The sequence below is a fragment of the Anolis sagrei genome, chromosome 10, assembly GCF_037176765.1.
Source record: "Anolis sagrei isolate rAnoSag1 chromosome 10, rAnoSag1.mat, whole genome shotgun sequence".
NCBI classification, from domain to species: domain Eukaryota; kingdom Metazoa; phylum Chordata; class Lepidosauria; order Squamata; family Dactyloidae; genus Anolis; species Anolis sagrei.
This window is the reverse complement of record NC_090030.1, coordinates 20073108-20143584: the sequence shown is the minus strand read 5'-3', so window position 1 is coordinate 20143584 and position 70477 is coordinate 20073108. Positions and strand designations below refer to the sequence as shown.

The 70477-nt window shown below is 48.2% G+C and overlaps 3 protein-coding genes across 5 annotated transcripts in view; 1 reads left to right on the top strand and 2 right to left on the bottom strand.

Annotated features, from left to right (window-relative positions):
- The window catches only part of LOC132762924 (glycine receptor subunit alpha-4-like), a 23057-nt gene extending 15080 nt beyond the window's left edge, over window positions 1-7977 (bottom strand). The window contains exon 1 of one of the 2 annotated variants that reach the window (XM_060756172.2): window positions 7714-7977. In XM_060756172.2, the coding sequence (XP_060612155.1) occupies window positions 7714-7787 (74 nt within the window). In that variant the 5' untranslated portion in view covers window positions 7788-7977. The remainder of the gene's footprint in view (window positions 1-7713) is intronic. The other variant, XM_060756173.2, reaches the window with a different exon arrangement.
- Window positions 7978-30750: 22773 nt separating this feature from the next.
- PLP1 (proteolipid protein 1) lies at window positions 30751-49646 on the top strand. Of its 2 annotated transcripts, none has more exons than XM_067471586.1 (7): window positions 30751-30881; window positions 40728-40914; window positions 42683-42944; window positions 45263-45431; window positions 45823-45896; window positions 46244-46309; window positions 47880-49646. In XM_067471586.1, the coding sequence occupies exons 1-7, from the start codon at window positions 30878-30880 to the stop codon at window positions 47949-47951; spliced, it is 834 nt and encodes a 277-aa protein (XP_067327687.1). In that variant the 5' UTR covers window positions 30751-30877; the 3' UTR covers window positions 47952-49646. The 2 variants fall into 2 exon arrangements, with proteins under 2 accessions (XP_067327687.1, XP_067327688.1); XM_067471587.1 differs by having other exon boundaries at window positions 30752-30881; window positions 42683-42839.
- A 2987-nt stretch (window positions 49647-52633) lies between these two features.
- On the bottom strand, window positions 52634-58790 carry RAB9B (RAB9B, member RAS oncogene family). The gene is made up of 2 exons (XM_060756164.2): window positions 58665-58790; window positions 52634-54630 (listed from the first exon to the last, which is right to left on the bottom strand). The coding sequence occupies exon 2, from the start codon at window positions 54608-54610 to the stop codon at window positions 54005-54007; it is 606 nt and encodes a 201-aa protein (XP_060612147.1). The 5' UTR covers window positions 54611-54630; window positions 58665-58790; the 3' UTR covers window positions 52634-54004.
- Between the last annotated feature and the right edge of the window lie 11687 nt (window positions 58791-70477).

Genomic DNA, 70477 nt, shown 5'->3' with positions numbered 1-70477 from the left:
CCCTTTTTGCTCAGCCCATACGTGTCTGGGCCCATAAACCCTTTGTTGGGGAATCTGAGCCGTTGGGCTCAAAATAACCCTCAGTTGGGGTGATTCCATCATAAATATAGCAGAGTTCAGAAGTAAACTTCATAACCAGCAGAAACTTACATGTGATGAGCCGAGATAAGCTTCTATTCTTTAGGATGGCACAGGATTTCAGAGTCAGAACTTTAGTTCAAATGTATTTATTGAAGTAAAAGAAATACATTCTAGATAGAAAAGCTCATGGAGCCAACTAGTTTATTAAATCTCATTTTCTAAAGAGGTAAAAGGGTAAAAAGTTTAAAAAAATCCATGCAGCTACATTTTGCCTAAAGAGAGAGGCAAAATGTGCATCCTCACTGGAAAGAAGAAAAAGGCAGAAGAGGCAATGGTGGAGACCACATGGTCAATCCAAGGCAATAAAAATACCTTAAAGAAGAAGTTCCCACACAGAATCCCATTGCTACATCTTCAAAGGGGAGGAGACAGTAGCAAGGAGGAGAATGAAACGCAATGCTTTTTTTAAAATAAACATCCATCAGAATGAGGGGAGGAATCCCTTAGCCTAATCCTATCTGTAGTCCAGCTACTCATTGAGGATTGGAAACTTGATGATACAAGAGACTTGTGCAGCCCAAAGATGACACCTAACACTCTGTTTCTAAAACACCTGTAAGATGCCATACATTTCCAACTGCTTTGCCAGCCAAGACATCTCCCAAGGCTGGGGTTGGGGTGGGGTGTCCTTTCCATGGCCTTTCATTCCAGCCAGAAACCACAAACTTTGCAATGAGCTACAAAGGCCTTGGGGAGGCCACATTTCCAAGGGAAGAGCATTGGGCCCAGCCCCTGTATATCCAGGCCTCCTTCTCTGGTTTGATTAGTCTGCAGTGCCTGTCATATCCCTTGATTCGTGTCTGGGCAATGCTTGAAACTGTCAGGCCATTAAATGCTAATTAAGGTGGCAGGAAGCAGCTAGGCTTTGAAGCTGCAAGGCTATTTAATGCAAATCAAGATGGCCAATTGCAACATTCACACTTTCTGTAAACAGACAAGAGCTCTTTCTCCCACCCTGGACATTCCACAGATATATAAACCCAATTTTCCTAGTTTCCAACAGACCTCACAACCTCTGAGGATGCTTGCCATAGATGCGGGCGAAACGTCAGGAGAGAATGCTTCTGGAACATGGTCATACAGCTCGAAAAACACAACAACCCAGTGATTTTGGCCATGAAAGCCTTTGACAATACAATGCTTCACTTGATTATGGAGGGGAGGTCACTGGGGCCTAGTTGACCTATTCTGATTGCCTGTCCCTTTTCTATCTCCTTCAGAATGGGTTCTCCTCTCTTCTCTTCTCCTGCTACAGTACATGGGCTCCTCCTTGATTGCCAGCACAGGAGACCCCAGGCAGATCTCTCCTGGAGAGTAGAAGGAAGCCATGGCCAAGAGCTCCTGAGGCAAATAAGCCTGAAAAGCTGTTGTCTCCTGAGGGAACATTTGGAGTGCGTGCCTATGTCTTCAGGAAGCAAGGAGCAGTGAGGAAGGGAAGGATCTGGAGAATGTAATGCCATAGAACCAGTCCTCCCCCCCCCCCAGCCCATCCCTTTCTTTCCAATTCTGTGGTCAAAGTGGGCCTGGTCTAGACCTCACCTGGAAGGAAGGGCTTGATGTTAGCTAGTTCATGGCACTTGAGAGCTGGAAGGCACCGCGTTTGCTCCAAAGAAGGCCCAGTGGGCAGATGAAAGAAAGCAACCTCACAGAAAGCCGCAGGGGGCTGCTGTCCTCCTCTCTCCGGCAAATCCTTGCATCGTTTGGAAAAGCTGTCACGGCCAAAGCAGCCTTTTGGAAACCTCAAGGGGTTTGCTCTTCCTAAGGAACAACCCTGGGGACATGCTCTGCCCTCTCTGCTCCCCTTTGCTTCTCTGTCTCCGTGCCTTTGGGCTCTCCTTCCTTCTTTTCTTCCTTTCTTCTTTCCTTCCCTGGCCAAAGTCCTCCACACGCAACCTTTGGAGGAACCTTTGGGCAGCTTCTCTATGACCCCAGACTCTTCCCCAAAGCAAGGACATCCTGGGATTCTTTCCTATGTGCCAGTGGCCCAACTATTGCTATCAGGGTCCCTCTAAATGGCACCTTCTCCGCTTCCTCCCCCCAACATGTATACTAGCTCTGATGGACTCCACTCATCCTCCCAGGCCAATGCACACTCTCCCACACACATACACACTCACAACTTTTTACCATTCAATCCTCTTATTCTGCTGAGAACCCTCCCCTCCTCACAAAAAGCTGCGAAAAGATTTACTGCTGATCTCCTAAGTGGAAAATCTTGTTCTCAAAAAAAAAGGATAACCTTGCAAGAAAGCAATATGCTGGATAAAAAGCCATTTCCCTCCCTCTTTGCCCTGTGAAGAGACACTGCAAATCCCAAGAGCCTGATTGCTCTTAGCAAGCATAGCGGCTCTTTTGCAAGGCAAAGCAAAGCACGCAGGCTTTGCAAGAGGTGAGATGTGCTTGCATTTCACTCTGGCCATAATTCTGCTGCGTTCCTATGGTCCTCTCCCTCTATATATATCTCATATATACTCAAGTATATGCCAAGTTTTTCGGCCCCCTTTTCAGGCTGAAAAAGCCCCTCTCGGCTTATACTCGAGTCAAGGTTATTTATTATTTTATTCTGTTATTATTATTATTATTATTATTATTATTATTATTTTACATTTATTATTTTACTCTATTATTGTTGTTCTTATTACATTTACATTATTTACTCTTTTTATTATTGCATTTATTATTTTACTCTATTTTTATTATTACATTTATTCTTTTACTCTATTATTATCACATTTATTCTTTTACTCTATTATTATTAGATTTATTATTATTATTATTATTATTATTATTATTATTAGGAGCCCCCAATGGTGTAATGGGTTAAATGCTTGTGCCAGCAGGACTGAAAACTGACAGGTTGGAGGTTTGGGGAGAGCATGGATGAGTTTCCCCTGTCAGCTCCAGCTCCCCATGAGCGAAGCCTCCCACAAGGACAGTAAAACATCAAAACATCCAGGCGTCCCTGGGCAACGTCCTTGCAGACGGCCAATTCTCTCACACCAGAAGCCACTTGGCAGTTTCTCAAGTTGCTCCTGACATGGGAAAAATGATTACACTTATTATTTTATTCTATTATTACTATTACTGTTGTATTTCCATTATTTATGTTGTTATTATTATTACATTTTTATTTTACTCTATTATTATCAGAAGGATACATCAGCACATTTACATTGAAGAAGGTTAGAATAATGGTTTAATCAGTCTTATCTTAAATTACAGTTTTATGTAAATATTCAAAAGCATTTAACTTACTGATGGCTCAATTAACGTAATTTTATGGGTATCTATTTTTATTTTTGAAATTTACCAGTAGCTACTGCATTGGATTATTGTAGGTTTTTTCGGGCTATATGGCCATGTTCTAGAGGCATTCTCTCCTGACGTTTCACCTGCATCTATGGCAAGCATCCTCAGAGGTAGTGAGGTCTACTGCATTTCCCATCTCCAGCTCAAACTCGAATCAATATGTTTTCCCAGTTTTTTGTGGTTAAAATTAGGTGCCTTGGCTTATATTCGGGTCGGCTTATACTCAAGTATATATGATATTTTGCCTTTCAGGGGAGAAGCAGAGAGGAGCCTGTGATCTCTACAGAGGAGTGCAGGCTTTTTCCTTCTCCCCCCACCTCCCTGACCCCCAGTTGAAGAAACTGCTATGATTTAGTAGGTGTCGGGCTTGATAAAATGGCCGTGCTGGAATGGGACCTTGTCATGATGTTCTGGGTTACTTAGCGTCTGAACAAAAGCAATGAGCAAAGCAATATGATCCTGGGAACCAGGCTAAGCTCCTAAGAGTGGACCTCAAGGGAGAGAGAGGGCACAGAGAATTCTCCCTTTCTAGGTCCATTCGAATGGTTGTCCCTTGGAGGCTGACCTGCCCAAGCCCTGGATCCTTGCTGGGCCCAGGAAGGACCCCCCTCCCCGCAAAGAACCCTTCCTTCTCTTGTCCCCTGCGATCCCTGCTGCTGCTGCGTGCTCATCTTCAGAGCCTCCCTCCCTCCCAGGGGAATCCATGCAGCGTCTTCAGAAAGGAGGCCGAGGGGGGGGGGGCACAGAAGGGAGGGGAAGGGATACAGGGAAGGGATCTCAAGACTCTGCAGAAGGAGAAAGGCAACTCTTGATGAGGACCTTCCACCTAGTCCAGTGAAGGCCCTCCAGGGCAGAAGTCCGCTCCAAGGGTGGCACTTGGCATTGACTTGCCTTTGCGCAGGATCAGGACAGAGTGGCCATCAGGACAGAACTCTCAAAAACCAACTCTTTGGCCCTGGGCCTCTATTTTCAGGCCAAAGAGGGCAGGGAAGGGACTAATCTTCATGATTTAACAAATAGAATAATACAAAGAGCAGAAGTGCAACTGTTCCCAGAGGGAGAGGGAGTGAGGACAAGGCAAGGGGAAAATTGGATAGGTACAAGTAGCAGATAGAAGTACAGAAATGTATTTTTTTTCATGTCAGGAGCGACTTGAGAAACTTCAAGTCACTTCTGGTGTGGGAGAATTGGCTGTCTGCAAGGATGTTGCCCAGGGGACGTCCAGATGTTTGGTCTTTGACCATCCTTGTAGGAGGCTTCTCTCCTGTCCCCGCATGGGGAGCTGGAGCTGAAAGAAGGAGCTCTATCTGCTCTCCCTGGATTCGAACCACTGACCTGTCTGTCAGTAGTCCTGCCAGCACAAGGGTTTAACCCATTGCACCATCGGGGGCTCCAATGTAAAAGATAGGAAAACAGGAATAATCAAAATGTTATGACAATATGTGAAAAACCTTTTGGTAATGGTGACTGTGACAATGTTATAATTTACTTACATAACTGTGTGTGTGTGTGTGTGTGTGTGTGTGGTGTGTGTGTGTGTGTGTGTGTAAGCTTGGGGACCCGGTGGTGCCCAGGTTATTTGAAAAGGGTATTGTTTGTTTTTGGATGTTAGGCAATATATGTTTTGTCATTTGTTATGCTATGTCTCAGAAAACAACTCAGTCTTTGCTTTTGTTTTTTTATGAATGCTCCCATTAGAAAATGCATAAGGATGTGGATAAACTACATTTCCCAAAAATCTTGGGTCAACCTTCCCCAAACTCCATCAGTATTCACAATTGTCCATGGTAGGGGCTTATCTTGTAAAAGGACAATGCCTTTTCAAAAGATCCTGGCCAGAGCTGCCTTCTTTGGGCCAATGTTGAAAAGGGAAGATGGTGTCCTCTTTGGGACCTAGCAGGGCAGAGCCAGCCTTCAAGGATTTAGCAGAAGTGTCTGAGGAGGCCGGGATAGGAGGTTTGGGAGCTAGAAGTGTTCATAAGCATAAAAAGGTCATGGGGGCTCTGTGTGCCAAGTTTGGTCTTGATCTGTCTTTGGTGGGGGCCACAGTGGTCTGTGGTTGCCCAAGCGTTTTAAAGTACTACAAATCCCATAATCCATGGTCCACCTCCCCCAAACCACACCAGGATGGAAAGCGGGCGATGAGGGTTATGTGTGCCAAATTTGGTCCAGGTCTGTCGCTCGTGCACGACACAGTGGCCTGTGAAAGTGGCAGCCAATTGGAAAGCTGCCACATACATACATAAACCGCCCTCCCTCCCGCCGCATACAAACACTGACTTTTATTATATACATAGATAGATATATGGGGCCCCTGGTGGTGCAGTGGGTTAAACTGCTGAGCTGCTAAACTTGCTGACTGAAAGGTTGGCGGTTTGAATCCGGGAAGTGGGGGTGAGCTCCTGCTGTTAGCCCCACCTTCTGACAACCTAGTAGTTTGAAGACATGCAAATGTGAGTAGATCAATAGTTACAGCTCCTGTGGGTAGGTAACGGCGCTCCATGCAGTCGTGCCAGCCATTTGACCTAGGAGGCCTCTATGGACAACACCACCTCTTCAGCTTAATAATGGAGATGAGCACCACCCTCCAGAGTCAGACATGACTAGATGCTATGTCAGAGGGAAATATTTTTCTTTACCATATATATATATATATAGAGAGAGAGAGAGAGAGAGAGAGAGAGAGACTAAGGGGAGGGGGTAAAAAAATAAAGGTAGTCCCCTGACATTAAGTCCAGTCATGTCTGACTCTGGGGTGTGGTCAGGCATGTAGCTTGAGGGGCTTGAGGGGCTTCAGCCCCCCCCCCCCAAATTCTCATGGTGGTTCATGAAAAGGCCTTACTGGTGCATTATTTAAACTGTTATGTTTATTCATATCATGATCTGATCACCATACTCAATATATCCCATATGAATGGGGGTATTGGGGTAATGATACAAAAGGTTTGCTAGGGTAGACCCTCTTTCACTCAGACTCAGCCCCCCCCGAAACCCCCCCCCTGAAATTTTTTTAGCCCCCCCCCCCCCCTGAAACGAAATCCTGGCTACAGGCCTGGGTGTGGTGCTCATCTCCATTTCTAAGCCGAAGAGCCAGCGTTGTCTGTAGACACCTCCAAGGTCATGTGGCCGGCATGACTGCATGGAGCGCCGTTACCTTCCCGCTGGAGCGGTACCTATTGATCTACTCACATTTGCATGTTTTCGAACTGCTAGGTTGGCAGAAGCTAGGGCTGACAGCGGAAGCTCACGTCACTCCCCGGAATCGAACCTGCGACCTTTCGATCAACAAGCTCAGCAGCTCAGTGCTTTAACCCACTAAGGGACTAAGGGGAGGGGGTAGCCTTTTTCAAATAGAGAAGAGAGTAATTCCAAGGGGAGAAAGCCTGGGCTGAAAAGTAGAAGGTAAAAGGAAGAGAGCCCAACCAAGGGCAAGATGGATGGATGGCATCCTTGAAGTGACTTGAAGGAGCTGGGGGTGGTGACGGCCAACAGGGAGCTCTGGCGTGGGCTGGTCCATGAGGTCACGAAGAGTCGGAGATGACTGAACGAATGAACAACAACAAGTTTAGCTCACAGAACGGACTGCCAGCCTTGAGTGTATGTTGAGGGACAGCATTTCAGCCTTTGAGTGAAGGAAACCCATACCAAAGATGGAAAGCCACCCCCCCCCCACTCTCCCCCCAGTTGCTGAGGTTCTGGGTGATCTTGTCTACGCCTAACATTCAGAAGAAGCCCTGCATCACCACCATTGCAGCATGTAGGCAAAATAAATAAATAAATACATCCCATTTTCAGCACTTCAGAGGCGCTGAGTCTCCTTAGGAGGGACAGAGAGTTCAGCACCTTGGAGAGCTCACATGAAGCTGATTGCCGGGCAGAGGCAGTTTGAGGTTGACCTGACCCTTGGCCTCAAGGAAGGATGCAGAGGAGGCATGGGCAAACTTGGGACCTCCTTCCTGGTGCTTTGGACTTCAACTCCCACCACTCCTTTTTGGCTTTCCCCTGATGGCAAGGGCTTCCAAGCCGCCCCAGACACTGGGCCCCTGGGTGGGAGGGCCTTGGGCTCTCTGACCTCGCCCCCAAAGCCAAGAAAGGTGGGTCTCTGGGGACCCCTCTGGGACTCTCTGGGAGAGGAATGGGGAAAGAGATGCTGCTTACCAGCTGCAGCTCCCCTCGCCTTTCCCAGTTCGCCCTCCCTCCCTGTGCCTCTGAGCGCGTGCAGAGCGCCCCGGCGCCAGAGCGGGAAGCAATGGAGAGACTCACCTGAGGCAGGCGCTGAAGAAGAGCGGGAGGAGGAGGGGGAGGAGGGAGAGGGCGGCGTCGGCGGCTCCTCGCATCCCTCTGCCGCTTCTTGGCGACCTCCCGCGGCCGAAGAGGAGGAGGAGGAGGAGGAGGCGGGAAAAGGAGGAGGGAGGAGGGGGCGGCGGGTCCGGCGGCGGGGGCGGCCCAGGGCCGGGGCTCCCGAGCGCATGTCCCGCTCCGGCGGTGGAGGCTGCTCCTTCGGCCCCGCGCCCGGCAGCAGCGCCGCATGGGGGCCCCCGACGGACGCCCGCCCGCCTGCCCGCCCTCCTTCCTCCCTTCTTGCCCCCTTTTCCTTCCTTCCTTCTTTCCTTCCCTCTCTCGCGCCTGCCTCCGCGGGCAGAGGCTGCTGCTGCTGCTTCTGGCGTTGGCTGAGCCCGCCTTCCTTCCTTCCTTCCCGCCTTCCTTTGGGGGAAGGAGGCGCCGCGCGGAACACGTCAAGCCCCGACGGCGCGGACCGGAAGGAGCCCCCTTCTTGGCCTCAACCCCCCCGCCCCCGGGCCCCTGGGACGGAAGAGGGAAGGGAAGGGAAGGGAAGGGAAGGGAAGGGAAGGGAAGGGAAGGGAAGGGAAGGGAAGGGAAGGGAAGGGAAGGGAAGGGAAGGGAAGGGAAGGGAAGGGAAGGGAAGAAGGGATTGAAGGAGGGAAGGAGGAAGACAGGCAGGCAGGAAGGTAGGACGCTCCACAGAGAGATCCAGGGGTCTCCCTCTCTCTCCCTTCTTTCTCTCATTCCTCCCTCCCCTCTTTTCTTCTTTTTTTCCTTCTTTGAGGAGCGAGAAACAGGAGGGTCATCTTTCCATTTGGAACCTGCTTCTTCCTCTTCCTCTTCTTCTTCCCCTTCATTTTCCTCTTCTTTCCCTTGTTCTTCTTCCTCTCCTTCCTCTCCTCCTCCTCCTTCTTCTTCCTCTTCTCCTCCTTCTTCCTCTGCTTCCCCTTCTTCGTCTTCTTCTTCCCCTTTTCCTCTTCTTTCCCTTGTTCTTCTTCCTCTTCTTCCCCTTCCTCTTCCTCCTCTTCTTTCCCTTGTTCTTCCCCTTCCCCTTCCTCTTCCTCTTCTTCCTTTTCTCCTCCTCCTTCCTCCTCTTCTTCTCTGCTTCTTTTTCCTCCTCTTCCTCTTCTTTCCCTTGTACTGCTTCCTCTTTCTATTCTTCCCCTTCTTCCTCTTCCTTTTCCTCTTCTTCCCCTTCCTCTTATTTATTATTTATTTATTTATTTGCTTTATTTCTATACCGCATTTTTCAGCCTAATTTGGCGACTCAATGCGGTTTACACAGTAAACGTCTTCCTCTTCTTCCTTTTCTCCTCCTCCTTCCTCCTCCTGTCCCCTTCTTTTTCCTCCTCTTCCTTTTCTTTCCCTTGTTCTGCTTCCTATTTCTAGTCTTCCCCTTCTTCCTCTTCCCCCCTTCTTTTTCCTCTTTTTCCTCTTCTTTCCCTTGTTCTTCTTCCTCTTCCTCCTTCTTCCCTTCCTTCTTCCTCTTCTTCCCCTTCTTCCCCTTCCTCTTCCCTTTCCACTTCCTCCTCTCCTTCTTCTTTCCTTCCTCTTCTCCTCCTCCTCCTCCTCCTCCTTCCTCTTCTTCTTCTGTATTTATTTATAGCCCGCTTTTTCTTTCCACAATGAGACTCGAATCCTATGGAGAGCCTGCAGACAGCCCCTCAAGTTCCCATTGTCCGTCCCCTCGAACAAAGCGCCCCATCCTTGCACGGAGCTTCCCCCTCGCGAAACTCAGGCCAGAGCCGCGCCGTCCCTGCTGCGCCTGCGCAGTAGCCTTCTCCGAGCCGGGCGCTGTCCAGGGTGCTGAACGTCGCTTGTCTCCTTCCTGGAAGGCGCGTCCAAGCGTTCCTGGGGAGCCTCTGCTGAGGCTGATAGAGGGGAAGGAAGAGGGCAGCCTTTGGTGGCGAAAGGGGCTTCTAACCCCCTTTCCCGCCCCTCCCAGGGCCCTCCGGGTCCCCAGAGTGAATTTGGGACGGACGCTGGCTGCGGAAACCCGGGCTCAGCTCGCAGCAGCCTCCAGAGACCTTTCGGCGGCAGGAGCCGTCTTTTTCCGAGATGAATTGTTCATTCCCTTTAAACTGTGTTTAATGCAAAATTTATCAGCTTGGTATAAATATAGACCCGGCGCTCAACGCGATCCCAAATCTCAGCGCCTCTCTCTCTCTCTCTCTCGCTCTCTCTGTCTTTCTTTTTTGTGGAAGAGACAAAGGCAAAGTGAGCCCCCCTTTTGCGACACTGCCCCAAAGGAAGGGACTTCTCTGTTGTTCATGGCGTTGACATCACATCGAATCGAATCTCAGGGCTGGAAGAGACCCTCAAGGGTCATCCAGTCCAACCTAATTCCACCATGTGATCCCTCCCGGCAGATGGCCACCTGGCCTCTGCTTAAAGACTCTTGTCTATTTATTTTTTCTTTACAGTACTTATATTATATACTCGAAGGTTTTCATAGCCGGAATCACTGTGTTGTTGTGAGTTTTCCAGGCTGTACGGCCATGTTCCAGAAGCACTTTCTCCTGACGTTTCACCCACATCTATGGAGCCCCTGGTGGCGCAGTGGGTTAAACCCCTGTGCCGGCAGGACTGAAGACTGACAGGTTGCAGGTTCGAATCCGGGGAGAGGTGGATGAGCTCCCTCTATCAACTCGAGCTCCTCATGCGGGGACATGAGAGAAGTCCCCCACAAGGATGATAAAAACATAACAATCATCCGGGTGTCCCCTGGGCAACGTCCTTGCAGACAGCCAATTCTCCCACACCAGAAGCAACTTGCAGTTTCTCAAGTCGCTCCTGACACGACAAAAAAAAAAAAAAGAACCCACATCTATGGCAGGCATCCTCAGAGGTTGTGAAGTCTCTTGGAAACTAGGAAATGGGGTTTATATATCTGTGGACTGTCCAGGGTGAGAGAAAGTACTGTTGCCTAAAACCTAGCACGTCCCAATAAAGGATTCCCCTAGGCAGCAAGCAGCTAGGCTTTGAAGCTGCAAGGCTATTCAATGCTAATCAAGTTGGTCGATTGCAACATTCGCACTTGCCTCAAACAGACAAGAGTTCTTTCTCCCACCCAGGACATTATTCCACAGATATATAAACCCCACTTGCCTCATTTCCAAAAGACCGTTTCGCTTGCCATCAATGCAGGCAAAATGTCAGGAGTGAATGCTTCTGGGACATGGCCATGCAGCCTGGAAAACTCACAACAACCCAGTATTTATATTCCGCCCTTCTCACCCCAAAGGGGACTCAAAGCAGATCACAGAACACATATATGACAATGACAAGTCAGACAACTGTACATAGATAGAGGTATTCTGTTTCCCCGAAAATAAGACAGTGTCTTATATTAATTTTTTGCTTCAAAAGATATGCTAGATCTTATTTTCAGGGGATGTCTCATTTTTCAATGAAGAAGAATTCCCATTTAGTGTTGAACAAAGAAAAAATGAACACCTATTATATTCTGTACAGTAGTTGTCAGTATATAATAAATATACTGGCCCTCACATGCAGGACCACAAAAAATAAGGGCAATAAAGTACCTGGCTCCCACACACTGCCTAGAGACTGTACTGACCTCCCAAAGCAGTTCCCATAGCACTTCAACAGCAGGGAAAGTATTGCAGCTTCTGGCCACCAGGGGGAGGATGCTTTCAAACAAAAACTTTGCTAGGTCTTACTTTCAGGGGAGGCGTTATATTTAGAAATTCAGCAAAACCTCTACTAGGTCTTATTTTCAGTGAATGTCTTATTTTGGGGGAAACAGGGTATGTTATAGGCTTTTCCCATCTTCAGCACCTTGGAGGCTTGTGCTCAGTTCCAGCCACTGGGGGATGCTGTCGCTCCACCTTCGTTGCCGAAGAGCTTTGTTCAAACTGGAATGTGGTGTTTGTTCAAGCTGGAATGGATACTGACAAGCTGGAATGTGTCCAATTCTGGGCACCACAATTGAAGGGAGATATTGACAAGCTGGAATGTGTCCAGAGGAGGGTTGTGCTGGGGGACTTCAATGTCCACGCCGAGACCACCCTATCGGGAGCGGCTCAGGACTTCATGTCTACCATGGCAACCATGGGGCTGTCCCAACAGGTATCTGGCCCCACCCACAGTGCTGGACATACATTGGACTTGGTTTTCTGCCAGGGATGGGAGGAAGGTGGCGGTGTTGAGGAGTTATCCATCTCTCCGTTGCCATGGACCGACCACCACCTGGTCAGCTTTAGATTAACTGCACCCCCTAACCTCTGCAGAGGTGGAGGACCCATTAAGTTGGTCCGCCCCAGGAGGCTTATGGATCCGGATGGATTCCTGACGGCTCTTGGGGAATTTCCTGCCGCCTCGGTTGGTGATCCTGTTGATGCCCTGGTCGCTCTCTGGAATGGGGAGATGACTAGGGCAATAAACACGATCGCTCCAGAACGTCCCCTCTCAAGTAGCCGAGCTAAACCAGCTCCTTGGTTCACTGAGGAGCTGGCAGCGTTGAAGCGAAAGAAGAGGGAACTAGAGAGCGTGTGGCGTTCGAATCCGAGCGAGCCAAATCGAACACGGTTTATGTCCTTCTTAAGGGCATATGCCGCGGCAATAAAAGCCGCAAAGAAGACCTTCTTTGCGGCCACTATTGCGTCTGCAAAGAACCGTCCGGCCGAACTGTTCCGAGTTGTCAGAGGCCTGTTAAAACCCACCATTCAGGATGGGTGCCCTGATGACTCGGCAGCTCGCTGTGAAGCCTTTGCTCAGTTCTTTGCAGACAAAGTCGCTTTGATCCGCTCTGGTCTGGACACCATATTAACGGCAGTCTCTGAGGATGTAACACGAGCATCTGCTTGTCCGGTTTTGATGGATTCATTTCAATTGGTTCAATCCGAGGATGTGGACAAGGTGCTTGGAGGAATGAGAGCTACCACATGCATCCTAGACCCCTGCCCATCCTGGCTTCTGAAGGAGGCCAGAGGGGGATTGGCCGAGTGGGTGAAGGTGGTGGTTAATGCCTCCCTCCGGGAAGGCATCTTTCCAGCCAGCTTAAAGCAAGCTGTAATAAAACCGCTGTTGAAGAAACCATCACTGGACCCCACTCAATTCGTCAACTTCCGGCCTGTTTCCAATCTCCCCTTTTTGGGCAAAGTCCTGGAACGTGTGGTGGCCTCACAACTCCAGGCATTCTTGGTAGACACGGATTATCTGGATCCGGCACAGTCTGGCTTCAGGCCGGGGCACGGTACTGAGACAGCCTTGGTCGCCTTAGTGGATGATCTGCGCCGGGAGCTCGACAGGGGGAGTGTGTCCCTGTTGGTGCTTCTGGACCTCTCAGCGGCCTTCGATACTGTCGACCACGGTATCCTTCTGAGACGCCTCACGGGAATGGGTCTTGGAGGAACTGTTTTACAGTGGCTCCGCTCATTCCTCGAGGGTCGGTCTCAGAAGGTGTTACTGGGAGACTCCTGTTCAACCCCACAACCTTTGTCTTGTGGGGTTCCTCAGGGCTCAATATTGTCTCCCATGTTGTTTAACATCTACATGAAGCCGCTGGGTGAGATCATCCGGAGTTTCGGAGTGCGATGTCATCTGTACGCGGATGATGTCCAACTCTGTCACTCCTTTCCACCTGCTACTAAGGAGGCTGTCGAGGTCCTGAACCGGTGCTTGGCCGCTGTGACGGTCTGGATGGGGGCGAACAAATTGAAATTGAATCCAGACAAGACAGAGGTACTCCTGGTCAGTCGCAAGGCCGAACAGGGTATAGGGTTACAGCCTGTGTTGGATGGGGTCGCACTCCCCCTGAAGACGCAGGTTCGCAGTTTGGGTGTGATCCTGGACTCATCGCTGAGCCTGGAGCCCCAGGTTTCGGCGGTGACCAGGGGAGCATTCGCACAGTTAAAACTCGTGCGCCAACTGCGCCCGTACCTTGGGAAGTCTGACTTGGCCACGGTAGTCCACGCTCTGGTTACATCCCGTTTGGACTACTGCAACGCTCTCTACGTGGGGTTGCCTTTGAAGACGGCCCGGAAGCTCCAACTAGTCCAACGTTCGGCAGCAATGATACTAACGGGAGCGGAGCGCAGGGAGCATACAACTCCTCTGCTGCACCAGCTCCACTGGCTGCCGATCTGCTACCGGGCTCAATTCAAAGTGCTGGCGTTGGCCTTTAAAGCCCTAAACGGTTCTGGCCCAACTTACCTATCCGAACGTATCTCGGCCTATCAGCCCGCCAGGACCCTAAGATCTTCTGAGGAGGCCCTGCTCTCTATCCCGCCTGCTTCACAGGTGCGGCTGGCGGGTACGAGAGACAGGGCCTTTTCTGTGGTGGCCCCGCGGCTATGGAACGCCCTGCCCTTGGAGGTAAGATCAGCCCCTTCATTGATGATATTCCGAAGAAGATTGAAGACCTGGATGTTTAAGCAGGCATTTGGTTAACCCAATGCAACGAATGGTAACTGACTAAAGGACTGGCAACATGGATGACGAACTGGATCACGTTTTTAGTTAAGAGTCGAACTGGATTGGTATTGATGTATGAATTGTGTTTTTATGTTTTTTATGTTTTTTATGCTTTTAACTTTTTTACTGTTGATTGTTATATTATGTTGTAAACCGCGTTGAGTCGCCGGCTAGGCTGAGAAACGGCGGTATATAAATATAGCAAATAAATAAATAAATAAATAAACTAAAATGATCAAGGGTCTGGAGAACAAGTCCTTTGAGGAGCGGCTTAAACAGCTGGGCATGTTTAGCCTGAAGAAGAGAAGGATGAGAGGAGACATGATAACCATGTATAAATATGTGAGAGGAAGTCATAGGGAGGAGGGAGCAAGCTTGTTTTCTGCTGCCCTGGTGACTAGGACACAATGGAACAATGGTTTCAAACTACAAGAAAAGAGATTCCATCTGAACATTAGGAAGAACTTCTTGACTGTGATAGCTTTTCAGTGATGGAACTCTCTGACCTGGAGTGTGGGGGAGGCTCCTTCTTTGGAGGCTTTTAAACAGAGGCTGGATGGCCATCTGTCGGGAGTGCTTTGAATGCAATATTCCTGCTTCTTGGCAGGGGGTTGGACTAGATGGCCCATGGAGTTTTTTCCAACTCTATGATTCCTTGATCAAATTGCCAACATTTTTCTGGCATTTCCTTATGGGTGCCTTAAATACTTCCCCGCTTTATTGCAATGTTGTTGTTCATTCGTTCAGTCATTTCCGACTCTTCATGACTTCATGGACCAGTCTACGCCAGAGCTCCCTGTCGGTCGTCACCACCCCCAGCTCCTTCAACGTCCATCCAGTCACTTCAAGGATACCATCCATCCATCTTGCCCTTGGTCGGCCCCTCTTCCTTTTTCCTTCAATTTTCCCCAGCATAATTGCAATACCTATTTATATACTGACACTGCTGTTTTCGAACTGCTTGATAGGCAGAAGCTGGGTTAAAGGCCAGGAGCTCACCGTGACCTAGGTTTCGAACTGTCAACCTTTTGATTGGTAAGATATAGCAGTTAGCCTGCTGTGCTAAAGCCCGGCCCTGCACAACCCTTGTTTACAAGCTGCCTCCACTGCTCTCATGATTCCACACCATTGAAGAGCATCGAACTAAATTCCTTCTACATGGAGGTGCAGCCTTCCTCAGTCAGTTCAAAGCCTGCTTCCTAAGCAGGAGCCAAGGGGGAGGGTTGTGTTCCTATAGGCATGAAAGAAAGGGGTATCATGTCAGCCCGCCGGCTGCGCATGTGATGTAAAGGCACCCGTCGCTCAGCATCAGGGAGCGGTTTGATGGGAATGTGGGTGACAGGATGCTGGCCCAAATTACCAAGGAGCGGGTGCTACTGTGGAAGTGAAGGGGGGTGGGGAGGGCTGCCTTGTGGTCACCAATTAACAGCCAAGGAGGCTTTGTCCCCACAGACCGGGCCTGAGGCTCTTCTAGTTGGGTGTGAATGGGAAAATGTAGTCTTTCAAGATTTCAAGAAGTCATGGAGTTAGAAGAAGAAAGCTTTGAGTAGGCAGAAGCAAACTTGGGCCTTCCAGGTGTTTTGGACGTCAACTTCCACCATTCCTAACAGCCTCAGGCCCTTTCCTTTCCCCCCTCAGCCGCTTAAGCGGCTGAGGGGGAAAAGGAAGGGGCCTGAGGCTGTTAGGAATGGTGGGAGTTGAAGTCCGAAATACCTGGAAGGCCCAAGTTTGCCCATGCCTGGCTTAGACACAAGAAATATCGTCTTGTGCAGGATGCTGACTTCCTTGGCTGGATCTTTCCATTTTTCTTCCCCTTCTACCTTCCTGATGCTAACTGCTGTCAAGCTGACTTTGATTCCTACTGATAGCAAAATGAATGAGAAGCCTCCTCCTCCTCCTCCTCCTGCTCAGGCATTGCAAGCACAGGGAGGCCTATGGAGTTCGCCCCTCTCCATCAGGTCATCCGCTTTGGCCTTGAGGGCTTGCTGCTGTGCCAAGTGGCCAGCTGTCAAGATCATCTCAAAGGAGGGAGATGCTCCTCTTGGATTATTGTGGCTACAGGGCATTTCACAACGTGGAAGCCTGTATTCTGACTCTCTATAAAAACAAAATTGCAAAAACATGACAGGAAATATAGGCAGGAGGAGGAGATAAGATGCTGGGCAGTGAAAGAGACCGTAGGGTTGCTGTGCGTTTTCTGGGCTGTATGACCATGTTCCAGAAGCATTCTCTCCTGACATTTCACCCACATCTATGGCAGGCATCCTCAGAGGTTGTGAGGTCTGTTGGAAAATAGGCAAGTGAGGTCAGGCATGTAGCCGGGGGGGGGGGGCTTGAGGGGCTTTAGCCCCCCCCCCCGAAATTCTCATGGTGGTTCGTGCATTATTTAAACTATTATGTGTATTCATATCATGATCTGATCACCATACTCAATATATCCCATATGCATGGGGGCAGGCATGTAGCCGGGGGGGGGGGGGGGGGGCTCGAGGGGCTTCAGCCCCCCCCTGAAATTTTCATGGTGGTTCACGAAAAGGCCTTATTGGTGCATTATTTAAACTGTTATGTTTATTCATATCATGATCTGATCACCATACTCAATATATCCCATATGCATAGGGGTATTGGGGTAATGATACAAAAGGTTGCTAGGCTAGACCCTCTTTCACTCAGACTCAGCCCCCCCCCCGAAACTCAGCCCCCCCCCCCCCCGAAACCCCCCCCTGAAAAAAATTCAGCCTCCCCCCCCCCGAAACGAAATCCTGGCTACGGGCCTGCATGGGGGTATTGGGGTAATGATGCAAAAGGTTTGCTAGGGTAGACCCTCTTTCACTCAGACTCAGCCCCCCCCGAAACTCAGCCCCCCCCCGAAACCCACCCTGAAAAAGCTCAGCCCGCCCCCCCTCCCGAATCGAAATCCTGGCTACGGGCCTGAGTGAGGTCTATGTATCTTTGGAATAATGTCCAGGGTGGGAGAGAGAACTGTTGTCTGTTTGAAGCAAGTGTCAATGTTTCAATTGGCCACCTTGATTAGAATTATAGAATTATAGAGCTGGAAGAGACTTAATGGGCTATCTAGTCCAATTCCCTGCCAAGAAGCAGGAAAATTGCATTCAAAGCACCCCCGACAGATGGCCATCCAGCCTCTGTTTAAAAGCTTCAAAAGAAGGAGCCTCTACCACACTCCGGGGCAGAGAGTTCCACTGCTGAACAGCTCTCACAGTCAGGAAGTTCTTCCTAATGTTCACATGGAATCTCCTTTCTTGCAGTTTGAAGCCATTGTTCTGCATCCTAGTCTCCAGGGCAGCAGAAAACAAGCTCACTTCTTCCTCCCTATGACTTCATCTCACATATTTATACATGGCTATCATGTCTCTATTCAGCCTTCACTGGCCTTGCAGCTTCAATGCTTTGCTGCTTCCTGCCTGGGGGGATCCTTTGTTGGGAGGTGATAGCTGGCCCTGATTGTTTCCCGTCTGGAATTCCCTGTTTTCTGAGTGTGAAAGAGAGTGAAAGAGTTTGCTGGGCTGTATGGACATGTTCCCCCCTGATGTTTCACCAACATCTATGGCAGGTATCCTCAAAGGTTGTGGTGTAAGTTGGAAACAAAGCAATTAGGGTTTATATATTTGTGGAATGTCCAAAGTGGGAGAAAGAACTCCTGTTTACTTGCGGCAAGTGTGAATGTGAAGTGTGAGGACTTGCAGCTTCAAGGCTTGGCTGCTTCCTGCCCAGGGTAATCCTTTGTTGGGAGGTGTTAGCTGGCCCTGCTTGTTTCCTGTCTGGAATTTTCCAGTCCTTTGAGTGTTGCTTTTTATTTATTGTCCTGATTTTAGAGGTTTTTTTTAAAAAAAAATACTGGTAGCCAGATTTTGTTCATTTTCATTGTTTCCTCCTTTCTGTTGAAATTGTCCACATGCTTGTGGATTTCAATGGCTTCTCTGTGTAGTCTGACATAGTGGTTGTTAGAATAACTCAATTTATTTGTTTGTTTGTTTGTTTATTTATTTATTTGCAACATTTATATGCCACCTTTCTCACCCCGAAAGGGACTCAGAGCGGCTTACAAGATATAAGAGAAGTCAGCCATAGCAGAGCACCTGATGAACCAACCTGAACCAACCTGGACACAGCATATTATTTGAGAGCACAGAAATGCTGGACCACTCTCACAACACAAAGAAACCATACCTGCTGCAGCAGCATTCCTAGCAGAAGTGCCTGGCAAATTTCCCCAGGCAAAGAGTGCCATAGGTTGAGAGGCTCATTGGTCCTCACCTGAAGGCCTTCAGAAAGGGCCACCATCCTGACTAGCAGTCTGTTCCTGAAACCGGGTGCTTTCCTGGCATTATAAGGCATGGCCAAAGAAACCATCTTGGATTAGCCCTGAGTAGTTGCTCAGCAGAGGAAGAAACCCCTGCCTGACCAAAGGGAGGCAAGGAGGGAGTATCTGGGCTGCAGCAGCCAAGAGGCAGAAGCCCACTCATTCCATGTCATGTCCCCCTCCCCTTCTTCACATCCCCTCCCTCTCCCCTCATTCCCTTCCTCTTGTCAAGTGCAGACCTTCCCCTTCGGATGAGATCTTGGCCTGATTCTGTCTCCTTCTGGATGATGCAGCTACATGACCTACCTACTTGTCTGTTTGCTTTTCAAAAATGGTTCCCCAGATGAAAGCGTCTCAGCTCTGAAAAATATACCCCCCCCCCCCAACAGTCCACAGAACGGTGGAAAAAGGGCAGTCAGTGGTGGTGTTTGCATTGCATGAATGGAATGTTTGACTAATACCTGCTATGAGGAGGAAGAAGGCATGACTCTCTTTGAAGGGTAACAGAAGTTTGTGGGGTGGGAGGGGGGAGAAAGCTCTGAAACCGGATTGGCTCCAAAGCCTCTCATGCTGCAAAGACCACCCACTTGCCCTGGGGAGCCCATGAATGAGGATCAGGGATTTGTGTTAGGTTTCATCCCTGAACTACACAAGTCTCCTGTGCCACCAAGTTAACAAAATGGCTTTGTCTTTCTTCCTCCTTCTTGCCACTGTCTCCTCTCCCTTTGAAGATGTAGCAATGGATTCCCTGTGGGGGAACTTCCCTTTTAAAGGTATTTTTATTGTCGTGGGCTGGCCATGTGGTTTTTCACCACCATTGTATCTCTTCTGCTTTTTCTTCCTTCCACTGAGGATGTACACTTTGCCTCTCTCCTTAGGCAAAATATAGCTGCATGGATTTTTTGATTTTTTACTCTTTTAACTCATTAGACAATGTGACTTGGTAAACTAGTTAGCTCAGTCCTTCCAGACGAGCAGGAACTCGCTGTGCTTGGAAGGCAAGCCCTGTGTTGGGCTTGCACAAGTCTCTTGTGTCATCAAGTCTCCAGTCCTCAATGAGTAGCTAGACTAGAGATAGGATTAGGCTGAGAGATTCCTCCCCCCCCCCCACACACACACACATTCCTATGACGTGTCAAAACAACATTGTTTTAACTCTTCCTCCTTGCCACTGTCTCCGCCCCTTTGGTGATATAGCATTGCAATTCTGTGAGAAAACTTCCTTTTTACTGCCCTGGGCTGGCGATGTGGCCTTGCACCATTTTTCAGTCTCTTCTACTTTTTCTTTCTACCGATGAGGGTGGACATTTTGCCTCTCTTTAGGCAAAATGTAGGTAAAGGTAAAGGTAGTCCCCTGACATTAAGTCCAGTCATGTCTGACTCTGGGGTGTGGTGCTCATCTCAATTTCTAAGCCGAAGAGCCAGCGTTGTCCGTAGACACCTCCAAGGTCATGTGGCCGGCATGACTGCATGGAGCGCCGTTACCTTCCCGCCGGAGCGGTACCTATTGATCTACTCACATTTGCATGTTTTCAAACTGCTAGGTTGGCAGAAGTTAGGCCTGACAGCGGAAGCTCACGCCGCTCCCCGGAATCGAACCTGCGACCTTTCAATCAACAAGCTCAGCAGCTCAGTGCTTTAACCCACTGCGCCACCGGGGGGCCCCGGGGGCCCCCTAGGCAAAATGTAGCTGCATGGATATTTTTTTACTCTTTTACCTCTTTAGAAGATGAGATTTAGTAAGCTAGTTATCTCCAAGACCTTTTCTATCTAGAATGTATTTCTTTTACTTCACTAAATATTTTTGAACCTAAAGTTCTGATTCTGCCATCCTGTGCCATCCTAAGGAATGGAAGCTTATCCCAGCTCATTCCATGTTAGTTTCTTTTGGTTATGAAGTTTGTTTCTGGTACTCTGCTATATTTATGGTGGAATCTCCCCAACTGAGGGTTATTTTTGAGCCTAAAAGCTCAGATTCCCCAACATTTGGAAGGGATGCCCATGCTTTGAGTTGGAATGATGCTGAGGGCCTAAATTTCCTTGCCTTCATGGACAACAGTTCCAGCCTTAACTGTTTGTGCTTGCCCTAAATCAAAGCTAGGGGCTGCTGTTCCAAAAGCAGGGATCCTGGCCCACTTGCTGTGCCAACATTGGGACATTGTCCTCATAAAGGGGTAGGTTGTCCCCCACCCCCAGGGGGGAGAAAGAGGGACACAGAAAGAGGGTGTGGGCCAGGTCCTGTTTGGGTGACAAAGAGACCCCTCTGACTTCACAGGAACAGATATGCAGCTGAGGACTGGCATCCCTGCCATCCGTTTGCATGACCCTTCCATCTCCAAAGTAAATGGGACACAAATGCCCCAAAGGGAGTTGATTAAAGCTTTTTATGAACAATAAGTGGCCTTAACAAACACTCAGCGAGAGAGTCACAGGGAAATTTGCCTTCCGGGTCATCTGTCTTTTTGTATCCATTCCGTGTATGTGTGTGCGCATATACACTTTGATGTGGTCCCATGTTCCCAAGTCCCTTCCTTTGTGTGGCATTAATTCCACCCCAGTAATGAACATGTTTTGTGCTTCCATCTTTTTGCAACAGAGTTCGTCCCTGTACACCGCTGAGGCTTTGAGCTTCAGGGCCAAGAAAGCAGCAGGACATTGCTGAGTGGGAGCAGCGGCAGAACAGTTGGAGTCTGTGAGAGATGTCTGTGTGTATGTCAAAGAGAGAGAGAGAATGGGGGTGCATCCCTCCCTCTTATGCTCCCCAGTTCTTACCAGGTTTGACATGAAGTGAACCAGGGTCTTGGTTCACACATAAACTCTTATGTAGATCTGAGGAATGACAGGTAGAGAAGCAAAGGCACAAAACCCTGGCGATGCCATAAGAAGAGCTGGATTCCCTTCGCCCAAGTCTCCTGATGCAGCAGGAATGGAGCACTCAACTCGCAAGAAGGTGAACAAAGCAAAGTCCTGGCTCATAGGGCCCTCCCCGAAGTCAGAGCCCAAGATTGCCATACATTTGCAAGGTCAAAGCTTCCTTCTGCAATCATCACAGAGCAGCGGGTGCTCAATCTTTCTCTTTCTATTTCCATTTCTTTCCAAAGATAGGGAGTAATTACACCCTTGGCCAACAATGCATGGCTCCTGGATGGGTCAGTCATGGGCTGTGAGTTGCGGAAAGAGCCAAGGGAGGAAGGAGGGCGCAAGGCAGAGACTAGTGAAGGGAAGATGGCGAGGAACGTCACATTGCCAGGGCTCTGCCTTATTCAGGTAGAGATGAACCAAACTCCCAGTTTGTGTTAAACAATTTAATTAAAACAGCACTTACTTTCTGGCTGTTTTAATAGTCCAAAACATAAAACATAAATATAACACTCAGCAAACAGTCAGCAAACACTGTTGCAGGTTCAAGATAACACTGTAGTGAAAAGGTCCAGTCAGTGGTCAAACGACAAGAGTTCAATGAGCCAAGTCCAGGGTTCAAGAGTCTATACCATAGTCAAAAGCCAGTCCAAAGATTCAAGGTTCCAAATGTTCAGGAGACAGGTCAGAACACCGAAAATCCACAAACCTGGGGGAAAACCAGCAGCATCTAACACCAAAATTAAAACAAATACTTTTCTCCTGAAGATCAGTCCCAAGGCTAGCTCCTTATATCTAGAAACACCCAGCTGCAACCCATCTCTTGCATACCTCCACCCTTAATTGCTTTCACCCATGAACTCTTACTTACAGATTACTCAACCCTTTAGAACTAAGACTTACATTAACCCTTCCATCACCAACTGCTAGGCCTACCACCACCAACCACCATCAACTGCAGAACATGATACATGACAAGGAACAGCCTGGGAAAGCGATCCTTCCTCACTTGAGTCCAAGTTTCATTGCCCTGGGTGGAACATTTGTTCTCTGCCATTGTTCTCTTCTGCCTTTTCTTCCTTCTAATGAAGACGCAGTTTGCCTCTCTTTGTAGGCAAAATGTAGCTGCATGGATTTTTTTTTACTTTTTACCCTTTACTTCTTTAGAAGATTACATTTTGTAAGCTAGTTAGCTCTAAGGCCTTTTCTATCAAGAATGTATTTCTTTTACTTCAATAAATACTTTTGAGCCTAAAGTTCTGACTCTGCAATCCTGTGCCATCCTAAGGAATAGAAGCTTATCCTAGCTCACAGCATTTAAGTTTCTGCTGGTTATGAAATTTACCTCTGGTACTCTGTTATATTTATGGTGGAATCACCCCAACAGGGTTATTTTGAGCCTAACAGCTCAGATTCCCCAACAAAGTGCCTCGTAACAACAATCCTGCAGTAGGTTGCTGTAAGTTTTCCAAGCTGTAGGGCCATGTTCCAGAAGCATTCTCTCCTGATGATATTCAATATGCCCAAATGTGAACACTGGTGGAGTTTGGAGAAAATAGAATATTGACATTTGGGAGTTGTAGTTGCTGGGATTTATAGTTCACCTACAATCACAGAGCATTCTGAACCCCACCAATGATACAATTGGGCCAAACCTCCCACACAGAACCCCCATGAGGGCCACAGCAACGTGTGGCAGGGGACGGCTAATCTTCAATAAAAAAAGGATTGTTTTCCTACTCGACGTGTGGTATTTTAAAATTCCTGTTCTGGAGTGCAACAGAGAGCACTACACATTCCATGGAAGGGATTAGGGAGAGAGGCAATGTGATGAAGCCATCTCCAAATACCTGAAGGGCTCTCAAGCAGAGGATGAAATGAACTGGATTTCTATTGAAAAGAGAACCTCCAGCACAGGATCCGAAACAGCAAAGAAAGAGGGTTCCAGCTAAGCTTTAAGAGGAACTTCCTGGCATCACTCCGGGATGCAATCTAGGTCAGAAGCGTATTTGTTAATGGCTTCTTCCGAGAGGGCCCCCAAGGCAGCCTATTAGGCAGAGGGAGGGCTGACAGGAGAGAGAAGCATTTCCAGATAGGAAAACCCAACCCCCTTCCTCATCGGGAGGGTCCAAAGGGGGCTGCATGAGAATGCAAAGATGGTCAAACCTTCATTTTTTTCAATCCAAAGGGAGAATTGCATTCGCCTTCTACCTACAGCCGATTTGCAGCCTGAAGAACCAACTCCCAGGGTGAATGGAATTTTCCAGAGTGGTCGGCTCAGCCGATGGACAGTCCAGGCCCGGAGACTGAGCGCAGCTTCTTCCTCTTGGTCAGCAGGGGCCACCCATCACACGGCCAAGGACACTCTGTCTCTGAGGGCCCCTTGCCACTTGACAGGTCACTTGAAGGGACCTCAGAGGCCTCTGAGTGATAGGCAGCTCATGATGACATTTGCCTGCCCCCTCTTCCACCCACTTACAAACCATGCAGGCTGCAAAGAAGACACACCACCACTGTGGCTATCAAGCCATAGCAGGTTCTTTTAGCGTAAATTAAATATTCTCTGAGGGACGTTGGGACTTGTACACATTGCACATTAGTACAGGCTTGTTTCTGAGCCAGCGGTGTCCCCAGTTCGAAAACATGCTTAGAGATTCAGCATCGCAGGAGTAAAGAGAGCATTTTGCAGAGACAACTCACTGAAAATCGGTTTATTATTATCTCATTTCAAAGATTGTTAGGGCGAAGAGGGCAATCATGGGAGACACTGTGCAGTGTGAATGTGAGTGAGGTTTAGGCCCATCCTACATGACCATATACTCTAGATCAGTGTTTCTCAACCTGGGGTCGGGACCTCTGGAGGGGTCGTGAGGGGATGTCAGAGGGGTCGCCAAAGCCCATCAGAAATAACAGTATTTTCTGTTGGACATGAGGGTTCTGTGTAGGAAGTTTGGCCCAATTCATTGGTGTGGTTCAGAATGCTCTTTGATTGTAGGTGAACTATACATCCCTGCAACTACAACGCCTAAATGACAAGGCCTCCCCCCCCCCCCCCCCAAGCTTCACCAGTGTTCACATTTGGGCATATTGAGTATCCATGCCAAGTTTGGTCCAGCTCCATCGTTTGAATTCATAGTGCTTTCTGGATGTAGGTGAACTAGAACTCCAAAACTCAAGGTCAATGCCCACAAAATCCTTCCAGTATGTTCTGTTGGTCACAGGAGTTCTGTGTGCCAAGTTTGGTTCAATTCCATTGTTGGTGGAGTTCAGAATGCTCTTTGATTGTGGGTGAACTATGAACCCCAGCAACTACAACTCCCAAATGACAAAATCAACACTACCACCCCAACCCATCGGTATTCAAATTTGGGTGTATCGGGTATTTGTGCAAAACTTGGTCCAGTGATTGAAAATACATCCTGGATATCAGATTCATAACAGTAGCAAAATTACAGTTGTGAAGTAGCAATGAAAATAATTTTATGGTTGGGGATCACCACAACATGAGGAACTGTATTAAGGGGTCGTGGCATTAGGAAGGTTGAGAAACACTGCTCTAGATGATCAAAGCAGATAATCCACATAATCTGCTTTGAAATTGATGATATGAGTCTACACTGCCATTTAATCCATTTCAAAGCAGATAATCTGGGACCAGATACTGGGATATAGAGCTGTGTAGAAGAGGCCCCCTGGTGGTGCAGTTGGTTAAACTGCTGAGCTGCTGAACTTGCTGACCGAAAGGTTGGTGGTTCAAATCCTGGGAATGGGGTGAGCTCCTGCTGTTAGCCCCAGCTTCTACGAACCTAGCAGTTCAAAAACATGCAAATGTGAGATCAATAGGTACCGCTTCTGTGGGAAAGTAACGGCGCTATGTGCAGTGACACTGGCCACATGACTTTGGAGGTGTCTACGGACAACGCCAGCTCTTCGTCTTAGAATTGGAGATGAGCAGCACCTCTCAGTCAGATATGACTAGACTTAATGTCAAGGGAAACCTTTACCTTTACCTTAGAAGGGGACTGGGAGCTTTCCATGAGAAAGGACTGATGAGGGCCAATTGGGAACTTTGACACTGTACTCTATGGGGAGTGAGTAAGGACTCAGGGGTAGAAAACCAATGTTTTCCCCTGCGCGATCTTCATTAGCGACTTTTGCAGAGCTGTAGTAACTTAGGGAAATAAAGTTCAATTTCCAAGACTTCTTGTGAGTGGGTCTGGATTTGCTGAAGGGGTTCTGGAGGCGGGGCTGTCCTTGCCCCTCCCCCACAGCCCCCTTCCCCCACAAAAGCCTGACTTTGTCCCATTGTCCTCTGGCACCCGGGCCTCTGTGGAGCCATTGTTGGGCACATAAAGGGCCTGTGTCTGTCTTGCTCCGGGCGAGGCTCTGCCAGCCAAGCCTTCGGGGATAAAGGATGCCATAGAGAGAGGAGCACAAGGCCCCCCTTTTTGGGATGGGTGGGGCCGCACCTGGAGGGGAAGATCCACCCCAAAGGGACAACTCCTTTGCCTGGAAATCATAGAATCATAGAGTTGGAAGAGACCTAATGGGCCATCCAGTCCAACCCCCTGCCAAGAAGCAGGAATATTGCATTCAAAGCACCCACGACAGATGGCTATCCAGCCTCTATTTAAAAGCTTCCAAAGAAGGAGCCTCTACCACACTCTGGGGCAGAGAGTTCCACTGCTGAACAGCTCTCACAGTCAGGAAGTTTTTCCTAATGTCCAGATGGAATCTCCTTTCTTGTAGTTGCTCCCTCCTCCCTCTGACTTCTTCTCACATACTTATACATGGCTATCATGTCTCCTCTCAACCTTCTCTTCTTCAGGCTAAACATGCCCAGCTCTTTAAGTCGCTCCTCATAGGGCTTGTGCTCCAGACCCTTGATCATTTTAGTCATCCTCCTTTGGACACATTCCAGCTTGTCAACATCTCTCTTCAATTGTGGTGCCCAGACACCACATGGGCCATCTAATCCAAATGTCATAGAATCATAGAGTTGGAAGAGACGACATGGGCCATCTAGTCCAATCCAGAATGGAAAAGCACAATCAAAGCAGTTTCAACAGATGGCCATCCAGTTTCTGTTTAAAAGTTTCCAAGGTAGGATATTCCACCAGACTCTTAGGCAGAGAGTTCCACTGCTGAACAGCTCTTACAGTCAGGAAGTTCTTCCTAATGTCCAGGTGGAATCTCCGCTTCTGCAATTTGGACCAATTTCTCCAAGTCCTAGTTTCCATGGCAGCAGGACACAAGCCTGCTCTCTCTTCATTATGACATTCTTTCACATATTTATACATGGCTCTCATATCTCCTATTAGTCTTCTCTTCTGAGGCTAAACATACCTAACTCTTTGACCCTTTCAGTCGCTCTCCTCTGGACTCCTTCCAGCTGTCAGTATCTCTTTTAAACTGTGGTTCCCAGAATTGGACACAGTGTGATTCCAGGTAAAGAGGTCTAACTAAAGCAGACCAGACATGGGCAAACTTCGGCACTCCAGGTGTTTTGGACTTCAACTCCTAAAATTCCTAACAGCCGATAGGCGGTGATGTATATCTACATTTATACTTGGCTTCTATGGAAATGAGTAAACAGATATGGGACTTTGGGAATTTTTATGTCTTTGAAAAAAGCTCAGAAGATAAGAAGGTCATTCTGTGCTTGGCTAGGTTTGCTTTACCAGCCAGAGAAAATAATTCACGACAATGGAAGGGAGCAACTTTGACAACTCAGCACACAGGCTTTAAAAATGGGGATATCTGTTTTGAAAATATAGGGAGGTGTAAAATCTCATGAGGCCCCTTCTGCACTATTATATAATCCAGATTGGATTATAAGAGTCTATATAGCCATATAATCCAGTTCAAAGCAGATAGGTTGCTGTGAGTTTTCTGAGTTGTATGGCCATGTTCCAGAAGCATTCTGTGTGTTATTGTTTATATGTAAGTTATATTAATTGTACTGTTTTATTTGCTTGCTTTATTTTATTTTATTTTATTTGTCGTGTCAGGGAAACCAGTCAATTATATTACATTTCTAACAGAACAAAGCAAACAAACAGACAAAATACAAAATGTGTGATTTGGTAATTGATTAAATGTCCTTTGACCAGTATCTGGCCACTTGGAGTGCTTCTGGTGTTGCTGCAAGAAGGTCCTCCATTGTGCATGTGGCAGGGCTCGGGTTGCATTGCAGCAGGTGGTCAGTGGTTTGCTCTTCTCCATACTTGCATGTCGAGGATTCCACTTTGTAGCCCCATTTCTGAAGGTTGGCTCTGCATCTCATGGTGCCAGAGCTCAGTCTGTTCAGTGCCTTCCAAGTCGCCCAGTCCTCTGTGTGCCCAGGGGGAGTCTCTCATCTGGTATCAGCCATTGGTTGAGGTTCTGGGTTTGAGCCTGCCACTTTTGGACTCTCGCTTGCTGAGGTGTTCTAGTGAGTGTCTCTGTAGATCTTAGAAAACTAGTTCTAGATTTAAGTCGTTGACGTGTTGGTTGATACCCAAACAGGGGATGAGCTGGAGATGTCTCTGCTTTGGTCCTTTCAGTATTGGCTGCTACTTCCCGGCGGATGTCAGGTGGCGCAATACCGGCTAAGCAGTGTAATTTCTCCAGTGGTGTAGGGCGCAGACACCCCGTGATAATGCGGCATGCCTCATTAAGAGCCACATCCACTGTTTTAGGGTGGTGAGATGTGTTCCACACTGGGCATGCATACTCAGCAGCAGAGTAGCACAGCGCAAGGGTAGATGTCTTCACTTGTATCTGGTTGTGATCCCCAGGTTGTGCCAGTCAGCTTTTGTATGATATTGTTTCTAGCACCCACTTTTTGCTTGATGTTCAGGCAGTGCTTCTTGTAGGTAAGAGCATGGTCCAGAGTGACTCCCAGGTATTTGGGTGTGCTGCAATGCTCCAGTGGGGTTCCTCCCCAGGTGATCTTCAGAGCTCGGGATGCTTCTCTGTTCTTGAGATGAAAGGCACATGTTGTGTTTTAGATGGGTTGGGGATCAGCTGGTTTTCCCTATAATAGGCAGTAAGAGCACCTACAGCACCTTTGCTTGCTGTTTTGTTTTTACTGATGTGTTGTTGGGCTTGGCCTCATGTAAGCCACCCCAAGTCCCCTTGGGGAGATGGTGGCGGGGTATAAATAAAGTTTTATTTATTTATTATTATTATTATTATTATTATTATTCTGACCTGACATTTATGGGAGGCATCATTAGAGGTTATGAGGTCTGTTGGAAACTGTCTGTCTGAGGTCCAACAGACCTCACAACTTCTGAGGATCCCTGCCACAGATGCAGGTGAAATGTCAGGAGAGAATGCTTCTGGAACATGGCCATACAGCCCAGAAAACTCACAACAACCCAATGATTCCAGCCATGAAAGCCTTCGACAATTCAAAGCAGATAATCTGGATTTTATATGGCAGTGTAGAAGGAGGCCTCAAATACACAATTTGAAATTGAAAGGTCAGACCAGTCGCCTCCTCTCCTTCTCCCTCCAAGTGAGACTTAAGCAGCTCCCCCCCGCCCCCCCGGCCTTTCTCTCCTCCTTGCTCCCTCCTTCTCTCCTTCTTGGGTCATTTATTCTGGCCTCACTCCTGGCCTCAGCCTCATAAACAACGCCACTCCACCCCTCCATTAGCCTGGCCTCGCTGTCCTCTTGGGTGGACAATCCCTGGCATTGTCTGCAAGGGAGGCTCTGAGAAGGGATGGACTCCAATGGTGCCTCCCCACCCCCACCTCAAAAAAAGAAGTTTCTTCTCTCACTGGACAAGACTTCAAGTTTTGCGCCTGGTTTTTACATTCCAAAACAAAATGTTTTGGTGTTTTTTTAGCAACCCTTTCATACTGTATTTTGTTTTGCTCTGATGCAGAATGAGATTGCACTAGATCAGGCACAGGCGCTCCAGGTGTTTTGGACTTCAACTCCCATCATTCATAACAGCATCAGGCCCCTTCCTTTTCCCCCTCAGCCACCTAAGCCTGCACTTGATGGACTTTTGGGGGTCTTTTCTATGATAAGCGTTGGATGTTTGGATTTGTTTGTTTCTTCATGTCAGGAGTGACTTGGGAAACTGCAAGTTGCTTCTGGTGTGAGAGAACTGGCGGTCTGTGAGGACGTTGCCCAGGGGACGCCTGGATATTTTGATGTTTTATCATCCTTGTAGGAGGCTTCTCTCATGTCCCCATATGGGAAGCTGGAGCTGATAGAGGGAGCTCATCCGCCTCTCCCCGGATTCGAACCTGCGGCCTGTCGGTCTTCAGCCCTGCCGGCACAGGGGTTTAACCTACTGCGCCACAGGAGGCTCCTATTCCAGCCATGAAAGCCTTCGACAATACATTGGGGTTTGTTTGTTTTTTCGTGTCAGGAGTGACTTGAGAAACTGCAAGTCACTTCTGGTGTGAGAGAACTGGCGGTCTGCAAGGACATTGCCCAGGGGATGTTTGATGTTCGACCATCCTTGTAGGAGGCTTTTCTCATGTCCCCATATGGGGAGCTGGAGCTGACAGAGGGAGCTCAACCCACTCTCTCTGGATTCGAACCAGTCCTGCAGGCAGAAGGGTTTAACCCATTGCATCACTGAGTTATATGAGTTGGGATTTTGGCCTGCATCAATAGGAGCATAGTGTCTAGGTCCAGGGAAGTAATGCTACCCCTTTATTCCGCCTTGGTTAGACCACACCTGGAATATTGTGTCCAATTCTGGGCACCACAACTCAAGAGAGATATTGACAAGCTGGAATGTGTCCAGAGGAGGGCGACTAAAATGATCAAGGGTCTGGAGAACAAGCCCTATGAGGAGCGGCTTAAGGAGCTGGGCATGTTTAGCCTGAAGAAGAGAAGGCTGAGAAGAGATATGATAGCCATGTATAAATATGTGAGAGGAAGCCACAGGGAGGAGGGAGCAAGCTTGTTTTCTGCTTCCTTGGAGACTAGGACACAATGGAACAATGGCTTCAAACTACAAGAGAGGAGATTCCATCTGAACATGAGGAAGAACTTCCTGGCTGTGAGAGCCGTTCAGCAGTGGAACTCTCTGCCCCGGAGTGTGGTGGAGGCTCCTTTTTTGGAAGCTTCTAAACAGAGGCTGGATGGCCATCTGTCAGGGGTGATTTGAATGCAATATTCCTGCTTCTTGGCAGGGGGTTGGACTGGATGGCCCATGAGGTCTCTTCCAACTCTGATTCTATGAGTCTACATTGCCATATAATCCAGTTCAGTGTGGATTTTATACAGCTGTGTGGAAGGGGCGAGAGAGAGGGAGGACAAACTTAACGAGAGCCCACTTGCTCTGATGCGCGCGCATCTTCGCGTTCCCGCAATTGGGGAGGGGGCGTGTTTGGGGGCGTGGCGAGGGCGCTGGGGGCGGTCCCTTTAAGGGGCTTGGCTGCCACCCCAGGGCCCTTTTCTTGGCCGTGGGACTGCGGAGCCCAGGCAGTCAGCACAGCAGCCAGGCAGATTGACAGGCAGGACTTTCTGAGGAGAGGAAGGCGGCAAGGGATTCACGCCCCAGAAGAGATGGGTGAGTTTTCCGACCCCTGCAACGCCCCCCACCCTGAAAGGAGGGCTGACAGCCAGAGCTTTTGGAAGATTGAGCCTCTCAGAACAGAAGCTGCTTGCAGGCATGGGCAAACTTCAGTTTAAGCGGCTGAGGGGGAAAAGGAAGGGGACCGAGGCTGTTGGGAATGATGGGAGTTGGAATCCAAAATACCTGGAGGGCCCAAGTTGGCTCAAGCCTGCTCTAGAGGTTTATGGCTGCTTCTGTCAATTACCTTATTATTATTATTATTATTATTATTATTATTATTATTATTTATATTCTGCTCTATCTCCCTAAAGGGACTCAGGGCAGATTCCAAACATAAAAGGCAAACATTCAATGCATTTGAACATTAGGAAAAACTTCCTGACTGTGAGAGCCATTCAGCAGTGGAACTCTCTGCCGTGGAGTGTGGTGGAGGCTCCTTCTTTGAAACGTTTTAAACAGAGGCTGGATGGTCATCTGTCTGGGATGCTTTGAATGCGATTTCCCAGTTACTTGGCAGAATGGGGTTGGACTGGATGGCCCATGAGGTCTCTTCCAATTCTCGGATTCAATTATTCTACTAGCCGTCCCCTGCCACGTGTTGCTGTGGCCCACATGGGGATTCTGTGTGCCCAATTCTATCGTTGCTGGGGTTCAGAATGCTCTGTGATTGTAGGTGAACTATAAGTCCCAGCAACTACAACTCCCACGGGCATCACCACCAGGAAACACAGTATTTTTTTTTTTTTGGTATTGGGGGTTCTGTGTGGGAAGTTTGGACCAATTCTATCATTGGTGGGGTTCAGAATGCTCTCTGATTGTAGGTGAACTATAAGTCCCAGCAACTACAACTCCCAAATGTGAAGATTCTATTTTCCCCAAACTCCACCAGTGTTCACATTTGGGCATATTGAGTATTCTTGTAGCGTTTGGTCCAGATCCATCATTGTTTGAGTTCACAGTGATCTCTGGATGTAGGTGAACTACAATTCCAAAACCAAAGGACACTGCCCACCAAACCCTTCTAGTGTATTCTGTTGGTCACAGGAGTCCTGTGTACCACGTTTGGTTCAATTCCATCACTGGTGGAGTTCAGAATGCTCTTTGATTGTAAGTAAACTATAAATCCCAGCAACTACAAAATGACAAAATCAGATTTTTGAGTGATGGTCACTACTTGGGTTAATAGGTGTCTTGTGTCCAAATTTGGTGTCAATTCATCCAGTGGTTTTTGAGTTCTGTTAATCCCACAAACGAACTTTACATTTTTATTTATATAGATGAAATACCTTCTGAATTCCAAGGCCCCAAGTTTGCCCATGCCTACTCTATCCTCTACAAACCCCAGGATTGAATAGCTGTAATCCATAGCAGTCAAAGAACTGTGGTTGGGCAGAAGGAAAATAGACACAAGCCAAACGTGTGGGTTTAGCCCTGTTTGCATTATTATTTCCCTCTCTTCTATGTTTTGCTTAAGAGCCAAGAAAGAGCAAGAAAAGGGAGAGGAATGCCGATCTTCTCATGCGCTAGGCATGCACGGCCCACCCATCCAAACACATCCTTCATTCAAATATCAACAATACATCAGGGAAGGCTTCTGGACATTAGGAAGAACTTCCTGACTGTGAGAGCTGTTCAGCCGTGGAACTCTCTGCCCCAGAGTGTGGTGGAGGCTCCTTCTTTGGAGGCTTTTAAACAGAGGCTGGATTTCATAGAACCACAGAATTGCAAAATAATAATAATAATAATAATAATAATAATAATAATAATCTTTATACCCCGCCACCATATCCCCCAACGTGGACTTGGGGCGGCTTACATTATGCCAAGCCCAAACAATAAATTACCACAAGAGACCACATGGGTCCTCTAGTCCAATCCAGAACTTCTTCAGGCTAAATATGCCCAGCTCTTTAAGCTGCTCCTCATAGGGCTTGTTCTCCAGACCCTTGATCATTTTAGTCACCCTTCTCTGGACACATTCCAGCTTGTCAATATCTCTCTTCAGTTGTTGTGCCCAGAGACCACATGGGCCAACTAGTCCAAATGTCATAGAATTGGAAGAGACCACATGGGCCATCTAGTTCAATCCAGAATGGAACTGCACAATCAAAGCAGCTCCAACAGATGGCCATCCCATCTCTGTTTAAAAGTTTCCAAGGAAGGATCTTCCACCAGACTCTGCTGAACAGCTCTCACAATCAGGAAGTTCTTCCTAATGTTCAGATGAAATCTTCTCTCTTGTAATTTGAACCCATGGCTCTGAGTCCTAGTTTCCAGAGTAGCAGAACACAGAGCTGTTGAGCAGTGGAACTCTCTGCCCCAGAGTGTAGTGGAGGCTCCTTCTTTGGAAGCTTTTAAACAGAGGCTGGATGGCCATCTGTCGGGGATGCTTTGAATGAAAATGTCCTGCTTCTTGGCAGAATGGGGTTGGTCTGGATCTTCCATGAGGTCTCTTCCAACTCTAGGATTCTATGATTCTAAGACTGTGGATTTCTTTCTGGGACATGTGAACCTGGCAATGAGCAGCCCACACTGAAATGATAGCAGCTCTGTGGGGCAAAAGAAGGGGTGCTTCTGCTACTTAATTCCATCTCTCCTGGAACCAGTGCAAAGATGTAGGAGCCTCTTGCAAAGACCCCTCCTCAGCAGCGGAAGAGAGGTCCAGAGCCCAGGAACAACTCCTGTTTCCTTGGCAACCAGAGGCAGGAGCATCATCGGGAAGAGAGGAGGCTCAGTGGGCTGGAGGGGTTGCTGGTGGGTAGAAGGTAGGGAGGGTGGCATTGGGTGGCATAGGGGATCCTGCCTGGCACACAGGTGGGAGCACATGTGGAATCCCAGCTGGCAGGTCCCTCTGCTTTGTAAGAAAGCGGTTTTCCTGGCTTTACGGTTCCAGCATAGTCTTCAGACTATCTCCCTGTGCATATGCAAATAGATGGGAGAGTGACCAGCTCGGCAGCAAACTCTGGCCCCCTCCATGCAGCTGGGTAAATGTTTTCCCTTGACGTTAAGTCCAGTCGTGTCCAACTCCGGGGGTTGGTGCTCATCTCCATTTCTAGGAGCCAGTGTTGTCCGTAGACACCTCCAGGGTCATGTGGCCGGCATGACTGCATGGAGCACTGTTACCTTCCCACCAGAGTGGTACCTATTGATCTATTCACATTTGCATGTTTTCGAACTGCTAGGTTGGCAGAAGCTGGGGCTAACAGTAGGAGCTCACCCCGCTCCCCGGTTTCGAACCTGTGACCTTTTGGTCAGCAAGTTCAGCAGCTCAGCAGTTTAACCCACTGTACTACCAGGGGCTCCTATGAAATTCATATTGAACTGAATTATATAGCAGTGTGGACTTAGATAATCCAGTTCCAAGTAGCTAATGAGCCCCCGGTGGCACAGTGGGTTAAACCCCTGTGCCGGCAGGACTGAAGACCGACAAGTCGCAGGTTCGAATCCGGGGAGAGGTGGTGAGCTCCCTCTATCAGCTCCAGCTCCTCATGCGGGGACATGAGAAAAGCCTCCCACAAGGATGATAAAAACATCAAATCATCCGGGTGTCCCCTGGGCAACGTCCTTGCAGACGGCCAATTCTCTCACACCAGGAGTCACTCCTGACACGACAAAAAATCTCCATAATATCAATACCTATTGATATTATGAGTTATATGGCTGTGTGGAAGAGCCCTCTGTTGCATGGCACCATGTCATCAACAACAACAATGCAACACTTTATTTATATTCCGCTCTATCTCCTCGAGGGGACTCAGAGCAGATTTCAATATACACAGATAGGCAAGCATTCAATGCCTCGAATACAGTGGAATAATAATGACACACAAATACATAGAACAAAGGTAAAGGCTTCCCCTTTCATCTCCAGCTTCTGGAGGTAGTGCTCAACTCTGGCCATGGGGAGGTGCTCTTGTTCCATTTCCGAGCCAAGGAGCCTGGTGTCCATAGACACCTCCTGGTTGTGTTGACGGCATGGCTGCATGGGTACCTTGTTGTTGTTGTTGTTGTTTTAAAAGGTATTGTATTTGTTGTAGTTCCTGTTTTGAACATAACATCTCCCTTGTTTAGATTTCTGGTCTTTGCATAGGCTACTTTTTGCTTTTGAAGTTTACTATCTTCGTCCACTTGTTCCAATGTGTCTGTGGTCCCTTCCACATTGTCATATAATCCAGATTATCACAGCAGGTAATCCACATTATCTGCTTTGAACCAGATTATATGAGTCTACACTGCCATATGGAGCCCCTGATGGTGCAATGGGTTAAAATCTTGTGCTGGCAGGACTGCTAACCAAAAAAAATGGTGGTTTGAATCCATGGAGCGGGGTGAGCTCCCACCTGTCAGCTCCAGCTTCCCATGTGGGGATATGAGAGAAGCCTCCCACAGGATGGTAAAACATCCAGGCATCCCCTGGGCAACATCCTTGCAGATTGCCAATTCTCTCACACTAGAAGCGACTTGCAGTTACTCAAGTCGCTCCTGACGCACACAAAAATTGCCATATAACTCAACTGGATTGTATATGGAAGTGTAGAAAGGGCCTATCTGTGTGTTTACAGCTGCAGTCCAACATAGTGTAGGATAAATAAGAGGGGCTGTCTTTCAGGCTTTCAAAGATCCAGCCCCACCAGATTCTGCTCAAGGGGGGAGCTGTTTGTTGGTGGGAGGTGGCCAGGGAGAGGAGGCGGCGGGGGGGGGGGGGGATGACTCCCCCTCCCCCTGCTGCTTGTGCCTATTGTTTAGCCTGGGAGCACAAGGCCTGGGATTGTGTGCAAACAAGGGGCTCTTTCTTTGATCTGTGCCAACAAATCTCTCTTCTCCTCCCCCCCCCCATCTCCACCACCACCCCCTCTGCCTCCTAGACCCCCCCTTCCTCCTCTTGCTGCTGGGTGCAGCGTTCTGAGTGTGTCCTTTGGTGTGCAACAGGATGGCAGCAACTTGGCTAAAGGGATAGGCACCTGACTGACCCATCTAGAGCATCCCTCCCCACACACATTTTGTCACCCCAGTGTTGAGGCTTAGGGAGTCCCTAGTGTCTTCCTCCCAATTAGATACTAGATACAGGAGATCTAAACTACAGCTTTATTACTGGCCAGAGTAAAACTGAGGGTGAACAGCAAAGGAAAAAAAATGTGCCACCAGATCTGAGTCGCAGCTTGGTACTTTTATAGTCCAAAACAAAATAATAATAATAATGATGATAATAATAATAATAATAATAGGTAAAAGGTAAAGGTTTTCCCCTTTATATCAAATGTAGTCGTGTCCGATTCTGGGGGGTGGTGCTCATCTCTATTTCTAAGCCAAAGAACTGGCATTGTCCATAGACACCTCCAAGGTCATGTGGCCAGCATGACTGTATGGAGCACCATTACCTTCCTGCCGAAGCGGTACCTATTGATCTACCTATTGGCTGGCATGACTTCATGGATCGCTGTTACCTTATCGCCGGAGCGGTACCTATTGCTCTACCCACATTTGCCTTTCAAACTGCTAGATTGGCAGAAGCTAGGGCTAACAGTGGGAGCTCACCCTATTCCCCAGATTTGAACTACTGATCTTTCAGTCAACAAGTTAAGCAGCTCAGGGGTTTAACCCACTATGCCACCAGGGCCTCCAATAATAATAATAATAATAATAATAATAATAATAATAATAATAATATATTTGTATCCTGCCCTACCTCCCTGAGAGGACTCAAAAACATGTGCTTGCAAAGCCTTTTCCCCATTCACACATCTTATGGGCACCTCTTATCCATATCTCCCTCTCTCTTCCTCTCCTGCGCTTCCCCTCCCTTCTCTTCAGGTCAAAACTTTTACCTCTCTCTCAGTTGCCTATCTAAGACTCCTACTGAGCTCTGTTTTGTCTAGCAGAGACTGGCAGAGTGAACTTAGATCTATGTATTGTCGAAGGCTTTCATGGCCGGAATCACTGGGTTGTTGTAGGTTTTTTCGGGCTATATGGCCATGGTCTAGTGGCATTCTCTCCTGACATTTCACCTGCATCTATGGCAAGCATCCTCAGAGGTAGTGAGGTCTGTTGGAACTAGAAAAAAGGGTTTATATATCTGTGGAATGACCAGGGTGAGAGAAAGGACTCTTGTCTGCTGGAGCTAGGTGTGAATGTTTCAACTGATCACCTTGATTAGCATATAATGGCCTGACAGTACCTCTCAACAAAAGTTTGCTCCAGGCACTGTCAGGCCATTATATGCTAATCAAGGTGATCAGTTGAAACATTCACACCTAGCTCCAGCAGACAAGAGTTCTTTGTCTCACCCTGGTCATTCCACAGATATATAAACCCTTTTTCCTAGTTCCAACAGACCTCACTACCTCTGAGGATGCTTGCCATAGATGCAGGCGAAACGTCAGGTGAGAATGCCTCTAGACCATGGCCGTATAGCCCGAAAAAACTTACAACAACTCATTGAACTTAGATCCTCTTTTCAAATCTTCTTATTCTCCCCTTCCTTTTGTCTCAATCTTCCTTTTCACTTTCTTAAAACTTTATTCTTAAATTCACAATTCTAACATTTCATCCTCTTCACCAGGAAGTGTAAATCCTGCCCAGCAAAATCAGCGTTCAAGTGGAAGCCCCCGGCCCAAGGAGGCTCCCGTGTGTGAATGCAAAGTGGAGCTGGCCAGGAACTGATCACAGATCCTCCTCTGAAGCAGAGAGAGTTATTGGTGGAGAGGTTGGAGTGGGGTCTAATGCTTTTAGGACCCCAATGGGCATATGGATCTCGGGGGCCTCTCTGCCTTTCCAGAGAGCCCCAAACAAAAATTTGCTGCACCAAACATTTCTCAATAGGGTTTGCATATGTGAATACTGTGGGGTGTAAACGGTCTGCATTTCAGGACTGTGTTTTATGTAATGCTTGTAAGAACCCCGGGTGAAGAAGGCAAGACACAAAGGGAGAGGGGCAAGCAGAGTCCAGCAGGCAAACAAGGGAAGGCAGAGGAGTCAACAGATGAAGGGACAGAGTAAGTGTCCCATGATGCTTCCCGTGCAAAAGTGGGCCACAGTGGAGACATCTCTTACAATGGGATCAGCTCATAGAGTGACTATGTATTGTCGAAGGCTTTCATGGCCGGAATTACTGGGTTGTTGTAGGTTTTTTCGGGCTATATGGCCATGTTCTGGAGGCATTTCTCGTGATGTTTCACCTGCATCTATGGCAAGCATCCTCAGAGGTAGTGAGGTCTGTTCCAACAGTTCCAACTAGTTCCAACAGACCTCACTACCTCTGAGGATTCTTGCCATAGTCAGGAGAAATGCCTCTAGAACATGGCCATATAGCCCGAAAAAACCTACAACAACTCATAGAGTGACTCCTTCTTGTATTTACATTGTTGGCGGTGGGCACATGGGCATCGCATGAGGTCAGCTGAGGCTGCCTTGGCTCCCAGCCCAGGACAGCGGTGGCCAAGGAGCCAAGCACAAGCCAGTGGTCCCCACCTTGGGCCCACCCCCTAACCCTCTCAGATGCCACAGTCTTGGAGGGGAAACAAACCCAGCCTCAAGCCTGTAGTGGTGACTTGTGCCCTGCTTGAGAGGCGGAGAGGAGAGGGGTGCCCCCCTCCATGAGTGAAGACGCAAAGAGTCCATCCATTGTTTGGAGCCTGTCCCCTCTTGTCTCTGGGCAGCTCGGCCCTCCCCGGCAGATAGGAGAGCAATGAGCTTATCCTCCCAGAACAAACCCCCTCTTGTCCTCCATGGTGCCAACGAGAGATCAGCACAGGCTGCCGCCTTGACCCCTGACCCCCTCCTTTTTCAGATGGGCTCATTCTCTGGGAGTGAGAAAAACACTCCAGGAGGAGGCGGGTCGGCAAAGGGCCAAAGATGGGGAGAACCACCTTATTGGGGAATCTGAGCTGTTAGGCTCAAAAATATCTCTCAGTTGGGGTGATTCCACCATAAATCTAGCAAAGTACCAGAAGTAAACTTCATAACCAGCACAAACTTAGACGCCGTTTGGTGAAACTGGGATAAGCTTCTATTCTTGTAGAGTCAGAACTTTAAGTTCAAAAATATTTATTGAAGTAAAAGAAATACATTCTAGATAGAAAAGGTCTTGGAGCTAACTAGCCTAATAAATCTCATCCTCTAAAGCAGTGTTTCTCAACCTTCCCAATGCTGCGATCCCTTAATACAGTTCCTCATGTTGTGGTGACCCCCAACCATAAAATTATTTTTGTTGCTACTTCGTAACAGTCATGTTACTACTGTTATGAATCATAATGTAAATATCTGATATGCAGGATGTATTTTCATTCACTGGACCAAATTTTCCACAAATACCTGATATGCCCAAATTTGAATACTGGTGGGGTTGAGGGGGGGGGGGGTGTTGAGCTTGTCATTTGGGAATTATAGTTGCTGGGATTTATAGTTCACCTACGATCAAAGATCATTCTCACCAACGATTGAATGGAATCAAATTTGGCACACAACAGAGAATACAAAAAGGGTTTGGTGGGCATCGACCTTGCGTTTTGGAGTTGTAGTTTACCTACATCCAAAAGCACTATGGACTCAAACAGTGATGGATCTGGTCCAAACTTGGCAAGAATATTCAACATGCCCAAATGTGAACACTGGTAGCGGCTTGGGAAAAATAGACCTTGACACTTGGGTGTTGTAATTGCTGGGATTTATACAGTAGTTTGCTTACAATCAAAGAGAATTCTGAACCCCACCAACAATAGAATTGGGCCAGATTTCCCACACAGAACCCCCATGACCAAAAGAAAATACTGTGTTTTCTCATGGTCTTTGATGACCCTTCTAACATGCCCTTGTGACACCCCCCCCCCCAGGGGTCCCAACCCCCAGGTTGAGAAACACTGCTCTAAAGAAAGGGAAAAAGTGAAAAAGAAATCCAAGCAGCCACATTTTGCCTAAAGAGGGAGGCAAAATGCGTCCTCACTGGAAGGAAGAAAAGATAGAAGAGATATGGTCAATGCAGGGCAATAAAACTTAAAAGAGGAAGTTTCCTCACAGAGATTCCATTCCTACATATTCAAAAGGGAGAGGAGGCAGTGGCTAGCAGGAGGAGGAAAGACAAAGCCCTTTTGGGAAACATGCATAGGGATGTGGTGGGGGAGGAATCCCTCAGCTAATCCTATCTCTAGTCTAGCTACTCATTGAGAACTGGAGACTTGATTACACAAGAGACGTACAGTCCAGGGATGAAACCCAACACACCTGAACCCCAGAACCAGGCTTATGGGCAATGTCGTACCCATAAACAGCAAGCAATCACACAATACAGGACCCAGGTTGTGAGGGCAAGGTGCCACTGCTGCTTCTCTTAAACTCTCCTTCCCTTTGCTCCCCTGGGACTGGCCATCTTGTGGCTTCCTTAGTGGCTCTTCCCAGAATCCCCTCCTTGCCAAAGCAGGTCCAGCTAATGCTGCCCCTTTGGTGACCCTCCTTTGACTTGGTACTTTACTGCTGTTTTATTGTGTGAGTTATCTGGTTGGAGCACTGTGATGGATGGAAAAGGATGCAGGTAAGTGAGGAAGTGGATAAATGCATCTCCTGAGAGTTCATTCTGCAGGAACTGAGCAGATGCCTCCTTTGAACAGCTGGATTCTATCTTCAGAAACACTGGGTCATATTGAGGGCACTGCAGGTTACAGCCCTGTAATGTTTTCTTTCCCTTCCTCTCCAATCAGGTGTAGTTTTATCTCACTCCACTGTTTCTGGATCTTTCCATTTCCTGTCATTTCTATTCGTCCACACCTTTGGAAGCATAGGTTTTCCCTTGTGGATCAGTTCTCAGTTTCCTTCTCTGTCTCTTTCTCCTTCCCTCTCTGCTCTGTGCAGGTTTGCTAGACTGCTGCGCCAGGTGCCTTGTTGGGGCCCCCGTTGCCTCTCTGGTAGCCACTGGCTTGTGTTTCCTGGGAGTGGCCCTCTTTTGCGGCTGTGGACATGAAGCACTCACAGGCACAGAGCATCTGATCGAGACCTACTTCTCCAAAAACTACCAGGACTATGAGTACCTGGTGGATGTGTGAGTATTCCCCTACTCCTTCCACAGTCAGGGGCCAGTCCTTGAGATGACTGGCTCAATCACGTGCAGAAAGCACTGGAACCCTATTGTGTATGTTGCACGGTTGGGATGGGGTTGGGTTCCTCAGAGTGCACAATATGCTCAACACATGTCACAAGGACTCGGCAACCCTCCCTGCCAAGCTTGAGGGAGGGTTTAGAGCCTAAGGTGTCAGAGCAAGGGGAACCCTTCTGTTTTGGTCAGGTTTCCTACCAAGTCAGAATGGGGTTGGTGACTCTGCTTTGGAGAAGGTCCTCCTTGATTCAAGCAGGATGAGCCAAACATCGGAAGGCTGGGATAGATTGGCCTGATCTCTTGGGCCATCTAAAATCCCTCTGCTGTGGCGTGACTTGACGCTATTGGGGAATCTGAGCTGTTAGGCTCAAAAATAACCCTCAGTTGGGGTGATTCCACCATAAATATCGCAGAGTACCAGAAGTAAACTTCATAACCAGCAGAAACTTATGTGAGATGAGCTAGGATAAGCTTCTACTCTTAAGTAGCACAGGAGTCCCAACTTTAAGTTCAAAATAATTCATTAAAGTAAAAGAAAAAACATTCTTGATAGAAAAGGTCTTGGAATTAAGTATTTATTTATTAATTAATTATTTACTGCATTTATATACTGCCTTTCTCAGCCCAAAGGCAACTCAGGGTGGTTCACAATTGGCAACAATTTGATGCCTCAATAATTATAAACAAATAAAACAAAGTATTGTCGAAGGCTTTCATGGCCAGAATCACTGGGTTGTTGTAGGTTATTTTGGGCTATATGGCCATGTTCTAGAGGCATTCTCTCCTGATGTTTCGCCTGCATCTATGGCAAGCATCCTCAGAGGTAGGTACCTCTGAGGATGCTTGCCATAGATGCAGGCGAAATGTCAAGGGAGAATGCCTCTAGAACATGGTCATATAGCCCGAAAAAAACCTACAACAACCCAAATAAAACAATCATAAAATACTATTAAAAACATTTAGCATAAAATATAAGAATATAAAAACCATACGAAGCCATAAAAACATTGTTGTGACTGTCTACTTGTCAAGTCATTATTCAATTGCATTGTCAAGTCGTTCCATGATTTTGCATAATTATGCCGCATTTGGGAAGAACTAGCTTACTAAATCTCATCTTCTAGAGAGATAAAGGAATAAAAAGTCCATGCAGCTACATTTTGCCTAGAGAAAGGCAAAATGTGCATCCTCGTACATAGAAAGAAAAGTAGAAGAGGCTGGAAAATGGTGGAGACAACATGGTCAACCCCAGGACAATATAAATACCTTTCAAAAGGAAATTCCATCACAGAATTCCATTTCGACATTATCAAAGGGGAGGAGGCAGAGTAAAGACAAAGTTTTTTGGGGGGAAAACATGCATAGGAATGTGGGGTGGAGGGATCCCTCAGCCTAATCCTATCTCTAGCCTAGCTATACATTGAGGTCTGGAAACTTGATGACACAAGAGACTTGTAGAGTCCAGGAATGAAACCCAACACAAACATCAGAAGGCAGGGATAGATTGGCCTGACCTCTCAGCCTATCTAAAATCCCACTACTGTGGCATGACTTGAGGCTAAAGAAGCAGGGTTTGATCCCCCTTTTGCTGCCTGCCAGGAATTTGTCTGAGAAGCTCTTGCACGTGGTTTGCTGCTTGTCGGAAGCCTAACTAGGGAAGGTGACAACCTAGCGCCCTTCTCTCCCTTATCTCCCTTTTCTTGCCCCTCTGCAGGATCCATGACTTCCAGTACGCCATTTACGGTGTCGCCGGCTTCTTCTTCCTCTTTGGAGCCCTCCTGCTGGCCGAAGGCTTTTACACCACGGGCGCTGTCAGGCAGATCTTTGGCGACTACAAGACCACCATCTGTGGCAAGGGCCTGAGCGCTACGGTAACAGGGGGCCAGAAGGGGAGGGGTTCCAGAGGACACCGGCAAGCTCACTCTATGGAGCTGCTCTGTCAGTGTCTGGGAAAGTGGCTAGGACATCCTGACAAGGTGATCTCATCTGCCTGCCCCTATCCCCCTTGTTCCTTTCCAGCTACCCAACACCATCACAACCCTTGGCACCACGAGGGGCATGAGACTGCAGCCCTGTCCAGAGCAGCCTCGCAGAGCAGCCCACCGAAGGGAGGGCCTCCCTGAAAGAAAATGACACTGTAGAGGCTACCCCTCCCTTGCGCCGCTGCTCCAATCCCTTGCCTTTTCCTTCCTCCCTCCCTCCCTCCCTCTGTTTAGACCAGGTGTATCCCTTATTCCCATTCCATTAGAGCCCATGCCCCTTGTCTTTACTGTTTCATTCACTCCTCTGCTTTTCCACCCCCACCCCCAATTGTGCCAACCCCTGTTTTGATGTCCCCTTGCTTACTTTGTCTTGGGGAATCAGAGCTATTAGGCTAAAAAAATAACCCTCAGTTGTCAAAAAATCCATGCAGCTACCTTTTGCCTAAAGAGGGAGGCAAAATGCGTCCCCACTGGTAGGAAGAAAAGATAGAAGATACAATGGTTGAGATCACATGGTTCACCCAGGGCAATAAGACTTAAAAGAGGAAGGTCTCTCACAGAGATTCCATTCCTACATCTTCAAGATGGAGCAGGCAGTGGCTAACAGGAGGAGGAAAGACAAACGCCTTTGGGAACCATGCATAGGAATGTGGGGAAGGAATCCCTTAGCCTAATCCTATCTCTAGTCTAGCTACTCATTGAGGATTGGAGACTTGATAACACAAGAGACTTGTACCGCCCAGGGATGAAACCCAACACTTAGTAATGGCCACCTTTGTCCAAAGAAATGAGGGGCTGTATCCAAATATGTCCCTGGAGCCAGAGCAGAGCCAGGCAGCAGCTATCCACCCTTACTGACCAGGATGAGCCCAGTTTCCTCCAGGGAAATATATTCACCTTTTTAGAGCCAAAGTAGATGTGGCAAAAGAGAAGCAGTTGCAAACCAAACGTAAGCATCTGACACCTCAATTTGGACTACCTATGTGACCTGTGGAGGTGTTTAAATGACAGGCAAGCCCCCACCTCCATATAACTGACTTGTGTGGCTTTGTGGGCTTCCTCTGCAAAGGCAGGAGAACCTGAAGCCGGTTTGCCCCAACCAGATCCATAGAACAAGTTGGGACAGTCCCCGAGCAGTGAACTGTGCTGTTAGAAAAACGGACTTTGCCTGTGACTCAAATGGGCATTTCTGAGCATGTCCCCTTTGTCCCGAAAGCCCTTGTGCTGCTGATGTAAAATGCCTGGATGCTTCAGTTACATTCCCTCAGCTGGAGAGGACAGGAGTGTCCTACATTATTTCCTCACCAGAAATAATCTAGCCAGTTTTCAATGGTGTGTTCCACATATGGACTGTGAGAAGGAAATATCCAAGTTCCTCCTCAGCCAAAGAGAGAGCAGAGCAGGAGGGTTTGGGTTGCTTTGGAGTTTTTGTTTGTTTGGTTGGTTGGTTTGTTTGGTTTTTTGTGTGGTCAAGACTAAATCTCGCACTCCCCTCCTTGGATTTTCAGCAATAGAGAACACTGGGCCAATCCCTTCAGCAGAGATTGGTCTCAGAAATGCCCATTTAAATCAGAATCCAACCCTTCTCCCAGAAACCAAGGCAGGGCCAAGCAGCATGCCATTTTCTTTCAGGATCCAATCATTTGTGCACCGCTTGGGTCGGGTGCTCCACGTCAGGCTCCCATCCATGTCCTCTAAGTCACACACACAACCTGGGCCACTATCCACACTTTGGAGGCATCCGAGGCATGCTCCATGAGGGCTATGAGCAAATGCCCAGTTGTATGAGGGAGTGGGGCTAGAAACAGCCATGTATCTTGCAGATCTCCATTAACAGAAGGTGCCTCTCTTTGACCATCTGGCCCATTCAAAAACCACAGCCCGCACAATCCAAATGTGCTCCTCAGACTCATCTTTAGCACCAGATGGATGTCCTCGTGGGCATCCTCTCTGTGCTGGTGGCTCAAAGCCCCAGCAACTGACCTGGGCACAAACTTTGCACTCTGAATCCTGGGTGGATTTGTCAACCACTTCAGGTGTGTGATCCCAGGAAGACATACACTTCCAGAACTCCTCCATTGATGAATTTAGCAAAAGGCCTTGGGCTGCCTTTATGAGTTGGTGCTCTCTGTGGCATCTCTGCTTAGCCTTTCAATATGACAATTGGCCAGAAGTGCCTCGTTGCCTCTCCGCAATGGGATGGGGCTTTCCGACATCCCTTCGGCCTGCAGATAGGTCTCCAGTCTCATGCTCCCGTGGCAGAAGGTGCCCGCCAGCCCATTCACGGCTCTGCCCCATCTCCCTCGTTTCAGTTTGTGGGCATTACCTACGCCTTGGCCGTCCTCTGGCTCCTGGTGCTGTCCTGCTCCGCGGTGCCTGTCTACATCTACTTCAACACCTGGACGACGTGCAACTCCATCGCCAACCCCAGCAAGACTGCTGCCGGCATTGGCAACCTCTGCACTGATGCCAGGATGTACGGTGAGTGGGGCACCGTTGGAACCTCCTAGACTCTGAGCCTTTCTTTAGGGCCAAAGTCCTGGAGATGGACCTAAACATGAACCATGAAGCAGTCTGTTCCAGTGTGGAAAAGATGGGATGGACTGGGCTGGAAGCAGTGGGAAATGTATACTGTCAGGTGGATGCTGGTATTTGGCCAGAAGGCAAATAGGCAAGGGCCACAGACAGGCAAAGGACCAGTGTTTTTCCAAACATGGCTTGATCCAGCGCATGGTCCCCTTCTGTCCCTTCACGTCCCATAAAACATCCATGCCACATGGGTGGAGCAGGAGGACTCTGCTGTGAAGGTGCCCCCCTTCTGCCCAGCCTCATTTTAGTTTGGATTTTCTTCCCTCTCACTTTCAAAAAACAGGAGTTTTGCCCTGGAATGCCTCCCCAGGAAGAGTCTGTGGCCAGAGCCTCCTCTCCGTCTGCAAGACATCTGAGGCAAGTTCCTATTTTCTCTTGAACTTTTCATGCAAACAGAGGAGGAATAAACAACTGGGCCCAATCCTCAGGGCCAACCCAGATACAGGCACTGAGGGTGGTGGTGATGGGACCAGTAATAGCATTACCTGCTCTCACTTTGGCCACAGGAGCAACAGTGCACTCAGTGCCAGGATGGAGGAGATGGGAAATGTGGGATGAGGCCATACTTTGAGGGCGGGCTCCAGGGCTGCTCTCCTCCTTATGCTGGGCTCCATCTGGGGCTGAACCCTCCACCATGACTCCCTCTCTCAGTCCTTGCCTTCCATCAAAGGCCCAGGACCAATGTTTGTGTCATTTCTCTGCAGTTCCAGATGACTTTCCACCTGTTTATTGCTGCCTTTGTGGGAGCTGCAATCACTCTGGTGGCCCTGGTAAGGCTGGCCTTGAGCAGCAATAGCAACGTTCTGTTGGGCGAGTGGGCTTATTAACAAAATACTCTTCTCATAAACGTACAGCAGAGTAATTTATCAGTAGTAGCATGACCCAGCAACAGTATCCCAAAGTGATAAAAAGAACAAAAACACACAGACCAATGTTATCTCTTCCTTAGGAGGCTTTTCTTTGTAGTAAAATAAAAGAGTTGCATAATTTACAATAACAATGTTTCCACAAGACAAATGAAGTTCTTTATACTTCCTTCTTTGCTTCCACGCTGGGCTTCTTTCTCATGTAGATAAACAGCTTTGCTCTCAGAGAGCCTCTTCTCATGCTGAACTTACATAGGAGCTTCACACAGAAGCCTTTTACACAGCAGCCAGCACACTGGAGCTTCACACACGAGGCCTTCAACCTGGGACTTCCATGCTGGGCTTCGTTCTTATGTAGAACTGAAGCTTCTCATACCAGATTTTCTCACACAGAGGCTTCTCTCACAGACTAAGACCTACCTCACACTATGAGGCCTTCTCAGAGACTGAGACCTTTCTCCCACTGAGGTTTACCTCAGACTGATGTCTACTAAGCTACAGGCACACCTGCTTGTATAGAACTGCAGCTTTTGCTGAGTCATTGCATCCATTAACCCTTTCAGTGCTTGAGTCACATTTTTGTAATTAATAATACCTAGTTAATTTTTAATTTTTAACCCGGAGCACTTTCACCAAAGCTTCTCACACACTGAGGTTTACCTCACACATCTCAGGATGACACTAGCTTGGGCCCACTGACTCTATCAGGCTTCCGCCTACTAACTCTTTCAGTGCTTGACTCACATTTTTGTAATTAATAATACCTAGTTAATTTTTAATTTTTAACCCGGAGCACTTTCACCAAAGCTTCTCACACACTGAGGTTTACCTCACACCTCTCAGGATGACACTAGCTTGGGCCCACTGACTCTAACAGGCTTCGGCCTAGTAACTCTTTCAGTGTTTGACTCACATTTTTGTAATTAAAACTACCTAGTTAATTTTTAATTTTTAACCTGGAGCACTTTCACCAAAGCTTCTCACACACTGAGGTTCACCTCACACCTCTCAGGACGACACTAGCTTGGGCCCACTGACTCTTAACAGGCTTCGGCCTACTAACTCTTTCAGTGCTTGACTCACATTTTTGTAATTAAAAATACCTAGTTAATTTTTAATATTTCTGACACGTTCATCATCTCGTTCATCATCTATTGCTAGATCTGAGATGGGAGGGGTCACTGGGGTCCAATGGCGTGGGCCATTTCCGTAGACCATTTCTCTCACCTCAAGCTCCTTGAGCCACCAGACTAAAGGCTGAGAGGATGGCACCAAGGGAACAACATTTGAAAAGCAACCAGCCAACAAATTGCCTCAGCATGTAACCCAGGCTGGCTGTTAGGAATTGTGGGAGTTGAAGTCCAAAACCCCTGGAGGGCCAAAGTTTGCCCATGCCTGATGTAACCCTAACATGCAAAGACAGAGGGTGCATGCCATGGTTTCTCGTGATATCTCTTGTTTTCTCTCCTTCCAGCTCACTTTCATCATTGCCGCCACCTACAACTTTGCAGTCCTGAAGCTGATGGGTCGGGGCACAAAGTTCTAAGCAGCGAGGGAGAGGCACCGTCGCCGCCATTGCAAGATGCTCTCCCCTCCTCTAACTGCCAGGCTTTAACCCGAGACGGCTGCTCCTCCTCCGCGCCAAGTCTCCTCCTTTAACGCCGCTGCCTGACTCCCCATTTCCCCCCTTTTCCCCTCTAGAAGTTGTTTGGAGCGGAGCGAGCAAACGCAAAGGGAGACTCCATGCACCCCAAACACACACCTCTCCAGGGCGGATGGACTGTTGCTCCGTGACCCCTTGGCTCTCTCTCTGTCTTGGCCTCACAGCGGCCCAGGGCACCAAAATGATTCCCAGATAGCAAGACAGCGGGTCTGTTTCCTTATTCCTCTCCAGAGAAACCCCATCTGTTATGGGCCGAGGCCGTCCCTGGCTCAGAGAGAGAAGGGCATGAGCTCAAGAAGAAAGAAGAACTGGACATTGCTGGTCACTGCTTGGGTCAGCTGAGGGTAGGGGGTTGGAGCAAGGATCTTTCCACGATGGGAAGAGAGCACTGACCCCAACCAACCTAAGGCCAACGGGAGCTCCTTCTCCAACCAAAAGCAGGAAGGAGCTTGGAGACCTCTGTCTCATAGTTGTGGAAGGTTGTCCTTTTCTTCACACATTGAGCAGGGAAGAGCCAAAACATTCCTCTCAGGTACCCAAGGCTGCCATTACTAACCTGTTGGGCACAAACTGGTCTTCCCAAAGGAAGGGCTCAGCCATAACCAGCTATTTTTGAGCTTGCAGCACGAGAGGCTCCTTTGCCAAAGCGTCCTCCTTTTTGAGGGGCTCTCCTTGCCTTGTGCCTTCCCCTCTTCTGTTGGGACCTTCACAATGGTGCTCTTCTCTCCCTTTGCGTATACCTTTTGCAGTAACACTGTAATGTCTTACTCTTCCTGATGCCATGTTCATCATGAGGGCTCGTCCCCAGCCTGCCCCACTGACTTGGAGCTTCGTTCGCTGCACAAATTGTCTAGAATGGGAGAGTCGCAGGAGGAATTACAAGAACTAGAGCAGGCATGGGCAAACTTTGGCCCTCTAGTTGTTTTGGACTTCAACTCCCACAATTCCTAACAGCCGGTAGGCTGTTAGGAATTGTGGGAGTTGAAGTCCAAAACATCTGGAGGGCCATAGTTTGCCCGTGCTTGAATTAGAGGGTCCTCGTCTTGCATTCCATAATTCCCTTTTGGTAGAAAATTCGTCCTGCTGGTTGCATAGGGTTTATTTACTGGCACAACCAAAATCCTATGGAGCAACATCAACCATAGGTTTCCAAAGAGGGAGGCAGGTTGAAGAGGTACAGTGTGAATCAGGGAGGAATACTGAGGCCATCCATGCACACAGGGACCAAGAATGCGGGCAGCAGATTGGGACCTATGGGAGTGGGGAGGCAAGGATCCTGTCCAGATTGGGGACCACAAGGGACACCCTCCATCCCTTTCTCTATCACTTTAGTTTCAGTTAACACATAACCAGAACCTATGCTCCCCACCCCTTTCCTCCCCAACTCCCCTCCTTCTCCAGGAAATAAATACAAGGAGAAAAGAAGTAATTAATAAGCTGAAAGTCTTCACTCGTGATCTTGAATTTCAACTTTTTTTTTAACCAAACATAAGGGATTGTGTTTTTAGAGACTTACCTTACAAGGTGTATTTTATAAAAATTAAAGGAAATAAAAGTTTAGAATGTTCTGAATGAGAACCAGTTCTTCTTGCCGTTCCTCCCAGAGTGTTTTGTTGCCTGTGTTTGTGTCCAGGATTAGCTCAGGCCCCTTCCACCTCCTGCCCCATTGAAAAGGGAGGGGAATTGGGTTGACTGGGGGCTTAGACATGACCTAAACCTTCAGAGCAGAAGTTTTCAAACTAGGGGTCAGGACCCCTGGGGGGTCACGAGGGGGTGTCAGAAGGGTCACCAAAAACGACCAGAAAACATAGTATTTTCTGTTGGTCATGGGAGTTCAGTGTGCCAAGTTTGGTTCAATTCCATCATTGACCGAGTTCAGAATGCTCTTTGAGTGGAGGTGAATGATAAATCCCAGCAACTACAACTCCAAAATGTCAAGGTCTATTTTCCCCAAACTCCACCAGTGTTCACACCAGTGTTCACACTTACCTCTCTGCCTGTTTGCTGTTCCAAATGGTTCCCCAGATGAATGTGTTTCAGCTCTGAGAAATACAGCACCCCCCCCCTTTCAACAGCCCACAGAACAGTAGAGAAAGTGCAGTGGTGTTGTTTGCATTGCATGTATGGGATGTTTGACTAATACCTGCTATGAGGAGGAAGACGGCATGACTTTCTTTGAAGGGTAGCAGGAGTTTGAGGGTGAGTGGGGGAGAGGAAAAAACTCTCAAACTTGTTGGAAACATAAATGCCAAATGTGGTGTGGAAGGGATGGCCATTTGACCAGAGGAAAAACGAATCTGTTTGAATGAGTTTAATCTTCCTTAATCGACCTGGGGGTCGGAACTCCTGGAGGTCATGAGGGAGTGTCAGAGGGAACTCAAAAGACCATCAGAAAACACAATATTTTCTGTTGGTCACAGGGGTTCTGTGTGGGAACTTTGGCCCAATTATATCTTTGTTGGGGTTCAGAATGTTCTCTGGTTGTAGTTTAACTATAAATCCCAGCAAGTACAACTCCCACGTGTCAAGGTCTACTTCCCCCAAACTCTACCACTGTTCATATTTGGGCATATTGAGCATTCATGCCAAGTTCAGTCCAGATCCATCATTCCTTGAGTCCACAGTGCTCTCTGGATGTAGGTGAACTACAACTCCAAAACTCAAGGTCAATCCCAACAAACCCTTTTAGTATTTTCTGTTGGTCATGGGAGTTCTCTTTGCTAAGTTTGATTCAATTTCATCATTGACTGAGTTCAGAATGCTCTTTGAGTGGAGGTAAACAATAAATCCCAGCAACCACAACTCCCAAATGTCAAGGTCTATTTTCCCTAAACCCCACCAGTGTTCACATTTGGGCACATTTGAATATTTGGGCCAAGTTTGAAGTGATTCCACCATAAATATAGCAGAAGTAAATTTCACAACCAGCAGAAACTTGCAAAGCGGCGGAGGAGACAGTGATTAGCAGGAGGAGTAAAGATAAAGCTCTTTTGGGAAACACATGGAAAAGTGGGGAAAGGAGTCCCTCAGCTTTGCTTTGTGTCTTGCTTAGCTACTCATCGAACTCTACCAATGATGGTATTTAATCTACCAATGATGGTATTTAATCAAACTTGACACACATAACTCCCTTGACCAATAGAAGATACTGGAAGGGTTTGGTGGGCATTGACCTTGAGTTTTGGAGTTGTAGTTCACCTACATTCAGGAAGCACTGTGGATGCAAACAAGGAAACTTGATGTCACAAGAGATTTATGCAGTCCAGGGATGAAACCCAACACCTACTCCTAATACAGTGGTTCTCAATCTTGTTAATGCCACAACCCCTTAATACAGTTCCTCATGTTGTGCTGACCTCCAACCATAACATTATTTTTGTTGCTACTTCATAACTGTAATTTTGCTACTGTTTGAATCGTAATGTAAATATCTGATATGCAGGGAGTATTTTCATTTACTGGGCCAAATTTGGCACAAATATCCAATATGCCCAAATGTGAATACTGGTGGAGTTGCGGGGGGTAGGGGTGGAGGGAACTGATTTTGTCATTTGGGAGTTGTAGTTGCTGGGATTTATAGTTCACTTACAATCAAAGAGCATTCTGAACTCTACCAATGATAGTATTTAATCAAACTTGACACACATAACTCCCTTGACCAATAGAAGATACTGGAAGGGTTTGGTGGGCATTGACCTTGAGTTTTGGAGTTGTAGTTCACCTACATTCAGGAAGCACTGTGGATGCAAACAAGGATAGATCTGGACCAAACTTGGCATGGATACTCAATATGTGCAAATGTGAACAGTGGTGGAGTTTGGGGGAAATAGACCTTGACATTTGAAGGGAAAAAAGGGGAAAGTGAATGAGATAGAAACTGATGCATTTTTAAATGGGGAGAGGCCAAGGATAAATCAGGGCATGGGGAAGGGGCAGCTTATGGGAGGAGTAACCACTTGAGTGATGGGGAGGAGACTCACAGGCTGCCCAGAAGCCTGGAAAAGTGGCACTTGCCATTTCCTTGCTTTGTAAAAGTTGCTTTTCTGGACTACCTGAAACCTACAAGATGCAAAAGGCACCAAGAGAGAGCAGATGCTGAAGGGCCCACTCTCTCCAGGCTTGGCGTCCTGCTCCTGGGTGGCTTCTCATCTTCTGCTCCCCACCAAATGCAGTGAGGCCTCTGTTTTTCACACCCCACTTGTAGTGTAATGTGGGCCTCTGTCCCGGGTGTCTCAATGAGGCCATTGTCTCAGGCATTCTCTCTCCATGAAGTGGGTGGGCATTTGGGATGGCGTTTGGGATCGGCTGAGAACCGTGGGCGAAGAGCAGAAGCGTAAACAAGGCAGGCTCCTGCTGCCAAAGCCCGCTGACACTGGACCCAAGGCCGGGGGGGTTTCTTTGGGAAGGAGCAAACTCTGGGAAGCAAAGAACCTTCCATCGGCTACAATCCAAATTACTTTTGGAGCTTTTGCTGAAGCCGCTGGGTTTTGGAGTGGGCCAAAGAGGCTGCATCGCTCCCCTTTTCCCTCTGAGGCAAAAATGACCATGCAAGGGGACACTTTGCATCCCTTTGATACATTCACATTTTTATTGGCTCAAATACAGACTGGTTGTGCCCCTTTCCCTTCCCGCTCCTGTTGAGCTCAAGAAGATCAACCCCCATTTGCAGAACCATGAAAAGAGGCAGGCAGCAGGGGAAGCAAGCAAGCGATTGGGAAGTCTCCCACTGGCAAAACCAAGGAGCCCCCAGTGGTGCAATGGGTTAAACCCTTTTGCCGGCAGGACTAAAGACCCACAGGTCTGAGGTTCGAATCTGGGGAGAGCGTAGATGAGCTCCCTCTGTCAGCTCCAGCTCCCCATGCGGGGACATGGGGGAAGCCTCCCATAAGGATGGTAAAACATCAAAACATCCAGGCATCCCCTGGGTATGTCCTTGCAGATGGCCAATTCTCTCACACCAGAAGTGACTTGCAGTTTCTCAAGTCACTCCTGACATAAAAACAATTGGCAAAACCCATGTCCATCCCAAAGTCTTCCTGGCTGCTGGACATACAGAGCCACATGAAGGCTGAAAGAAGTCTTAGGGGCCTCTAAGAGGGTCAGCAGATCCTGCATTTTTCTGGATGTGGGGGATGAAGAGAGTTGATGGGGAATCCTTCCAGACTGATGTCTTCCAATTCAGTGACGTATCCTGCTGTTTCCAGCAGGGCCCAGCAGAGGGCACCCGGCTGTCACTCAAAGAGCAAAGCAGCGGGGTGGCGTGGGGTGGGGTGGGGGCTAGAATCTGCTCACTTGCTCCCCAGCAAGTGTGGTTGTGGTCAGCAAGAAAAGGATCCTCCAGGGTCACTGACCCCCTCAATAGGGGCCATTGGTGTGATAATGCACTTCTCTCCCTGGACACAAGATTAGCAGATGGACAAAATCCAGCATCTTCTGCTCCACTGCAGGAAGATGGAGAAACCTGGGTTTAGCACGCAAAGGCCACAGGCTCATGTTATCCAGTTTGTGGCTCACGTGTGCCATCTCTCTGCTCATGCCCTTATATCCCTGGTCCATTTCCTGGCCTTAATTCTCAGGCAGGAGCACCACAACGCTTGGGTAAGCTCTGGAGAAGTTGTGATCAATGGGTGCTGTTGATCCCAGAAACCCTTTCATGGCTAGTTAAGGGCAGAGTCAAGAAGGGGAAAGTTAGTGACAGTGTCGTCTCATTCTCTGGGACTCTTTCAGAATCTCAAGCTCAGGGGATGGTGGAGAAAGAGTCCGTCTTGCACTGCCCGAGAGCAGAAGACGTGGTTGCCACTGGTCACGGGTGGAATGGGTGGCTCAACCCCCGGGCCCTCTGAGGTGGCTCTTATCCACCATCCTGCTGCCCCAACAAGAGCAGATCTCAGGCCGCCAGCTCTGAGCAGATGGAACGGTCCATTGCTGGGCCACCATCAGCAACAGGAGGACCTGGACTTGGCACCAGAGCGGAGGTCAATGGTGTGTCCCATCACGCAGTGCTCCATCTGCTCCTCCACAGCCAACACCTGCCGCACAGCCTCCTCGAAGGCCACAGCCACATTGGTGTCATCCTTGGCGCTGGTCTCCAGGTAGGGGTAGTTGCCATGCTCCAGGCACCAGGCCCGGGCCTCCTCGGGCCCCACCGCCCGCTCCAGCTTGTCCACCTTATTACCCAGGACCACAAAGGGGAAGCGGTCAGGGTCCCGGACGTTGGCATAGCAGACAAACTCCTTCCGCCAGTGGCCCAGGTTCTCGAAGCTCTGCCGGTCATCCACGCTGAAGGTCAGCAGGCAACAGTCGGCCCCCCGGTAGAAGGGCGTCCGTAGGCTCTTGAAGCGCTCCTGACCAGCTGTGTCCCAGATCTGGAGTGTGACAAATCGCCCATCCACCTCCAGGTCCCGGTTGAGGAACTCCACCCCGATGGTGTGGAAGGCCTGAGAGTCGAACCGATTGGTCACGTAGCGGTTCATCAGGGAGCTCTTCCCAACACCTCCATCCCCAAGGAGGATCACCTTCAGCAGCAGGGACTTCCCACTCATGGCGCCGGCGGTGGCAAGGCCTAGACCCAGGGGAAAGAACAGTGATAGAGCAGGAAAAGGCCTCCACAGGCTTAGACCCAGGGGAAAGCACAGTGCTAGAGCAGAAAGGGGTTTCTGCAGGCCTAGACCCAAGGAAAAGCACAGCGCTAGAGCAGGAAGGGGTTTCTGCAGGCCTAGACCCAAGGGAAAGCACAGCGCTAGAGCAGGAAAGGGCTCCCGCAGGCCTAGATCCAGGGGAAAGCACAGCGCTAGAGCAGGAAAGAGCTTCTGCAGGCCTAGATTCAGGGGAAAGCACAGCGCTAGAGCAGGAAAGGGCTTCCGCAGGCCTAGACCCAGGGGAAAGCACAGCGCTAGAGCAGGAAAGAGCGTCCTCAGGCCTAGATCCAGGGGAAAGCACAGCACTAGAGCAGGAAGGGGTTTCTGCAGGCCTAGACCCAAGACCCAAGGGAAAGCACAGTGCTAGAGCAGGGAGGGATCACTGCAGGCCTAGATCCAGACGAAAGCACAGCACTAGAGCAGGAAGGGGTTTCTGTAGGCCTAGACCCAAGGGAAAGCTCAGTGCTAGAGCAGGAAAGAGCTTCCACAGGCCTAGATCCAGGGGAAAGCACAGCACTAGAGCAGGAAGGGTTTTCTGCAGGCCTAGACCCAAGGGAAAACATAGTGCTAGAGCAGGAAGGGATCACCACAGGCCTAGATCCAGGGGGAAAGCACAGTGCTAGAGCAGGAAGGGGTTTCTGCAGGCCTAGACCCAAGAGAAAGCACCACAGGATTAGACCCAGGGGAAAACACAGTACTAGAGCAGGAAGGGGCTTCCTCAGGCCAAGATCCAGGGGAAAGCACAGTGCTAGAGCAGGAAGGGATCACTGCAGGCATAGATCTAGGGGAAAGCACAGCACTAGAGCAGGAAGGGGTTTCTGCAGGCCTAGACCCAAGAGAAAGCACCACAGGTCTAGACCCATGGGAAAACACAGTACTAGAGCAGGAAGGGGCTTCCTCAGGCCTAGATCCAGGGGAAAGCACAGTGCTAGAGAAGGAAGAGATCACCGCAGGCCTAGACACAGGGGATAGCACAGCGCTACAGCAGGAAGGGGGCTCTGCAGGAATATACCCAGGGGAAAGCACAACACTAGAGCAGGAAGGGATCTCTGTGGCCAGGACTCTGGGTCCCCAGGAAGCCTGCTGGCCAAGGTGCTGAACCCATTGGAGAAACTGGGCTCAGCCCCTAAATTTGGTTCCTGCAAAGTCAAACCCAGAATTGATGTGCAGCTCATGGGTGGGCTCCCTCCTGTTCAGCTACCTTTGCAAGCTGAACCCACTGGTGGTTGTCGCTGAAGGTTAACTTCCTGTTTCCATGTTTGTTTACAACCTCCTCAGGAATTTCCCTGGTTTTTTTTAGTGTTCCTCTTTATTTACTGTCCTGATTTTGGAGGTTTTTTTTAATACTGGCAACCACATTGTGTTCATTTTTATGGATTCTTCCTTTCTTTTGAAATTGTCCACATGTTTGTGGATTTCAATGGTTTCTCTGTGTAGTGTCACATGAATAGTATTGTCGAAGGTTTTCATGGCTGAAATCACTGGGTTGTTGTAGGTTTTTCGGGCTATATGGCCATGTTCTGGAAGCATACTCTCCTGACATTTTGCCTGCATCTATGGCAAGCATACTCAGAGGTTGTGAGGTCCCACAACAACCCAGCATTGAATAGCTTTACAGCTTCAAAGCCTGGCTGCTTCCTGTTTGGGGGACTGCTTTGCTGGGAAGTGTTAGCTGGCCCTGATTGTTTCCTGTCTGGAATTCCCATGTTTTCTGAGTGTAGTTCTTTATTTACTGTCTTGATTTTAGAGTTTTTAAAACTCAAAATCCACGTATGTGGACAATTTCAACAGAAAGGAGGAAACCATGAAAATCAACAAAATCTGGTTACCAATATTTTTTTAAAAAAAACTAGGATCCATACAGTAAATAAATAACACTCAGAAAATGGGAATTCCAGACAGGAAACAATCAACACCTCCCAACAAAAGATTCCCCCAGGTAGGAAGCAGCCAGGCTTTGAAGCTGCTAGGCAATAATAATAATAATAATAATAATAATAATACTTTATTTATATACCACTCTATCTCTCCAAGGTGGACTCAGGGCAGTTTCCATGTAACATCACTGAAACATACAAAGTAAACATAAAATTCACAAAACAACATAAGCATAAAATTGTCACAGTAACATGTGTATATTAAAAATAATTCTGCTTATTCAGAGCAATTAAAAAGCTGGGCCAAGGCTAGTGCAAACTTAAATATGAGGGGGTCAGGAATTAAGTAGAGTGCTATACAGGCTAACGGCAATAGCAGGTACGGGTCTGTGGCTGCTCATTTCCAGGGCCTATTAGAGGGATGACCAGGGTAATAGGTAAGCATCCAAGGGCATATTCAACACTGTTTGGGTTGGACTAGAACTGGTCATTCTCAAAGGCTTGTTGAAACCACCAGGTCTTCAAGCTCTTACAAAAGGAGGGGAGGGATGGGCCTGCCTTATTTCCCTTGGAAGGGTGTTCCAGAGGCATGGGGCCACCATTGAGAAGGCCCTCTCTCTCGTCTCCACCAACCGTACTTGTGACGGTGGTGGGAGTGAGAGGAGGGCCTCCCCGGAAGATCTTAGAGTTCATAGAAGGAGATGTGATTGTGAAGACAGGTGGGGCCCAAACTGTTTAGGGTTTTATTGGTCATGACCTGCACCTTGAATTTGGCTCGGCAACTTATCGGCAGCCAATGAAGCTGTTTTAAAATTCTTCCTATAGTTTGCTCCAGTAAGGAGCCTGGCTGCCGCCTGTTGTACCAGTTGAAACTTCCAGGCTATCTTCAAGGGCAGCCCAATGTAGAGCGCACTGGCGTAGTCAAGTCTGGATGTAACCAATGCTAATCAAAGTGGCCAATTCCAACATTTACAATGGCTTCAAGCAGACACGAGTACATTCCCCCACCCTGGACATTATTCCACAGATATATAAACCCCACTTGCCTAGTTTCTAACAGACCTCACAACCTCTGCCATAGATGTGGGTGAAACATCAGGAGAGAATGCTTCTGGCTCGGCAACTTATCGGCAGCCAATGAAGCTGTTTTAAAAGGGGTGTTTTATGCTCCCTATAGTTTGCTCCAGTAAGGAGCCTGGCTGCCGCCTGTTGTACCAGTTGAAACTTCCAGGCTGTCTTCAAGGGCAGCCCCATGTAGAGCATATTGCAGTAGTCCAGTCTGGATGTAACCAATGCTAATCAAGGTGGACAATTCCAACATTTACAATGGCTTCAAGCAGATACGAGTACTATGCCTCACCCTGGACATTATTCCAAGATATATAATCCCCACTTGCCTAGTTTCCAACAGATCTCACAACCTCTGCAGATGCCTGCCATAGATGTGGGTGAAACATCAGGAGAGAATGCTTCCCAGAAAACTCACAACATCCCAGTGATTCTGGCTTTAAGCAGAGTACATTCCTCCACCCTGGACATTATTCCACAGATATATAAACCCCACTTGCCTAGTTTCCAACAGACCTCACAACCTCTGCGGATGCCTGCCATAGATGTGGGTGAAACATCAGGAGAGAATGCTTCCCAGAAAACTCACAACATCCCAGTGATTCCGGCCGTAAAAAAAATCCACAGTTTTTCAAACTTTTGTGTGAGTTTGGTTGCTGGAGGTGGAGAAAGGTCTTTCCCTTCTTTGCTTCTGCCCTTGGCGTGCTATAAACTCCATGACCCAAGAGGCCCACTTTCTGGGTGGATGATGGGACAGGAAAGGCTGCCATTGGAGGCAATGGAGGCAGGGAGGGCCTGCTGTCCCCAACCCTGGTCTATAGAAGATGCTTCAATTGGGTTAGGGATTTAGTACAAAGGAAGCTAACTCAAGGAGGGTGATTGACCCCTCCCTTGGGTTCCACTCAGGAGTTGTGATCCTGCAGGGAGGGATGATGAAGGGATGATGGAGGGATGCAGGGAGGATGCAGGAAGGGTACGGTCAGCCCCCCACCCAATTGGCACCACCGGCTTACCTCTCCAAGGGGGCGACGAGGGCCCTCCTCCCTTCCTTTGGACTGATCCAGAGGTGCGGGGGAGGAGGGGGAAGAAGCAGAGCGGACGCAGCGCGCATGCGTAGACAGAGCCGGCTGGAGCATCTCTCTCTCCCAATGAGAGAGAAGGCCCCGCCCACTCCGCTCCTCTCGCCCCCCTCCCCCTGCAGACCTGGACCACTGAGCAGGTGGGTCTTGGGCGGGGCCAGAGGGAGACCCGCCCCTTTCTATCTCTCTCCCTCCTTCCCTCCCTGAGCCACTTAAGGCAGGCATGGGCTAACTTGGGCCCTCCAGGTTTGCCCATGTCTGTATTTTTAAATGTTTTTTTGCATTAAAAAAAAACAGAAACAAAACACAAAATTTGCAGACTTGGTATTCTATTCAATGTCCTCAGAGGCAGCCCTAGGTAATTTTCAATGGTAAGCAAACAGTATTTTGGCGCCCCCCACCCCCCAACCAATCATTGATATATATTTTCTGTTTGTCGAGGAGTTCTGTGTGCCATATTTGGTTCAATTCCATTATTGGTGGAGTTCAGAATGCTCTTTGATTGTAGGTGAACTATACAACCCAGTAACTACACTTGCCGCACTTGCTCCCTTGCCTGGTCCGCTTTGGGTCCGGAGGCGTGCCTGAAGACCCCGGCGTGTGCACCAAAAGTCACCTCTTCTCCTGACTTTCTCCTCAGCCATTGGGACCAAGAGAGAGAGAGAGAGACTGAGGTGGAGATGCCCACCTTTCCTGAAGGTAAGCGCAAAAATAAAGGAGGGAGTGGAGGTGGGAGATACCTCCAGCCGGAGGGGCTCTCTCTCTCTCTCTCTCTCTCTCTCTCTCTCTCTCTCTTGGTCCCAATGGCTGAAGAGAAAGTCAGGAGAAGAGGCAACTTTTTGTGCACACGCTGGGGTCTTCAGACACACCTCCAGACCCGAAGCGGGCCAGGCGCGGTGGCTCCGCCCTTTGGCCCACCCACGGATTGGGGAAAGGAGGGGAGGCGGGTAGAGCGCCGGGGGGTCGGGAAAGGGAGCCGGTCATGGTGAAGGGATCAAATGTGCAGAATGATTGAGCGCCGGCTCTGCTCGCACACCCGGTGGCCAGGTGGAGCAGGAATGAGAAGGGCGAGGCGAGGCTCAAGGGCCCGGCCCCTTTGGGAAGAGGATCGCCCAGCAGCGAGGCAAGAAAGCCAAGGTTCCCCCCGGACTGCTAGGGCAGTTGTGAGCTAAGGGGTCACTCCTCAAGCGGCGGTCAAGGGGCATTTACAGAGGCGCCTCTGCACCCCTGGCAAAAAAAGTGTTCTGCGACCGCTTACTTCGCATAATGGACGAGCCGCCCCTGAATGTCCTTTGACCAGTAGCTGGCCACTTGGAGTTGCCGCAAGAAGGTCCTCCGTTGTGCATGTGGCAGGGCTCAGGTTGCATTGCAGCAGGTGGTCAGTGGTTTGCTCCTCTCCACACTCGCATGTCGTGGATTCCACTTTGTAGCCCCATTTCTTAAGGTTGGCTCTGCATCTCATGGTGCCAGAACACAGTCTGTTCAGAGCCTTCCAAGTCGTCCAGTTTTCTGTGTGCCTAGGGGGGAGTCTCTGATTTGGTATCAGCCATTGATTGAAGTGCTGGGTTTGAGCCTGCCACTTTTGGACTCTCGCTTGCTGAGGTGTGCCAGCAAGTGTCTCTGTAGATCTTAGAAAGCTATTTCTTGATTTAAGTCGTTGACATGCTGGCTGATACCCAAACGGGGTGGGCTGGAGATTTATTTATTTATTTCGTGTACTTCTACCCCGCCCTTCTCAACCCCGAGGGGGGACTCAGGGCGGCTTACAAAAAGGCACAATCCGATGCCTACACAATAACAGATAAATGAATAAAACAGCAATTAAAACAGTTATAACAGTTAAAAACAATCAATATATGTCACAGTCAATACTCAATCTCAGCTCAGCGTTTGCCAACTCAGAGTCCATATTTCATACTACATTGTCTGTTCCTATCGGTCGTCGTAGTCCTTTATTTATTGCCAGATTGCCCAAATCCATGTTTTTAATTTCCTTCTAAAGGAAAGGAGGGATGTCGCTGATCTAATTTCCCCGGGGAGTGAATTCCATAGGTGAGGGGCCACCACCGAGAAGGCCCTGCTCCTCGTCCCCGCCAATCTCACTTGTGACAGAGGCGGGGCCGAGAGCAGGACCTCCCCAGAAGATCTTAAACTCCGAGGTGGGACATAGAGTGAGATCCATTTGGACAAATATGCTGGGCCGGAACCATATAGGGTTTTTAGGTCAAAACCAGCACTTTGAATTGTGCTCAGAATTGGATCGGCAGCCAGTGGAGCTGACATAGCAGAGGGGTGGTATGCTCCCTGTATGATGCTCCGGTGAGTAATCTGGCTGCCTCCTGCTGGACTAATTGAAGTTTCCGAACAGTCTTCAAAGGCAACCCCATGTAGAGTGAGTTGCAGTAATCTAATCGGGATGTAACAAGAGCGTTGTCACTGTAACAAGGATGTAACAAGAGATGTCACTGCCTTGGTCCTTTCATGATATGATATTGTTTTTAGCGCCTGCTTTTTGCTTGATATTCAGGCAGTGCTTCTTGTAGGCAGTGCTTCTTTCACCTTAAGAACAAACAAGCATCCCAAGCTCTGAGGATGACCTGGGGAGGAATCCCACTGGAGCATTGCAGCACACCCAAATACCTGGGAGTCACTCTGGACCGTGCTCTGACCTACAAGAAGCACTGCCTGAATATCAAGCAAAAAGTGGGCACTAGAAACAATATCATACGAAAGCTGACTGGCACAACCTGGGGATCACAACCAGACACAGTGAAGACATCTGCCTTTGCGCTATGCTATTCTACTTCTGAGTATGCATGCCCAGTATGGAACACATCTCACCACGCTAAAACAGTAGATGTGGCTCTTAATGAGACACGCCGCATTATCACGGGGTGTCTGTGCCCTACACCATTGAGGAAATTACACTGTTTAGCCGGTATTACACCACCTGACATCTGCCGGGAAGTAGCAGCCAATAGTGAAAGGACCAAGGCAGTGACATTTCCAGCTCACCCCCTGTTTGGGTAACAGCCAGCATGTCAACGACTTAAATCAAGAAATATCTTTCTAAGATCTGCAGACACACTCGCTGGAACACCTCAGCAAGTGAGAGTCCAAAAGTGGCAGGCTCAAACCCAGAACCTCAATCAGTGGCTGATACCAACCCCACCTGGTTAGTTTGCAACAGATCTCACAGCCTCTGAGGATGCCTGCCATAGATGTGGGTGAAAGGTCAGGAGAACATTGGACACAATCCTTTTCTATCGAGAAATGTTGTTCTTATGTTTTAATAATAAACCTTTTCCAAACTTTTTTAAAGATCGAGCTCTGGACCTCACTTCCTTAAGCTCAAGAATTTTGGCCCGCCACACTATGTTGTTTTCCACTTGTTGTGAGCCAAATGCTCTACTACAGGGTTTCTCAATCTGGGGGTCGGGACCCTGGGGGGGGGGGGTTGTAAGGGGATGTCAGAGGGGTTGCCAAAGAACATCAGAAAGCACAGTATTTTCTGTTGGTCATGGGGGTTCTGTGTGGGAAGTTTGGCCCACTTCTATCATTAGTGGGATTCAGAATTTATTTATTTATTTATTTCATACATTTCTACCCTGCCCTTCTACCCATAAGGGAACTCAGGGAGGCCAGAATTCTCTTTGATTGTAGGTGAACTACAAATCCCAGCAAATACAACTCCCAAATGTCAAAGTCTATTTTCCCCAAACTCTACCAGTGTTCACATTTGGGCATATTGAGTATTCCTGCCACATTTGGTCCAGATCCATCATTATTTGAGTCCCCAGTGCTTTTTGGATGTAGGTGAACTACAACTCCCGAACTCAAGGTCAATGTCCACCAAACCCTTCCAGTATTTTCTGTTATGGGAGTTCTGTGTTCCAAGTTTAGTTCGATTTTGGTTTGTTGGTGGAATTCAGAATGCTCTCTGATTGTAGTGGAACTATAAATCCCAGCAACAACAACTCCCAAATGACAAAATCAACCCCCCGCCCAAACCCCACCAGTATTCAAATGTGTGAATATTGGGTATTGGTGCCAAATTTGGTCCAGTGACTGAAAATCCATCCTGCATATCAGATATTTACATGACAATTCATAACAGTAGCAAAATTAGTTATGATGTAGCAACAAAAATAATTTATGGTTGGGGGTCACCACAACACGAGGAACTGTATTAAGGGGTCAAGGCATTAGAAAGGTTGAGAACCACTGCTCTACTAAGTAATCTTTTTGCACTTTTACATACTCTGCTGTTTGGGGGGGAGAGTTTTCTTAACATAGGTTAAGGTAGTCCCCTGACATTATGTCCAGTCATGTCTGACTCTGGGGTGTGGTGCTCATCTCCATTTCTAAGCCGAAGAGCCAGCGTTGTCCGTAGACACCTCCAAGGTCATGTGGCCGGCATGACTGCATGGAGCGCCGTTACCTTCCCGCCGGAGCGGTACCTATTGATCTGCTCACATTTGCATGTTTTCGAACTGCTAGGTTGGCAGAAGCTAGGGCTGACAGTGGAAGCTCACGCCGCTCCCCAGAATCGAACCTGCGACCTTTTGACCAACAAGCTCAGCAGCTCAGTGCTTTAACCCACTGCGCCACCGGGGGCTCCTTTTTCTTAACGTAGCCCCCCCCCCCCCAAAAAAAAAAAACCAACTTCAAGCTGCACAGCACTGGACCAGGTCTCAGCCTTTGTTTCTCTCTGTTCCTCCTCCAAGAGAGATCCATGCAGCCTCCAGCCATAGCACACTCCCTCTGGATAGGGATTCCCAGCCTGACCTTGGCATTGCTGCACATCTTAAGGGGTTGCCGCCCTGCAGAAAAGGTGGCTGTTTCCACAGGCCCAAGGGTGGGGCCAGTGAGCCAGCTGCTATCTCCCAGTCCTTCCCGGTTATCCATAGAGCAGGGGGAGGGGACAGGCAGATGCTCTCCTGGCCTTCCTTTTGCCTCGCAAGCAGCCCTTCTGAGATGAGAGGATGCAGCCAGGACTTGTTAGAAAGGTCTTGTGTTGTACAAAAGCCAAAATCCCATTTTCATTCCATTCATAATGATTATAAAGGAAGGTCCGGTGGCGCAGTGGGTTAAATTGCTGAGCTGCTGAACTTGCTGACTGAAAGATCAGCATTTCGAATTGAGAGAGTGCTGTTAGCCTTAGCTTCTGCCAACCTAGCAGTTTGAAAACCTGCAAATCTGAGTAGATCAATAGGTACTTCAGCGGGAAGGTAATGGTGCTCCATGCAGTCATAGAATCAAAGAGTTGGAAGAGACCTCATGGGCCATCCAGTCCAACCACCTGCCAAGAAGCAGGAATATTGCATTCAAAGCACCCCTGACAGATGGCCATCCAGCCTCTGTTTAAAAGCTTCCAAAGAAGGAGCCTCCACCACACTCTGGGGCAGAGAGTTCCACTGCTGAACGGCTCTCACAGTCAGGAAGTTCTATTATTATTATTATTATTATTATTATTATTATTATTAAACTTTATTTGTACCCTGCTAACATCTCCCGAAGGACTCGATGCGGCTTACACAGGCCAAGTCCTCAATAAAACAACAACATAACAATATAAAGCAAATCAAAACATAAGCAATAACAGTAACAATACATCATACCACAATAAAACTAGGGCCAGGCTGAATGTAATGGGTACAGATTAAAAAGTGCTGAGTATGACAGGTGAAATGTAGGAAATTAGGGTAAGTGGAATGTGCAGACAGTCTTAAATCTCTAATAAGGTGCTTCTGGGACATATTGCTGGGGTTTCCTATTCTGGAAAGGCACATCGGAACAGCCAGGTCTTCAAGCTCTTCCTAAAGACTGCCAACGTAGGGGCTTGTCTGATGTCCTTGGGGAGGATGTTCCAAAGTCGGGGGGCCACCACAGACAAGGCCCTGTCCCTCGTTCCCACCAGACGTGCCTGCGTGGGTTCATAAATGGAGATACAGTCACACAGGTAGACAGGTCCCAAACCGTTTAGGGCTTTGTAGGTGAGCACCTGCACCTTGAATTGGGACCGGTAAATGAACGGCAACCAATGAAGCTCCTTAAACAGGAGAGTTGACCTCTCTCTGTAAGGAGCGTCAGTTAACATCCTGGCTGCCGCTCGTTGGACCAGCTGAAATTTCCGAGCCGTTTTTAAGGGCAGCCCCACATAGAGCGCATTACAGTAGTCCAATCTAGACTACTAGATTCTTTCTCATGTTCAGATGGATTCTCCTTTCTTGTAGTTTGAAACCCTTGTTCCGCGTCCTAGTCTCCAGGGAAGCAGAAAACAAGCTTGCTCCCTCCTCCCTGTGGCTTCGTCTCACATATTTATACATGGCTATCATATCTCCTCTCAGCCTTCTCTTCTTCAGGCTAAACATGTCCAGCTCTTTAAGCCGCTCTTCATAGGGCTTGTTCTACAGATCCTTGATCATTTTAGTCTCCCTCCTCTGGACACATTCCAGCTTGTCAATATCTCTCTTGAATTGTGGTGCTCAGAATTGGATACAATATTCCAGGTGTGGTCTAACCAAAGCGGAATAGAGCATGGGTAGCATGACTTCCCTAGATCTTGACACTATGCTCCTATTGATGCAGGCCAAAATCCCATTGGGTTTTTTTGCCGCCACATCACATTGTTGGCTCATGTTTAACTTGTTGTTCACAAGGACCCCAAGATCTTTTTCGCACCTACTGCTCTCGAGCCAGGCCTCATCCCCCAGTCTGTTTCGGTTTTTTTGCCTAAGTGGAGTATCTTGCATTTGTCCCCGTTGAACTTCATTTTGTTAGTTTTGGCCCATCTCTCTAATCTGTCAAAATCATTTTGAATTCTGCTCCTGTCCTCTGAAGTATTGGCTTTTTGCACTTTTACATACTCTGCTGTTTGGGGGGGGGGGGGGGGGGAGCCATCCTGGAAGGGGTGCCATGGGGCTTTCGTCCTATGACCTATGAGGGATCAAGATACCCTTCGTCCACCCCCGAATTTAGAGCAATGATGGAGAGTTACTGCTGCCCCATTGCTCTCTGCCCTCTGCTCCCTTTCTTGAGCCATATTCTCTTCTTGCCCCAAAGCAGCCATTCACTTGGGTTCTAGGGGAGGGAGGGGTTGGCTGAAAGCCCAAGTAAACAATGTCTCCTGAGCTGTTTTCCTCTCCTTTCGCTTGTTGACATTCTTAAGAGAACTGTTTGGGAAAGGCGGGTGAGATAACACTTAACTCTGCAGGAGCCAGGTGTGCTTTTGCTCAGCAAGCCGTCAAATGATTACCCATCAGCAGCTTGCTGTGAGCTGCATGCTTGTCTAAGTATCCTTTTTTATATTTTTAAATACTCTAGGTAAAGGTTTCCCCTTGACATGAAGTCCAGTCCTGTCCAACTCTGGGGGATGGTGCTCATCTCAATTTCTAAGCTGAAGAGCCATCGCTGCCCATAGACACCTCCAAGGTCATGTGGCCAGCATGACTGCATGGCACGCCATTTATTTATTTATTTTACGACATTTATATGCCGCCCTTCTCACCCTGAAGGGGACTCAGAGCAGCTTACAAATAAAAAGTAAATACAATATATTATATTATTTCTATAGCACAATATTAATATTATATATTACATTGTACTATAACATTATACTGTAATTTCATTAGTAACTAGCCGTCCCCTGCCACGCGTTGCTGTGACCCAGTCTGTATATATGTGTTTTCTGTGTGTATATATTTATGTATATATGTATATTTGTTTGCGTATATCTATACCTATATATATATATATATAGATAGATATATATATGGATGTGCATATGTGTGTGTTTATATATGTATATGTATATTGTGTATATGTGTATGCTTGTCTATATGCATATTTGTGTGTATATATGTGTGTATGTATGTGTGCATGTGTATATTTGTGTGTCAATGTGTATATGTGTTTATGTATATGTGTGTATATTTGTGTGTGTTTGTGTACATATATACATGTGTGTATGTATGTGTGCATGTGTATATATATGTGTCTCTCTGTGTGTGTATATATATATTTGTGGTTTTTAAGTCCAGCTGGAGGTCAGCTGTGACCAGCAGTGCTGCAAAATTTGAAGAGGCACAAATGGAGGGCGAAAGGGAGAAGCATGCCAAGAGAAAGGCGCGTCAAGCCAACCCCGACCGAGACCGCCTTCCACCTGGAAACAAATGCCCTCACTGCGGAAGAAGATACAGAGCAAGAATAGGGCTCCACCGCCACATACGGACCCACAAGAATACAGGAAGACAATCATCCTCGGAAAATGAGGGATCGCCTAAGTAAGTAAAGTAAGTTAAGTCCGTTCTGCTGGGGGTTTTTTTGTGTGTGTTTTTAGGGGTGATGAACACTCGTTGACCTGTTAGGTGTCTTGTGTCCAAATTTGGTGTCAATTCGTCCAGTGGTTTTTGAGTTATGTTAATCCCAAAAATGAACATTACATTTTTATTTATATAGATACTACATTTAATATAAAATATATAATTATAATATTATTAGTAGTACTATATTGTATTACCTTCCTGCCAAAGCGGTGCCTGTTGATCTACTCACAATTTCATGTTTTCGAACTGCTAGGTTTGCAGAAGCTGGAGCTAACAGTAGGAGCTCACCCCACTCCCCAATTCAAACCGCCAACCTTGCGTTCAGCAAGTTTGGCAGCTCAGTGGTTTAACCCACTGCGCCACTAGGGGATTTCTATTTTGAGGAATTTCCCTAACAACCTGCCCAAGGGCCAGGGTTGTGGCCAGTGCTGGTCAAAGGTGCTGCCCACCCACTGCTATGTCCCATGGAGGGAGAGCCATGCCTTCGGGCGCTTCCTGCTCAGGAACCCTGTTGGGACCTGTAGGGCTGTCTGTCCCCTGGCAACCCCTTTCTGCTTTCCTTCTTGCTGTGCCCTGAGGCCTGGGCTGACTCACTCACAGTTTGCAGGAGAGGGGAATTGCCAGTTCAGGCTTGTGTCTGTGTCACTCCTTCCTTCTTCCAATGGGCCAAGAGCCTACAGGCTCCTATTGTTGACTCAGAGCAAGGAAGGAGGGGTATGTGCGTGTGATCCAGGCCCCCTCTGCAGCTCTGCTAGGCTCTCTGGGGCTGCTCAGGCTAGGAAGGGGTTTGGCCCATTCCTCAGGGCTGCCCAGACTCTTTGCCTGATCTCTACACTGATCCCGGCAAGTGTGACAGGAAGCAGACACGTCTAGGCATGCCACCCCATTTCACCACCTTATAGCAAAGGGATGCCTGGCCAGAGTCAATCCATAGCTTGAATGCTATCCCGCCCAAGAATGGATTGCAGGATGGGATTCACCTATTTGCCCCAAAGAAATGGGAAATTGTTGTTTCCATTTGATGTTTGATGTTTTGTCTGTTATAACAGGCTCTGCTTTTTATTTAATTATAGTTTGTTAAGTTATAATTCCTATTTATATGTTGGGTTGGATAAATTTTGTTAGTATGGATGTATTGCTGTTGTATTCAGGCCTTTTAGGTTTGGAATCCGCCCTGAGTCCCTTTGGGGGGAGAGAGTGGAATATAATACTGCTTTAATTGTTTTAATACTGCTTTAATTGTTTTAATTTTGCTTTAAGTGTATTGTTATGTTGTGTATTGAGGCCTTGGCCTTTGTAAGCCGCATTGAGTCCTTCGGGAGATGCTAGCAGGGTACAAATAAAGTATAATAATAATAATAATAATAATAATAATAATAATAATAATAAAGTTTATATTATTATTATTATTATTATTATTATTATTATTATTATTCACATTGCCACAAAAGATTGAAAAAGAGCAAAGAAAGTGTGGAGCAGCCATTCCTCCGCAGAGGGACCAACGGAAAACCACTAGAAAGGATCAGCTGCAAATTGGTCTGCCTCCCCTTAGGTGACACAGTTCCCCAGAATGTTCCCCAGACATACACACGTTTGTATTTTTTACATGTCAGGAGCAACTTGAGAAACTGAGAAATTGTCCATCTGTTAGGACGTTGCCCAGGGGACACCCGGATGTTTTGATGTTTTACCATCCTTGTGGGAGGCTTCTCTCATGTCCCTGCATGGGGAGCTGGAGCTGACAGAGGGAGCTCATCCCCTCTCTCCCTGGATTCGAACCTCCGACTTGTCGGATGTTTTACCATCCTTGTGGGAGGCTATTCTCATGTCTCCGCATGAGGAGCTGGACCTGATAGAGGGAGCTCATCCGCACTCTCCCCAGATTCGAACCTCCAACCTGTCGGATGTTTTGATGTTTTACCATCCTTGTGGGAGGCTTCTCTCATGTCCCTGCCTGGGGAGCTGAAGCTGACGGAGGGAGCTCATCCACGCTCTCCCTGGATTCAAACCTCCAACCTGTCAGATGTTTTAATGTTTTACCATCTTAGAATCATAGAATCATAGAATCAAAGAGTTGGAAGAGACCTCATGGGCCATCCAGTCCAACTGCCTGCCAAGAAGCAGGAATATTGCATTCAAATCACCCCTGACAGATGGCCATCCAGCCTCTGTTTAAAAGCTTCCAAAGAAGGAGCCTCCACCACACTCCGGGGCAGAGAGTTCCACTGCTCTCACAGTCAGGAAGTTCCTTCTCATGTTCAGATCTTTGTGAGGCTTCTCTCATGTCCCCGCATAGGGAGCTAGAGCTGACAGAGGGAGCTCATTCGCACTCTCCCCGGATTCAACCCTCCAACCTGTTGGATGTTTTGATGTTTTGCCATCCTTGTGGGAGGCCACCAGCCAAAGAAAGCAAATTAGAAGAGAGTTCCACTTTCACAATGATGGCGGCAGGGGAAGTTTTATTCAGAGCAGCACGTTCTGCTCTCCTGCTTCCTGCATTTCCTTCCTCTTTCTTCTGTCTTTTGGGGGGCGGTGCAAGGGGACCTTCAGCAAGTTCTTACCTAAGGCCATTCACTTTGCACAAAGCCACCCGTTCGATTGGCCCAATTCAGACACCTGCAGGAAATGGGCAGCAGGAGAGGCGTGGCCCCAAGCAACCGCAAGAGAGATGGGGCCCCTCCATTTGCCCCTCCTTGGAGCCAGGAGCCCAACCCAGGTCCCTTCTGTGGCCCTGGCTGCTGGAATGTGCACCAGACATATGCTGCTCACGGCACCACGGGTTACTTCACCCACTCACTTCCTGGCGGTTCATATTGACACAGCCACAGCCCCACCCGTCTGCAGAATCAGACCAGATGTGAAAGATCTGTCCCATCCAGGAGGCCCTTCCCTAGACACAGCCCCAACCCACTACCAGCCAAGACCCTGAACCCACAGAAAAGCAGCCCCCAAAGCTGCTCCCTTCGTTCAGGACCACTTTACCCCCACTCCCAACAATCAATGGGGAGCAGAAGTTAAGGACCAAGGCCCACCCCAAAGATAACTGTAGCAGGAAACCCCCCAAAGGAAAGAATGAACTTGTGACCCCACCCCACATTATCAAGGAGACCCCTTCCCCACTGTGTTTCCTTCCAGTGTAGGACTGATGCCCCCCCCCCACCAAGAACCACAACCTGCAAACAGGATGCAACCCCCTCCCCATATTGCAAGCTGCTTCTGGTGTAAGAGAATTGGCAGTCTACAAAGACGTTGCTGTTGGGAGGCTTCTCTCATGTTCTCGCCCTTTGTGTTTGACTTTTATGATGTTATTTCGCACTGTTTACTTTATTTTGCTACTTTGTTGTGATGTAATTTTTCTTTTGTTTTGTATTTCATTTTGCTGCATTGTATGTTTTGGCCTTGGCTTCAGGTTAGCCG

Coding starts and splice junctions, on each gene's coding strand:
- PLP1 (XM_067471586.1), top strand. Junction 45,432..45,822: donor CACTGATGCCAGGATGTACG/GTGAGTGGGGCA, acceptor TTCAAAAAACAG/GAGTTTTGCCCTGGAATGCC. Junction 45,897..46,243: donor CCGTCTGCAAGACATCTGAG/GCAAGTTCCTAT, acceptor ATTTCTCTGCAG/TTCCAGATGACTTTCCACCT.
- RAB9B (XM_060756164.2), bottom strand. CDS start 54,610: ATGAGTGGGAAGTCCCTGCTGCTGAAGGTGATCCTCCTTGGGGATGGA.